General features: G+C 42.5%; 2 protein-coding genes across 10 annotated transcripts; both read right to left on the bottom strand.

Annotated features, from left to right (window-relative positions):
• Window positions 1-41,963: 41,963 nt before the first annotated feature.
• On the bottom strand, window positions 41,964-60,510 carry cyld (cylindromatosis (turban tumor syndrome)). 5 transcript variants are annotated; one of them, XR_012963974.1, is made up of 18 exons: window positions 60,098-60,510; window positions 58,506-59,059; window positions 56,098-56,412; window positions 54,709-54,814; window positions 52,178-52,279; window positions 51,486-51,608; window positions 49,029-49,417; window positions 48,564-48,729; window positions 48,330-48,471; window positions 47,368-47,490; window positions 47,089-47,180; window positions 46,801-46,867; window positions 46,384-46,516; window positions 45,489-45,597; window positions 45,217-45,335; window positions 44,621-44,837; window positions 43,026-44,236; window positions 41,964-42,931 (listed from the first exon to the last, which is right to left on the bottom strand). XR_012963974.1 is itself a non-coding variant. In XM_076155552.1 (17 exons), exons 2-17 carry the CDS (start codon window positions 58,995-58,997, stop codon window positions 44,052-44,054), a joined length of 2,880 nt encoding a protein of 959 aa, XP_076011667.1. In that variant the 5' UTR covers window positions 58,998-59,059; window positions 60,098-60,510; the 3' UTR covers window positions 41,964-44,051. The 5 variants fall into 5 exon arrangements, 4 of the variants coding, with proteins under 4 accessions (XP_076011667.1, XP_076011668.1, XP_076011669.1 ...); XM_076155552.1 differs by having other exon boundaries at window positions 41,964-44,236; XM_076155553.1 differs by having other exon boundaries at window positions 41,964-44,236; window positions 60,103-60,510.
• A 191-nt stretch (window positions 60,511-60,701) lies between these two features.
• nod2 (nucleotide-binding oligomerization domain containing 2) lies at window positions 60,702-67,011 on the bottom strand. Of its 5 annotated transcripts, XR_012964000.1 has the most exons (12): window positions 66,784-67,011; window positions 66,123-66,676; window positions 65,544-65,670; window positions 63,575-65,354; window positions 63,404-63,487; window positions 63,227-63,310; window positions 63,027-63,110; window positions 62,860-62,943; window positions 62,631-62,711; window positions 62,449-62,532; window positions 61,505-61,585; window positions 60,702-61,241 (listed from the first exon to the last, which is right to left on the bottom strand). XR_012964000.1 is itself a non-coding variant. In XM_076156242.1 (11 exons), exons 2-11 carry the CDS (start codon window positions 66,639-66,641, stop codon window positions 61,169-61,171), a joined length of 3,000 nt encoding a protein of 999 aa, XP_076012357.1. In that variant the 5' UTR covers window positions 66,642-66,676; window positions 66,784-67,009; the 3' UTR covers window positions 60,702-61,168. The 5 variants fall into 5 exon arrangements, 4 of the variants coding, with proteins under 4 accessions (XP_076012357.1, XP_076012359.1, XP_076012360.1 ...); XM_076156242.1 differs by lacking the exon at window positions 61,505-61,585 and having other exon boundaries at window positions 66,784-67,009; XM_076156244.1 differs by lacking the exon at window positions 61,505-61,585 and having other exon boundaries at window positions 66,462-66,676; window positions 66,784-67,009.
• Window positions 67,012-72,089: the final 5,078 nt, after the last annotated feature.

Here is a 72,089-nt window from a genome sequence, read left to right as displayed (position 1 = left end):
TCAAACATGGGATATTATTCAGATTTTTGGTTGTCATAATAGATGTTTGTGATTATGTACATTGAACATCTTGCTTGCACAAATCAAGATCAGTTATCTTAATTTATAAACTTATATTCTTCTTGGTAAATTTCCTGGTCAAATTTCAGGTCAAACTTCTGCTCTTTTTATAGCTCCAGCAACAAGTAAATGAATCCGTGCACACAGCTGGTCTCCTCTCAGTATCAACTTTAATTTGGGAAAGTGGCGAGGTTAAGTATGGCACTGCCTGTGCCGTCACCATACCCAGGGCCCGTCGATGTAATATCAGTAGGCTATGAAGCACTGATCAGGATGGCATGACTGGCTCCCGGATCCTGGTGTCTTGGCACTGAATTATGCAGCTTTTTCCTCCAGGGTTTTGTATCCTTTGGGCCCGTCACTGAAGACACCCTCTCATCTCTCACCGACACATGGAAATGTTCTCAAAGTAAGAAGTTTACATCACTCTGAGAGACTTGGCGATGAGGTTTTTACAATGGTAAACTGCCCGGCCTAAGTAGCGTGCGTCTCCCTCTAAGTCTGTCTCCTGACTGTCCTCCTAATGACTCAGAAAATATGCACACCGCTCCATTTATGGGCAGTAAAAACAGTCATCCAGCCGCATGCTAACAGACTGTGAAGAGCGCCATAAAATCTGTCCCAGTCATATTCACTTACAGACTGGCAGCTCAGTTCGCTGTCATAACATCTAGAAGGCCTGTCAGCGAGCTCCTCTGTGTCTCGCTCGCTCCTCTCAGGCAGCCAAACATGAAATAAAGCAGCAGGCGTGCCCTCCCCTGCTGCAGAGGGTGACATGAACTAGCATCCCCGCACATAGGAAGTGACATAAACAAGCAGGCCCCAGAGAGGAGGGCCATCAGCGCCGATGATGAGCGACTCTTTGGATGCTCCTTGACATGTGCGGCTGCAGTAGTGAGGAGGTGAAGGGAGGCGGTGATGGCGGCGGGTGGGTTGGGGTAAAGGGGGGGGCGGTGTGGGGGGGGCACGCAGTGGAGCTGTGTGCACGACTGCATTATCCGGCTGATTTAGTTATGACAGCTGGTGCCCAAGAGGAACGCAGCGGTGGGGGATAGGATCGCCCAGGCTGCAGACAAATGATGATGAAGAGATCACTTTAAAGAACAATCTCCATAATATTTCATGCTCGCTCGGCAGCTCCCAGGCAGCCCGGGCTGCAAGGCTAACTGCTCTATCAATTGATTTGATTCACTGCCGGAGCTACTCCTCGCACATAGTATTTCAAATAAATGACACAGCAGATAGGAATGATATCTGCATCAATATTAACCCTGAAAAGAACTAATGGACGCCGGCTGCAATTTGTGCGTGGAGGGGAGAAGGCAGGTGATGGAAGAGTTATAACTCAGGCTTTTCCTGTCTCCCCCCAAGGCACAAGAGGATACAATTTGACCTACACCCACCCCACCCAACACAAATATACAAGCTACATCTTTCCTCCTCCCAAGGCAACCATTTGTTTTTGTATTTATAAAGCACATTATGGCGTACTGGGCTAAACTAAACCATCTCTCAGGCTTGTGGAACACAAAAGCAGTTTATCAGATAAATCACCCCTGACCGGTTAGCTATTAGAGCCGCCAGGAAGTGGAGCTCGGGCACGTATGGCGCTCATAATGATAGCATAGTTGGCTTTTATTAATGCACAGACATGATGCATGCTCCTGTGTTGCGGTGGTTTAACATGGCTCAGCACTCTTTAACCTGAGCCCACTTACTAACCTGCTGGATTATGAATTCAGATCAGGTACAAGAACACATATATAGATCATTGCTGATAAAAAAAGACCAGTGCTGTTTTCCATACAGGGGTGATGATGTTCACACACACAGACAAGGGGCAGGAAATAGTGTTTTACTAATGCAGGTTGTTATAGAGTTAGAATTTGATACAAGTAGTGGAAGATGAAACATGTAGTAAAAGTTGTTTCTCTGAAATGGAAATATTCCATTATAAGTATAAATCAATTTACTGAATTACAAGCACACATGTACTTAAAGGACATTTCTCACATTGTGTGGAGTTGTAAAATAATAAATAAATTACCCAAAACTAGAGAAATGATGTATTTGATTATGCAGTGCAGAAAATCATATTGAATTTAGCAGAAAATCATTAACTTTTTGAGGTTGTTTGCCCACAAATTGACATATATATTGTTTTCCTCCCTTGGGTGGATCCTTTCCGGCTAAAAGATTGCATTGCATCATCAAAACTCAAAGTAAAAATAAAATTATACTTTTAAACCATATAAAATAACTCAGAAATACAGCTGACAGATCAATGGAGCAGAAGTACAAAGTAGCACAATAAATACTCTCAATACTAATTACAGCTAACTCACAATTGTACTTCAGTGCACTAAATCTACTAACATTACAACCCAAAAACTGCGGCATATTAAAAAATTCTTCTAGTTTAAATTTAAGTTGAATTTGGTCGTAAATTGCACTCATAAAAGTACACCTTACAATAACTATCATAATATTTTCTTATAAATAATAACATAAAGCACTCAGGTGTTTTATTCATCATCACCTGATGTTGTTTAAATGGCAACGCGTAAAAGTGATGTCCGAACATTCATCAGCCTGGATGATGTTCTGTGAGCAGCTACTGATCACCCCTGTCCCTGATATCTGACCCCTGCCCTAGTAAGACGAGATCTTAACAACACACACACGCGCGCACACACACACACACACACACACACACACACACACACACACACACACACACACACACACACACACACACACTCTAGTGGGAGGTTTGTGGTTTGCCAATAAGGTGGTGATTAATCACAGTGCTGATTAGAGTGCGGTAAGGTGTCCATCAGTGACCATCATAATAATAGCAGCACTGCTCAGGTCGAAGCATTGTGTAGGATGTAGGGCGTGTGTGTATGTGGGGTTAGTAAACTATATATGTGTGTGTATGTGTGTGTTTAGGGGGCAGGGGGTGCTGGAGGAAAGGGCGAGCCTTAACCCGAGACCCCCACCGCTGTGCAGGCTGCTAATGAGTCCACTGGAGACCCACCTCATACCTTTGATTGTGATGCCACGGAATCGAGGGGAGCAGTGCAATCTTTAGCTGGATTAAGTATCTCTTAAGGAGATCTACTTTCAGCCACAATGTTATCAACCGCTGAGTGTGTATTAATTAAGCCTATTGGTGAGGCGAAGCGGGCGAATTTGCAGAATTCCCTCTTCTCTCACACAGGCACACACACAAAAAATGTTTGCAGAAATTCCACTCAGTTTAAATGGAAGAGGAAAAAACCATAGTTGATGAATGTGAAGGCTTTGCTGGGCCTGCGTGTTCCAGCATGTTTACATTTGACACCTCCATCAGATTCCCATCTACACGTTACATCCACCACATCTGTGTACATGTTTTGGTACTGTACATCATGTGCACATCATGCTGTTCTCATTAACAGGGCTTTTGATATGAAGTGATGCATTGTCTGCACAACAGGCAACAGCTGATTGACTGTGCGCCGGTAATACCATTTAGCCCCACTTAGAGCAGCCGGGCTTTGATGTAAGTACATATTTCCTGGTTAAGGGGTTGCTATGATGTCAAACATTCATTTGCTCATCATATGGAGCTCTGACATTGTTGCGGTTCACTTGATTTTTTTATCTCTTACATGTGTTGCCGGGACGTGAAATCCACCATTTTCCTGCAAGTCATCAAGGAAAAACCTCTGTCTCTGGCCTGCAGGTACGTCTCTTACCTTTCTACGCTGCGTGGCTAAAACCCCTCGGCGTACATCAGCATACGACATCACACCAGGCACTGATATTCAATCCGGTTGCCTCCCCCCACTCGCTCCACCCCCCCCCACCCCCCAACTCCATCATAACCCGGATGTTTAGGAAGCATGTCCAACTGGTATGTTTTGACTCAGTTTAAGTGGTGTTTAATGACAATGGACTGGCTGTTCTGTTCCGGAGCTGTGTTAAGAGTTTCTAATCAAACGTTCTGCTCCATCAATAATGCAGTGCCTTGGCTCCCATGGAGGACTTAATTGTGGGTGTAGGGCTGATAGGGAGAGCCTTGGCTAGGGGTGTCTCGTTGCACTCTTTAATTAGAGACCCCCGTCATGTCAAGAGAAGGAGCTTTGGGTGTTTACTATGCAGCAACTTGCCCAGTGCTACTTTGGCAAGGGCCCGACTGTAACCCTGCCATCAACGCTGTCTCACAGCGGGAGAGAGAGAGGAACTGCCAGGGTTGAGGGAGGAGCCCGGAATGTTCGCTGTTAGAATTTTTTTTAGAATTTATACTCTATATTATTATTCTGCTCTCTGTACTGGCAATTGGTCTTGATTAACTACAAACTAGCATCGCCAATGCAAACTAACATTGCCTTCTTTTGCTTCATCCACTCATATCAGCTTCCATAGAGTCTATCAGATTTTTCGTCCACAGGTGCAGCTATGCAAAATATGTGCCTCTGTGTTATGTGAAAGGATCATTTGGATTGCAGAAACTAGCTAAATAGTAATGACTGCAGCTCTAAACAGTTGTCCGTTGCATTCATGTCATTGCTTTCATTCTCTTCTGATACGAAAGGCCCATATGGTTGAGTCATCGACTGTAGCATGAAGGCCTCAATGTGTGAAGGAAGTCAACCCAAGCCAGAGCCATGGATCTTTTTCCTGTCAGGAGTTGGAGTAGACCAAACTGAGCTAAAAGAAGGGAGAACAATGGACATACATTCATCAGCAAGACAGAAATATGACTCATGTATGATGCACATCATGCTCAATGTCTGCTGGATTTGAACATTTGCTTTTAGTCACTTTTAGTCATATTATTTCTTCATCAGCTAACCAATCTGTGATTTTTTCCCTCTAGTGATCACAAATCCTTCTCAGCTTTGACACAACACACAGCACTTCATGTAGAGTATATAACCAACTACAAGAACCAGTACATCAAAACTGCATCTAACTACAGGATGTTGTTGTAAATGTGTAAATGACTCTAGGGTCGTCAACTTCCTCACTACCAATATGTCCCGGCTTATTCAGGACAGTTGGTAACCCTATTGTTTCTTCCCACCCACCCTGGTTATTTTCATTAATTTTGTTCAATCTAATTTGCAACAAATAAAACATTGATCTCAGAAACATTATATATAAGAACAGCAAAAAGGTGAAAACATACACATTTTGTTGTCTATATGATAGTTTAGGATTTTCCTAGCTCATATTGCTTATAAAAGGGCTTCCACTGAGCCATTTCTCAGACATCTCTCCCTCATAAGGTTGCAGGCCCAGATGTCCGCCTTTCTTCTTCCTGTCTGTCATGGTTATTAGTGCAATTATCGATAACAGGCAAACATTCCACTTCTGACGTCTCAGCTTCATGTTTTTAATAAAATCAATATGGCCCCTGGCCCTTGTCGTACATCCAAAAGAAAAATGACAGAACAAATTTGGAGTATGATGGATGAACGGTGCCTTTATGTGGCTCATGTAATGGAGTTGATGATAAGGAGTTGAATGGACTTCCAATTAGAAAGCTGGTCCTGGTGATATGGATTAGCGAATGGTTTGAAGTGTGACCTGTCTTCACTGAATTGGCAATCTTATACCTCTTAAATGAGTGACAGAAAAATTGGAAGCAAAATGAGGTCAATGTGATGACCTTGGTGGTTACTGAGATCGGTGTGTGATCAGAAGGTCCAATCCCTGCGGCGACAATTGAGTCCATCCTGGCCGACCTGAGTTTATGCCTTCCCTCCGATGGAAATGTGAAGCTACAAATTTAAAATCACACCGTGTGTAATATAGGTCAACCGGCCTCCTTTCACAGCTGACCTGGTGGCCACTGATACTGTGATCCATCTTAATGTTCGCAAGCTGTAAAGTGGTCAACATGGAGCGCAAGAGAAGAAGATATCATTCAGTGTCTAATCATTCTATCAGGCCGTGTCCTGGTTTGTGTTTGCGGGGTGCAGGAGGTGGAGGGACACCCCAGCCAAACATCAGATGTCACGCTTAGCGCCAATGAATGGACAATGGCTATCCATCAATCTTCCATGCCAGCTCGTCTAACAGCCTGAAACCAACTACAATGTCCATCTCAAAGCAATTTGATCCCTTCAGCTGACTCATTCATCAGCCGGACCTCATTTGCAACCCAGACTGTTTTCCCGAGGAGAGGAGAATTGGATTCAAAGGAGGGGACAAGTACAAAAAAATATTGAATTTTAGGGAAGCAATGAGTGGTGGTCCAAAATATTGCTTGGAGCAGATAGACTAGTTGAGCAATGGTCTTTATCTCAGTACCACGGTGCCTCATTTATTTAGTTGATGGATTGTTTATCAGTCACCCTGAAAAGAGCTGCATTTGAGTAGCTGCAGGGAAGTTTAGAAGGGATTTTATGTGGTCTGGCTGTAGCCGCTTTTGTACAACCATGTACATCCCCTTCAGCCAAGTGACCTCGTCGGGTCATCAGGACTTAAGTAAGAGTGAAAGTCGCTTTAAATGGAGCGAGGCTCCCAGGGACCCAGCCTTGGCTGAGCAGCTGCTGCCGGCCGGCGACTATTACTTTTCCACAGGCTGACTTTGATGTTTTAACAATCCATACATATTGATTCAGACTGATAATAAACAATTTGATTAGCCTCTTTCTATAGGCTGTCATTTCAATCACTTTCAGAGCTCCGATGGAGTGGAAGTGAGGGGCTGAGGAGGGAGGGATGAGGGGAGGGCAAAAGAGACGGAGAGACAGCAAGTGAAGCCAAAGCTGAAAGAGAGGGTGGAGGGCTAGAGCCCCCTCCTCAGACAGAAAAAGGAATCCAGCTCTGATTAGGCCTCTGCCTTTGGTGAATTGGACAAGACAGCTGAGCTGCCAGGTTATTAACTCCCTCAGAAAATTCTCAGCCCTCTCCCAGGCCGGCCTGAATACTGCGATCTGGATCGATAAGCAATCTCCGGTGTGTACCAAATGCCTGCTGGATTCATTTGTCTCCCAGCACCCTCTCCCTCCGCCGGACAATACACCTGCAGAAGCCAGCTCCCCCTCTTACCCGAGCGTCGTTCTCACTCTCGCCTCTCCCTCTTTCTTCTTCGCCGTCACACCCTCCCTTCTTCCTCAACCTCTCTCACGTTCACTCACTGGAGTCTCTGTCACTTTTTAAATAATGACCCTGGGGCTGAAGGAACAACTGCCTACCTCTATTTCATCACGGTGAGTCCCTCTCCTGTGGGGCCGGGTGACCAAGCTGTCTGGGGTGGGGGAGAGATAGGAGGGGGGGAGAAAGAGAGACGGAGAAAGAGAGTGAGAGGTGGAGGAGAGGGGGTTTGCCCGTGGCAATGGGGAGGGGAGGGGGGGCTGCAAGTGCGTCATGACTGACAGAAGCACAGATGTCACCAATGGAGCTTAATCTAAGCATAGAAATTATAAGCCCATAGCAACTTTCTAGTGACCATAAAAACACAGAGATGAATCACACAAAGCAGCTGTTGGTATCTTTTATCGTAAAAATAAACTTCTTTAGTGATGATGTGATGCAATAATTTAAGCACAAATCATACTTCCTGTCTATTTGTCTGTATTAAGATGCTTTGTGCTGCTGCAGTGGGAGTGTGTAGGTCACATTCCCTATATGAGAATATGTAGTTTTTCTGGCAAAAAACAGAACTATATACTTCCACAAGCTTTTGCCAATATTGTCCATTTCTATTACATATTTAATTCCAGCTGCCTATAAGGAGGCATCTTTGCTGATCAGCTCCCTCCCACTGGAGGCTCGCTGTCTTTGTCAGGGAGAAGTAAGGATGGATTTACATAGTGATTGTGTTTGCTGATTTGGCAGGGCTTCAGCTGATAACTTTTAGTGATTCGCTGCGGCATTGATCTCCCAGATGGATTTATTGATGAGGTGGACAGCTGAAGGTGGGGGGTTGAGTTGAGTGGAGGGCCGAGAGGGGTGTAGGCGAGGTGATATGAGGGGAAAACAGCAGATAGCCAGTCAAGCGATGTGGATGAGCTCGATTTTACCTGTTTTTATTTGTTGGAGAAGTTCTTCCCCTGCAGGAGTTAAAGGCTCTGCTGTTTCTCATCTCTCATTTCTGCAGTTTGTCTTTTCTATTGTCTTTCCATTGTCTCGCCTTGGCTGCAGAGTTGTGACCCCAGAGGGAATTGTCTGTCAGCATACAATAAAGGCAAGGCGTGCAACTCCTCGACTCCATTTCTCAGGGCTAATTGTCAGAGACAATGTGCCGCTGAAAACACAGTCTATGAAGGATAAACCTGCCGGATGTTTATATTTTGTTATCTCTGTAATCTCTTGTGCTGCAAAATCAAGCTACAGTTTCAGAGATGGTTGTAAGCGCAAAATAATCTTGCGGGAAATGTAGTTATGAAAAGGAACTCTGTAAATATGTGAGTGGGCGGACAGAAAAACAGCCAGCAGACAGGGTGCCGGTCCTCAGCAGGGATGTGAGACAGACCAAACAGGAAGTCGGTCAAAAAATGTATGTTGGAGTTTTTAATCAGATGGTGCAAACATCAGGGGCTGATTGCAGTGAAACAGTTTGGGTTCATAACATGTGTGTCCTGTGAAAGCTTGCAGGCTTTGTAATCTTCAAAGAAAAAATATATATAATCGTGTAATTCCTGTGATAACATCATACAGCACATGAATCCTTTGATTTGTGTATCATAACACTGTCTCACGTCTGTCAGCCAATGCATCAGTGACACTGAACTGCACCAGCCGTCCTAATTCTCTCTGCATACCTGTATCAACCGTTTTAACCGTCCTTTGTAACTCTATATCCCAGTAAGCACCTTTTCATTAGCGTCTCTTTGACTCCTTTTTTTCCCTGTTTCAAGGTCACTTGTTATGTGGAATCTATAAAATTGTCAATGAAAGAAAGTTATTTGAATTCTTATTTTTTAATGGCTCAGCTTAAAAATTCTCATTTCAGACCAGCAGTTTTAAAATGATCCTACAGTGTGTATGTCAGCAGATGAAATTACTAAGGGTAATAATTCTCTCTCTCTCTCTCTCTCTCTCTCTCTCTCTCTCTCTCTCTCTCTCTCTCTCTCTCTCTCTCTCTCTCTCTCTCTCTTCCCGCCCATCGTCACATTTTAGATATATCAAATTAACAGATGCTCCAATCTGCAGTGACTTATAAAACATGTCTAGCTTCAGACTTTTCACACAGCAAAGCCATTAGAAGAAATGTCAGTAATGGGTGCAAAGGTCAAAACACCAGAACCCAAAGAGAAGCACTGAGGGGAAAAATCTGTCACTGATTGTGTTTATTGTCAATAATCATCTGCCCCTCTTCACTCGTTCTTTTGTTCAAAGGTGTGTTGCCTCTTCTGACCTCTGAGTTCCTCATGTGGAATCCCAATAAGCATAGCATTATGCTGGAAATATTTTAAATACCTCTCAGCCAACAGGTGTTTTTAATTGTTTATAAATCAGTAAAAAAAGAGTAATCAACCTAAACCTGTTTGAGCAGGATCAATTATAGACGGATGAGTCCTTTGATGTGATGTAATGACATTTTCTTTCCAGGTGATATTGCTTCCTTTGTCTGTCTCCCTCTCCTTCTCTCTCATTGTCCCCTCCTGACAGTGATGGTAATGTGTGAGTAGGTGAGCTGCCCCGAGGCCTCTGTACATCCACCTCAATATAAATCAGCACTTGTCATCACAGACTCATATCACACACACACTGATCCCACGTCCCCTCCGTGAACACGCAGATTCCCTCTTGTTGAACACTGTTTTGAGATGCCGGTGGCCAGAGCATTAAACCTGTCCGGTCTCACCAGTAGTCTCTCTCTCCCTCTCTCTCTCTCTTTCTCTCAGTTGCTTTGTTTTTCCCTTCTTAGACCTGTAGGTGCTGCTGATGGTGAAGTTAAACAGATGTGACTGCATTAGATTTAGCCTGGACCGCAGCACACCTCTGCTGCCCTGAATGCATTCTATAATTATTCACCACACCTTGTACCAGGAAGTCGGCTCATGTCAAAAGTGCAAGTGAAAGCCGGGGTCATTGTGGAGAAAATGAGACTGATAGTGACAAAGGCCAAAGCAGCTGCAAAGGAATGGAATGAGATTTAGATGGTGTCTGAACTAAGGGCCTGCTGGGTGTCATCTCACTCACTGAACAGGTGACTCTGATCCTGACATCACCTGCTACACATATTACATGCTGTATATTGAGGCTGTTGAAAGAAAAAATATTTTAAAAAGTTATTTATCAAGTGTACCATTTGCACAGGGCTAATGTCAGATGACCTCTGCTGTAACACATTTACAAGGGACAAGGTCATATTTTCTGCATGCACACGACAAGACTGACCCACTGCCACTGCACCAGAAACTCTACTGGTTAGTCAGGGTGCCTGCACAGAGGATGGCAGGATCCACCCCAGAGAAGCCTGACCCCTAAAGGACAGTACCTATCCACCCTCCTATACCCTCATCTTGTCTAGTGTTAAAGCCTCACTCAGTGGAGAGTTTTGGTTATAGTTTTTATTTTAGGGAACCTGGAGGTCCCCTTATTCATCCGTTTTTATTCCATAAGCAAGCGACATCAGTAATGCTAAATTGATTAAAAAAAAAGATTATGAGCAGAAATGACCTCTGTGATATTATAAATCACCTGTTCCTGTTTACTTATGACAATTTTAATAGTAGTAATTATACCAATACAGTAATTTTACACATAATTTAACTGTTTTTTTGTATTGTACTCTTGCATGGCCCCTGCTTGGACACTCAGTGGTTGTTGCTGAACTGCGAATGTGAAGCATGCGTTTCTCTCAGAAGAAATGAGCCATATTTACTAGAATGGACAAATCATTAAAATCCTCCAATGAGCAGAGTGCAGATAGGAGCATTTTTGTAGTGTTGATTTTACAATACAGGCATAATGCATTTAATAACTCTGTTGTATAGGGAGTGAGTACTGTATATATAAACGCCATTAAAAATTAGAATTCATTCGATGCCTCTAAGATTATTTGATGGAGAAGGAGCAGCTGTCTTGGCCTGGATTCATCCGGCCCCTCTGATTGATTTTTAAGTTAGGAAGAGGCAATCAGTAAATACCACCCAATCAGGGGCCAAGAACATAAAGCAGATTAGACAATTTGTGGTAATCAATGAAAATATTCTCTGATTTGCAGGCACTCAATTACTGCCATAAATCAGGCATCATAGCACGCAAGTTAGTTCGCAATAAAACAAGGGGGAGAGACAGGCAAACTATAAGAGATGAATTAAGGGTCTGGGGGAGGAAGTACCGACCGGCGTGGTAATGAGACAGAATTACAGGCCACAGATTCCGGCCTGCTTCCCTTGCAGAAGCTGTCAACAACTAATGGTCTGCAGCGAGCGCCGCTATCCGTCATCCTGTTTCCTGTCCACATATTTATTCATTTATTTATCACCTTGATGCAATATCATCATTTTTAATGTTAAACACTGTCCATTCCCAACACACCCATCTCCCCTCAGAGGACAGGAAATGGAACGGACAGGAAATTGCAGCTTGGCAAGTCCACATTAATTTACATTTAAGAGACCATTCAGATTGAGACTGCATATTGTAAACGTGGAGATAAACCAAGATGATAATGTATCAAAGGGTTTAGGAGAGTGAATGCCCCTTATAGACTGACTGACTGACATTGATAGAAAGCACAGTTGCAACAGCTTTAATGCTGCCTGAAGGGGAGCGAGTGAATCTATCAGTGCTTGTGGATGACAGAGAGTCTGACTGACATAACCCACATTTTAGAGTTACAGTAGGTGATAAATAAATGAAATAAATAATCCTGGCTAAGACTAGAAGACTAGAACAAAGTTAGAACTTACCTTACCTGGTTTCTACTCTTAAAACAGTAAAACAATTCCAGCATTTCATTTATTTAATGTGAAAAAGCAATATGGGCAGATAGAATCCAGAACAAATAACATATACATACATCTTGTCTGGTGTCATCACATGACCAACAAAACCTGCTTACTCATTGTGTGCTCACTGTATAGGATCATTGGACGAGTGTGTATCCTCTCCTCTCTCTGTGGTCTTCATGAGGATGTTCCCACTTAGGACAGTGGAGCTTCATGCTGTCTTGGCAGGGAGTCGAAGCCCCCTGTGCTCAGCCCTAATGGACCGACCAGACAGATGATCCTGACAGCGACCTGTGCAAGTGCTTTTGATTCTATCATCTGCCATGGGGTCGGGCTGCTTTATCAGTAGAATTACCTAAAGTGCCTCTTATTTCATCATCCAGAATGTCAACGAGATGGCATTCTTTTAATTTATACACACCCCAAACAATCACCGCATCATACATCACACCAACGCTGCTGAAAAATCATTGTTAGGAGCCCAGGCCAGGTGCAAAGTCATTAACCTACGCCAGGTCATTATAGAACGTTCCAGGAACATTTGACTGAGAGCAGCTTTTGTTACTTGACCTCTCCTTTATAACACTATCTACACATACAGGAGCATGCATCAATAAACTCATTTCCTCCTCCCATGGGCGGCTACGGAGGGTCAAGGAATGTATTTTTCAAGTACAACCAACCTCCAGAGCAGCAACATACCTCTTTAATAGTTAATTGAATAATAGAGAGTCTTCTGTCATCAAGAAGTGCACCTGTGGTTGATATCTCCATCCTTTATTAAGTCCTTCCTGATGTCACCAAACAAGGATAATATATCATTTAGAAATTTGGCAAAGTGACCGAGCAGCATAGTGACATCATCAGTGAGATATGATTGGCACTCTTACCATTAAATCACCTCCATTATGTGAGTGGTCACCATACAGTACAGATAAGCCTCTGACTCGTAGCTCTATTCCGCCCATGTGGTGCTGTTCTGAGGAGTTTGCCCGCAGCCTCACAGCCTCGCCTCTCCTGCGTATGTATGTACACACCACATACAGCTGGCATCACATCGTCACCGTCTACGCACGAGGAGGCTGGTACGTCGTGACTTTATATAGCAGCCCTATTGTATTGTAAACGTGTAGTTAGCATGTGTACAGCTGACAGTCCAGCTGCTAAGATTAGCAGTTTAAACAATATGTACATAGACGTCCCTTATGTGTCATGGCAGTGACTCGCTGTTGTTTCCTGTGGAGCTGAGCGGTGATGCTCATCCTCGTGCTCGGCCTACTGTGAGCCATGCAACTAGGATACTCTGCTCTTTATGCAGGGTGAGGCACAGAGCATCAGGTGTGCAGGCAACATGGTGGCCCACATGCAAGTGTAACTTTACTGCTATTTGTGTGTAAATTGTCTTAACCCTCTGTCCCCTCTCAACAGCTTTCAGACAGTTGCTGACTGAGACAGAGTTGCTTAGTGGCTAGTGTAGAAGACTGTGGGGCTGCTCCCATGTTGGAATCAATGGCAACTTTAGACAGGAACTGCTGGAAAGAGCCGTTATTCTTAACCCAATGTGATAAACGTGAGGACTTTAGTGTGGCTGATGTGAGCAAAGAGAGAGAAAGTACAAGACAATACATGGAAATAGTGTGACATGTGTGTTAATGGTGTGGGTGGGGGCATGTGCTGGTACTGTACTGACTCCTCTGACTTTGCTTACCCTTGAAAAGCTTTCTGCACCCTATGATCCAACATCTGAAGAGCTGATAAAAACCCTTCAGTTGCCTCAAAGCAGCTGCGAGGCTTAACATTGTCAAAAAGGGTTTTTTATTTCCCTACCATTTCGACCTCCTGTGTATATTTTATTGAGCTGTTCTCATCCCACAGCAGCGCGCGGCAGCCATAAGCTGCCGAAAATGTATTTTGAACCTCATTAACACGGGACGTGCATGCGTGAAACATGCAACATCCCTTTTTCAGAGACCCTTGTGAAGGAGTGCAGGGGCGGTGATGAGGAGATCAGAAATCGTTGTTTTTGATATTCAGGGAGCTTTTCATCTTTTTCTTCTGCAACACCACATGAGAGGATTAGGGAAGTTAATGAATTATCCTCACAGGGGCCGAGGCGATGTGTGCAAGCTGCACTATCCCACGTCTCATAACATGGGCCTGTTTGAATTTATTGAACTGGGGGCTGAATTTTCCCACACCGATCTGACCTGGTTCAAGATGATAGCTAGTCCCCTTTTTCTTGCACTGAGTATGACGAAGTGAAACTCAGACATCGTCCTCATCTTTGTAACTCAAAAATAAAATCTTAAAAGTGGAGTTTCGCTTTATAGCACAATATTCACAGTTTTCAGCCTCGCAATTTGCTCTACAAGTTGCCAGGAATTGTGTGTGTGTGTGTGTGTGTGTGTGTGTGTGTGTGTTTGTGTGTGTGTGTGTGTGTGTGTGTGTGTGTGTGTGTGTGTGTGTGTCGGTCAGGGCTGCGGTCACTGGATCCCATGGGCAGCTGATATTAGATACATGCCCCTGACCTCTTGTACCGGTAAGTAAAAACAGTCCACAAAAGTGAAATATCACTTTAAGATTTTGCCTCTTGCCTGTGGCGTGTGTTTGCTGGACCCCCAGAGGCGTCCCGGTATCAAATGCACCAGCACAAATGATAATAACACAGCAAGACCTTTCTATTTTTCCAAATGAGGCTGAACCTCAGGCCGGCGCCCCTGAGGCCAGAGCAGAGACGAAGACATCCCCCTAGATTTTTCTCTTCAGTTTTCTATCATATAAAGCAAATATCAAAAATGTGATTTGAATCCTGCGAAAAATTAAATCTGAAGGACGCCAGAAGGAGGAAGAAGCGCAGCGAGGTGAATGACAACACGCTTCCTCGCTCGCCTCCCTTTTACAGGCATCGATTGAATGCGTCTCGCTCGCCGTCAGCTGGCTACAGTGTGAGCCGAGCCCCGGAGACGCTGTGCCCAGAGTCTGCCGGCGGCAGACCAAACTGCCCCAGGGGTTAATTAAAGTCCCTCGAGTGACTCAAGTGCCCTCTGTTTAATGGGTCAACCCATAAAATGTGGGATTTCTGAACAGCCAAGAGAAAAAAAAATGTATCCTCTTATGGGCCTAGGTTTTTTTTTCCTGTGGTTCCTGTCCTTGAGAGGAGAACTCGGATGTGTTCCCAGCTTAAAAACAATTAACTTCCTGATCTTGAATAACAAAAGAAACATTTTGAACAGGGTTAGACTAATGATAAAATGGTGGGCCTTTGTTTGCTGAGATCTTATCGCTGTGTAACAAAGCCGAGTAAATGGTGCCAGACTAAAGGTAAGATGACTTATAATACAGGTTTGTTATATTATTATGTGACTTTCTGCTCTTACTTTGAGAATGAAAGGAGGGTAACAGAACAGTCTAATGCTAACACTCAGACAGTTTGTGTGCAAATAGTAATTCATTTGCATTTTCTTCCTATTTTCCTCTACTTCATAGGTAGACTTCTACCTATAGAGTTGTCGAATTGAGTTATACTTCCATATGGATTCATGGTTAAACTGACCCTTTCACGTCCTTTGATTTGACCCTAATAACAAATATCAGTTATTGTATGTGTCACAACTCCTATTAAGGTTCTCTTTAGCAACTCAATTGATTTGAAGGCAAAACTAGATGAACAATGTCTGCACTCCACACACCAAAACAAAGTAAACATAGAGAAAACATCCTCTCTTTATCACTGCTTGAACATACTGAGTGAAACACATCCTATAAGCTCTTGCATAAGGTTGTCTGTTTGGCAGGGCAGTCAGACTTAATGCATTACATTTTACAGAGCTCCACCATCTATCAGTTTCAATCAACAGTGATTCCCTCGCTACATTGAATCAAAGGTATCTGCAAATGAAATCTTTAAGCATCTTAAATCTTTAAAAACTAATTTACTTAATGTTGCACCATTGACGATTAAAAGCTCTGTCTGCAGTTATACTACGCCGGTGCTTCACCAAGATTCATGATTTACTCTGCAGCTGTGCAGTATGTGTGTGTGTGTGTGTTTGTATTTTTCGTAGGTGCACATATATGTATAGCTAACGTGAAACTGGTGGATCAGGACGTGAGCACGCGCTTGCAAATGTGTTTGTATAGTAGGAAGACAGGGACCTGAAAATTAGTGTGTGTGTGTGTGCGTGTGTGTGTGTGTGTATTTGTTGGTGTGATGGCAAGATGGTGAGAGATTATGGTATTGGCCTCCTTTCAGAATGCCTCCCTTGCATTTCTGTCATTTGTTGGAAGATAATCTCGCCATTGATTTGTAAAAACGCTTGAAAATGAAAATGAGTGTCCCTCATCCCACTTAATCAAGAGAGCCTATTGATCAGCAAACTAATGAAGGATCATTTAGATAGGTTGGAGAAGAATAGGCTGGCGTATCATATCATGTCTAGGAGGAATAGGATGTCTTTATCTGAAGATTCCCGGATATCAGTAAAAGAGCCTTCCATATCTTCATAATGGAAACCTGCTCCTGTGTCTCATTATCTAATGTTCTCTGCTTAAAGGGATATTCCACACATAACACACAACACAACAACCACTTGGTACTAAATGACAGCAGTTGTCCTGTGCTACTTAATAGTTCCAATTGACTTGGGAGTCAACAGCAATTTATTGATTTGTATTATTCACTGAAATGCGGAATGAGATAAACTTCATCTTCAAATAAGCCGAGTCTGAGGTATTATGTCTTCAGTCCACTATCATTGCTTTAATGAAGCGGGGAGGGGAAATCCTCCCATGTTGAGTTCAGGTCTGCATCAGTGCTTGTAGTGAATCTGCTCCCTGCTAGTTTACTCAATGAAGTGAAGCGTAGAATACAAACTTTATCTTGTAGTATTCCAAGCTTCATATGCAGGGAGTGTATTTATTTTTAGATGAAGTATTTCTATGATTACGCCATTCATTGCATAGTATTTCACCTCAAGTGAGTTGGTCCACCGGTGAAAAGCTGAGCAATCTGGCCGCTCCAACCCAGTATCAGTGGTCATACAAAATTGGTAACTTTATGGAGCTAATGTTGGTCCAAGTGTTATCCATAAAAGTTTTTGCAGCTGTAAAAACACATAAAAATACAATAAACACCAAAGTACAAAAAGCTCACATGTCTACAACACCAGCATAAGCGTCAAATAAACATCCCTGGACAATAAAAGTAAGAAATGTTCCGCTGAATCATCACATATAAAAGAGAAATACTCAGTGAATCAGTCAGTGTGTTTACACATTTACACGCACATTACAACTTTGATTAAGCTGCTATTAAGGCAATAAATCGGTGGAAAAAAAATTCAAATGTCATACACGATTAAAATGTAGGTCAAGATTATATGATTATTAAACAATTTATTCTAGCTGTTAGACGTCTTAGCCATCTTTGCATTCATTTCTGTCCTGGCTACAGTGGCCTCAGGAGCAACTTAAACCACTAACCCAGTATTGATGCCTTGCTCTACCTATTTACCTTCTCTGGCAATGGAACCCTCAACCCTCTCTATCTTCTTCTTCATCTACTTGTATTCGGACTGTGTTTGCATAGGGGTGTTTGCATGATAGTGTGTGTTTCCTAGTCTGTGTACATGTGATGTATGTAAAGAAACAACTGAGTGAGGAAACATAATTTCCCCTTTGGGATTAATTAAGTATGTTTCTTCTCTTCTTCCTCATCATGTTGAGGTATTGGCAGCAGCGTGACTACATTACACGGTAAACTATGTCAAGTTCCTCTAACAAAACGGTGTTATGGACTCACCCTCTTTTGTGTTTGTTTCCCTCACATGTCCTCGTAAGTCCAAGTTTAGGGCTCTCACGCAAGTTTAAATCTGTAATGCACTTCCCATAAAGGCCGAAAGGGCCCAATCACACCTAATGGCGCGGTGTTAAAACACAGCGAGCGCGGCCTCCGGGGGTCCATATACGGACCAGAGTGCATTGACCAGTGTGACTGCATCCAGAAGGGCACCGTGTTGTGATCAAAAGACAGCAGCCAGGCTATTAGGGATGGGGGACCAGAATCAGCTCTCATTATGGCTGTGAGACATCCATTTGAGAATTTTTAATATGTGTATCCTATTAGGCAGTTTAAGTGCTTTTTGATAATTGTGCTTTGTACTTTTACAGCACTTCAGTCTATTCCCAGTTCAATTTCCTCTTTTATCGGACGTTTGAAATATTGATCTCTGACAGATAAAAGCAAACACCATAATCTCACTCGGGTGAGCAAGTGAGTGAGTGAGCGAGCGAGCAGCACGAAGGCAATACACTGGGGACCGGCCGCCCCTCCAACCCCTCTTTCTTTTATTGCCTTTATTCGTCAACAGAATTTGCTTACTGCTCTGGGATGTTTATGTAAAGCACCTGCACACTGATGGGTGGTTGATATGACCATCTCTCCCAGTCCTCCCTCCCTCCCTCCCCCCCCTTTCTGCCAGCCCACCCGTCTCCACTCCTTCCATCAACCCCCCCATGACATTTTGCAAAACGCAGCGCAGGGGCTCCCGAGGTGCTTTCGATGATTGCCGCTGCTTAAACTGCTGTCAGCGCTGTCAGGATAACAGTGATTTATCTCCATAGCACTTTATGGAAGTTAGTGTTTTCTGTTAACCTGAGCACTGAAATGCTGCTTGGTGCTGGCTCGCAGTCACATTAACCTGAATCAATCACGTCTTGATTTTTCCATAAAAGAAAACCCCTCTGTAAATAACACTCCCGCTATCGCTGCATTGAATACACTAAGTCCAATAGCTGCCCCGCTGAGCTGTGGGTGATGCGTAGATATCATTGTTACCTGTTTCCAATATCCTCATGCCAACGCAGGGATTTCATGCTTTTACTTCTGCATATAATTTCTTCAAGTGAAACAGCCCTTAATACCAGCACTGTCAAGAGACACACACTGAAACTCTGGTGCAACACAGAGAAGCCAAACCTTCATCATTAAAAAGTTTCAAACAACAATCTTGTCGAAGTGAAACAATAATGCACATTGATTGTGTATGAAGCAGTATATTCTTTGGTCTGAGTTAGATGGCAGGTCCCTCTTGAGATAATAGAAAGAGCTGTTTTGATGTTTAAAGCATTGCTAATCTCCTAAAGCCGTCGGCTACTCACCCCACCACATATTTGCAGGCTTGTCAGTTTGAGCAGGGATGTAAAGGAGGATGGTCCTCTGAGCAAATGAATTTTTTTCGACTGTTTTTCCTTTTTAGCTTTGCAGACACTATTTGAGATTTACTGCAAACATTTGACCACCGGCCTGGTGTATTGACTGCGTTTGACAAGCGTAATCCTTTTCTTCTTTCCAGTCACTTCCATTCTGCGATCAATCAGCGCATCAATGCTCTGTAGACGGCTATGAAGTGCAGACGCAGTGTTCGATCATGAGCCAGGCACCTTGTGGACTTTCACTATAATATAGTGATTGATTCATCTTCAAAGATATCTTAAGTGGTTGGCTGGGTACGGTGTATATATAATGCCTTTTGTTGACTGCAGCCCTTTGCCTCACCCAGCTTGCAATTCTTTAAAACAGCAACACAAGCGCACACACACACACATCAAAACTTAGCCCAAGACAAATACACTGCTTTTGATGTGATTCATTCTCGCTCGCTCCTTGAATTTCTCTTGGGTGACAGAACTTTGATGTGAAAAATGATAAAGTGTTGAGTAGTGTACCAACAGAAGACGCTCTTTGAATCTCTTTGGTTTTGATCGTCACTCTCCTGCATGGAAATTGCAAATTTGAACCTGAATTGAAAACCTGAGTTGAAAACTGTTTCAGGTTAATCTGCTGGCAACCCTGTACTTTAAGGGAAAGTTGCACCAGACCTATACTTTGACCAAACACAGAATAAGGCCAAATAATAGACTTGAAATCGCAGTGGAAACCTGACCAAGCCATACATCCGCAATAGCATGTGAAGTCCATTTGAATTTGTGTCTTCAGGATTAGTTTATCCATTTGACCTCTGATACTCTTGATCAGAGCTGTGACCCGAGGTTTAAAGCGGCGGGAACGTTACCAGAAACCAAATCCCTGCTATATGTACCTGTTTCATTTCTCCATTGACAGTCAGTGGAGTGAGAAGAATAGGAATATGTCTTCTAGCGGGGGTCACGAACCTTCTCTTTGTCACAATAAAGCACATTAAAAAGACTGATCCCGAGAAAACCAAGACAGTTCTGAGCTCACACAATGCCGCCGTAAGAGTGAACACTTGTTTTATACATTCATGTTCGCCTGGGAGAGAGGTGTGTGTGTGTCTGTGTGCACAGGAAGGCTGAGAGGGGTGTGGGAGCACAGTTGCATTTCAGAAGTATTAAAGGAAGTGTAGTAATTATAGCAGAGGCAGTGTCGGTGACCTCTAGATTGCACTATCTTGTCTCCTTTGTGCTTGCCTTTGCAGCTTGCCTCATTGAGTGAAATTGTATCTTTTCACTTTGGCTCTCTTAAAAATGTGCGTGGTATTGGGAGCCAGTGAGGCGTGATGTTTTGGTTTTTTTCATGCCTTTTCTCCTCCTCCTCCTCCTCCCCTTCCCTCCCCTCCTCCATCCTCCCCCAGCTGCCCCTCTCCAACGTCCCCACTGTCTTACTGGGAGGTATTTCATGAACAGCTGGGTCCCGGGAGAGGAGAGGTTAGTGAAAGAGGCGCAGTGTGTATAATTCAATGATTATCAGGTGTGTGTGTGTGTGTGTGTGTGTGTGTGTGTGTGTGTGTGTGTGTGTGTGTGTGTGTGTGTGTGTGTGTGGGTGTGTGTGGGTGTGGGTGTGTGTGTGTGTGTGTGTGTGGGTGGGTGGGTGGTAGGGTGTGTGTGTGTGTGTGTGTTTATATGTGCGTGTGAGGCCCTCCCCCCCTCTATTGGCAGGTGTCAGGTGACGGGCAGGCCATGTCACTGCCTGTCAGCTGGCCTCGCATTGGAGCAGTCACACTGTTCACAGCATTACCATAAGCTGATGAGCAGCAGCTTAGCACAGAGCAGCAGCACAGATCTGCACACAAACACACAAACCATGGCCACGCTGATGTGGGTGAATCCAGAAACACTATGACTTTGTATCTGTCCTGGCCTCTTAAACAAAAATGCTGATATGTGCATCATATGGTTATCAGAGTTTACAGACACAATCAAAGATTACCACATTATATCTCACAGCAGTAAGTCCTGCTTATTTTGGTTGGCACAGTATATTAATTTTAAATTAATTAATAACTAATGACAAGCTTCTGCTGAGAGAATTGTCCCATTGCAGTTCTTCTGTGCTAGTTGAGCAACTGCACTCCTGCGTAAGCAATAGCAACACAGTCCAACTTACTAACTTGTAGCCAATTTAGAGTTTAACGTTTTTTTGTATTGTAAAATGCAACGTTGTCAATTTGTTAGATGTTGTTTGTTTTTTTTGCTTTGCTGTTGAACCACACATAGTATCGACAAAAAGACAAAGCTAGTTTGTAGCTAGCTAGGAATGCTAGCAAGCTGCTGGCAACAGTTAGCACACTGATGGAAAGAACCTTGGCTAGTGAAACAGCAGAAAACACTCCAGTTGCCCAGGTGATTAGCCAGTTATACAGTTCAGTGGTCATTCTTAAGAAAATAATTGACCACTGAATTATAGAGAGCTGTATAATAAGCCTGAATAACTCTCGTGGTCATGTGACTCAGAAAGATAACACAACATGGATGATCACAAGGTAAGTTAGGGGAAACAGAGAGAATCATTAGTGAGCAGTTTGTTACTTCCTCTAGGGCAGATACTGTCCAGTCCACACACTGCTGGGTGGAGCTTGAGATGAATGAATCGCTGACTGACGTTACTGCAAGTGAACAACTAGATCTAACAAGAACAAGATCTTTGTATATTGATTGGAACTCGCAATTACCTCATATCACACAGCTGCCAAAACTCCCAAGGCAAAATAAAAAATGTTATTTTTTCTGCCAGACAATGTCTGTTCAAACACGAGAAACTGTTTGATGACTTCAAGCATTGAACATCAGGGCCGCACAGGAAGGTTTTAACTTGTCCAGTGGATAATTCAAGTAAAAATGCTGTAAAACTTTCTGCTCAAAAGCTAAAGAAAAATGATGTATCTATGGCAGCAAAAACCATAATAATATACCATAATAAAAACACAAATTTCCCTTAACTGAGAGATTTTTTTAAATAAATAAGTAACTGATTTGTGTTCTCCGAGCCTGCGTTTAAAACAAGCTGGCCTTCACAAATCTGCTTTCTAACCTAGAAGTGTGTTCTCCCCCTGTGTAAACACTGAACCCTTAGCTGGCCTGGTAATGGGCCGATCGCTTCAGATGGAGGGTTCAAAGACGGTCTCGCATTAGTGCTACCTTTAGCATGCTAATTGCTATTCTCCCGCTCAGTGGGATCCTGACGGGAGACGGAGGGGACATGTGTCGACTCGATCGAGAGCCGCTGCTCCCTGGCTGTGCTGTCAACATGTTGAGCCACGGGGAGGACGGAACAGTAGTGTGTGAGAAAATAAAAAATATAGCATTTGAAGAATGTAACAGGAAATAAAGGGTGTAGCATTGGATAGAAACTGGAATGAAATGAGTTCGGTGTGAGTGCGAGGTAACAGTGCTTACGGGGCATGATTGTTTGTCTCTGGTGTCATTAGCATCAGCACTGCAGCGGCTGTGGCAAACTATCCTTTATCAGCTATTTCACAGTAGTTTCGAAGTCACACAATACGAATGTGCTTGTTATGATCTAATTATACCTTTAACACAAGGTAAGGTAAAGAAAGAAACACTTTCAGCGTATTGTAGCTCAGTCTCCATTGATCAGATAAGTGATGCTAAATTGGGAATTTATCGCACAAAAGATTGCACGAATATTGACTAATACTTAAAAAGGGAATTGGTGAGAGTAAAGTGAGCAGTTGTTTCCCTCCTCCAGTCATACGGGAGTCATGGTGACATGGTGTCAGTTCTTCAGCCAAGTGAATGGATGAGGCGTGAAGAGCTGTAGCATTAGCTAACGTTAGCGCTACGAGTAGAAGTTTAAGAATGGCAGCCTGTTGAAGGAGCTAAGAAAAGAGACTATTGTTGTATAAGAAGAGAGAGAGTTAATGTGACTGGGCTCAGACTAAAACTGACCTGAGACCAAACAGATGGGGAATTGGCCCTGTTGCTACTCAGTAACATAAGCTGGGCCTGTGACGTTTGTTACTGGCCGCCAGCACCCAGGAAGGAAGAGCGAGGCAGGCTAACCCTCCCGACCGCACCGCCCCGTCCAGTGTACAAGCATCCACAACACAAGAGCTAGAGGACAAAAACTACATAATGCTGCTGTTCCTTGTTACTTATAATTGGTGTTCTGTCTAAAGCAAGTTTAAGCAAACATCATCACCAATATTTTGATGTACAGTAAGTATATACAGTAATATACGGTAAGAATGATTGCTGATTGCTCCATCACACTATGCAGTCTGGTGTAACATAATATAAACTTTCATAATGCTGTTTTCAAAGACTTGATGAATCCAGTCATTTACTCCTTCATTCACTTAAATATTCACTATTGACTTATTTCACATGACTTGTGGGAAAGTGCAGTGGATGATGTGTATGGTGTGAATACATTCCATCTGTTGTCATGGTGTTTTTCCAGTGGGCTTCACTCGACATACCTGTGCTAACCCCTGCACTGTCAGCACGTCGCCCTCTCTTAACTCTCAAGCACCTGTTAAACTCTGAGGACACTTCACCGCATGACTGTAGACGAAAGGAAAAAAACTTGCTGGCACATAAAAGCTCAAACAGTTTAGCATTAGAATGAGAAACATGAGCGAAACTGCTACAAGGTTACAGTGTGTAAGTGATGAGAATCTGAGAATTACATTTTAAGGCAATTTTATCAACCAAAAATGATGTAAAAGCAAGTTCAAAGTTAAGATAAATAGTCGTTATCAAAGATCTATTAAATGTTATTGTCCATTTCATAATTTGATACAGATTCACACAATCATAAACGCAAATGCAGTTATTTTATTTATTGTGTTTACAGAACAACTGATGCCCTTTATGACAACATCCTGATTTTGGCACAGAACTCCTGTGTTGTGCACACAGAGGCCAATTTACCAACGATTCATGGAAAAAAGGATTCAAAGAAACTGAATGAACTCTTCAGTTTTGCGACATACTGGAACTTGTGACTTTGTTTAACTGGAAATCAAATGTAAGATACAAAACCTGATTGATCGTGGAGACTCAGAACTGTTATACAGCGTGTGCGACCTCATTCTATGCTCAGCATCTGGACTGGTTGGTATCATATCAAGGTCATAAACTGCAATGAGTAACTTAAAAATAATAGGAATAAAGATAATAATTATAAAGTCCATGACACTGTTGTGAGTGTGTTTTCTGTGTAATGTTGACATGCATATTTCTTTACACTCCTCTTCGAAACAGCCTTAGGTTTCTGCCTTGACTGTTTGTTGTGTGCAAGTGTTTGTGTGTGTGAGTGTGGCCCGCAAACACATTTACACACACACAGACATGTACATAGTGGCTGTTTTTGTATATTCATGTGAGTTTTCTGGCTGAACAGAGGCCGACATCTGGAGCACAGCGCCCCACAGTGACCCTTTCTGGTACTGTGGAACAGTTTCTCTTCTCTCCTCGCATCTCTCCTTCTCTAACTCCTCACCCAGGCAAGTGCCTCAGCTCAAAGGTGGACAGCACATTTACATAAAGGTTCTACCACTTTGTGCCTGTGATCATCAGCTGTGTTTATCGTTTGATCAGCTATGATTGATGCTCTGTTAATACAAATTTAACTTAGCATATTTTCTCTGCCAAGGGACCCATGAAGAGGTTCAATTACAGAGCAATCTCATTAATTCGAGAGCTTGTTACCGAGAGAGGACAGCGCGCTTTTTTTACATTCTGGAATGCAGATGTGTAAGGGACATAATTAGTAGATAAGAGTCCTAATTGGATCCTGCTGTGTGGCTGCAGAGGGTGTAGCCCTCGCTATGTTTTACAAGTTCCGTGGTGTGGAAGTTCACTTTTTTATAACCTGCTCACACACACGTACCATCCATCACACACAAAGCTGGAGGAGGAGCATTTGCTCCCTTGTATTGTTAGGAAAAGTATATGTGACGGCTGGATGGTCAGATCTGTGTGTTGTTACATCTAACTATTATTGACATTAAGGAGTGTTGTTGTTTTGCGTTCTTTACTTTCCTTGCCTTTTCTTCCAGGCCATGCCAAATGTCAGAGAGGTGGAGTGCTCAGCTCCACAGAGGCTTATCAAAGGGTCACCCACCCTCTGCTCCATCACACCCTGCCAGCCTCATTGCCTGGTTAGATTTAAGCGTGTCCGTGTCTCGGCCTCTGTGCACAGACCTCCCGTACAGAAATTATTCAACTGGCCTTCGTCGTCTATTCTCGCAGGGCAGATACGAGTGTGACTTTGCTCATCAAGTTCCGCACCTCCCTCCTGTGCGCCCGGCAGGGTGTGAGCACTGCACAGCAGACTGGAAGCCCTGGCCGTGCTTCAGTCCCAGCAGTGGCACAGCAGGAGTGGGAGGCAGGGGCACTGGGGCACTGGGGCAGAGAACAGGCGGAGGCAGCAGGGTGTGGAGGAGGGGTGTAAACCCAGGCCCTGGGTGGCGGATCTCCCCTGGCTGTGCCTATCTGAGGGGAAAAGCGACCCGGAGGAAGCTCCATTAGTTCCAGGGGCGGCCTGGGCCATGTGTGTCCTATGGCAGCAGCAGAGCAGAAACACAAATAGCAAACACACACTTTCCCTGTGTTCCAGCATCATCAGCCCTCCACACTCAATTACTTCTTTGGAAAAGGAGCTGTAGACAATACACACAGCATCACGGTCGGGGCTGTGGAGTAGTGATGGATAATTTATTTACACAAAGTTCCTGTTTGAAGTGGAACGAGGGTTAAGAAACAACTCAGTGCATTGTACCTGAGCCACCATTCAAGGTAGCCACAGTATTGGCTCCATATTTCTTGCATGAAATGAAACCTGACCTGCCATATTGGAGTAACTGTCCTGTACAATATAAAAACTAATGAACCTGACTGAGCCTCCACAAGGTTAAAGTACAGTGAGACATCCTTAAATCAGTCACATAGCATGAGTGAAGCTGTACAATGTGTGAGGATTTCAGTTATTAGGTCCACTTAGACGTACTTTAAAATGTTTTTATGTTGTAAATAGGGGATTTAGGAAACATTTAAATACCACAAGTTGATGCTTTATGGATCAGAAATAACCCTTTACACAAAACAACTTTTGGGTTTTTCGCTTGTGAAAAAAGGGAGGAGAATAAAAACACGTACATGCTAGAAAAAAGCCCCATAACATCAAGACCCAAATATACTGATTAAAAGAACAAAAACATGTCGTTGCGCAATATCGTAGGGAGTGTATGGTGAAGACAGAAGACGGATAGAAAGACCTACTCAACTGTCCTCAAAGTTTGTAAACAACTTGACTAAGTGAGTGTCCCGAAAAAGGTAATGGATTCACTCAGTGTGCACAGTTGTGAATGGCATTTCAACTGTAGCAAAGATTAAATAGAAAATAGATCACAGAATTAAAACAGGAACATGAAAATCTATATAATGCGTCACTTTCATCTATTTATGAACATTTAGAGCTGCAGACTACAATTAACGGAGGCATTTTCCCAGGAGCTCCTTGTGGTCCTGACTGAGAGGTTCACACGGTATTGATTGATTAATTTATTGAGTCAAAAATTAAACAGACTTTTCTCAGTTCTGTTAGATGATAATCCCACTTCCTTCTTCTTCTCTCCTTTAACAAGAACAGGGAGGGAAAGGAAAGGCGGTAATGGGCCACATGGCGGACAAGGTCTTAGTTGCCTACTGACCCATATCTCTGTTAATTACAAATGCACTTTATCTCTCACACCTCCGGCCATTACAGTCAGGCTGCTTCCTCCCCAAAACAATCTGATCTCAGCTCTGTGTGCACTCAGGAGATGTTGTTACAGCATTTTTCTTCTTAGTAAACATCCTGCTGTATTTACATTTCATCTATTTTAGCCCCGACGTTGATGATTTATTCTTGTTTTGTTTCAAAGGAGGAACACTCTTGAGACATTGTCTGTATGATAAACGTCATCTTGGTTTTCAAGGTGAAGCTTTGTTAACCTTGTATTGAAGAGGAAGACTTTATATCTCCCCCCATCTTCGTCATTTTATGTGGCTGTTGCTCTTTTTTTTGTGTCTGTCCATTCTAGCTAGTTGGGCTTGTTGTCTGTGTCTCCATGTGAACTTGGTTTGTGTGTGTTTGTTTATGTGTCTCGTAAGTCTTTTGGCCAAGCAATCTGGGCCTGGTTGCCTGCTGTGCTGCCTGTCATTCCTGCTTCCATTGACATTCAGACTGAGCAGCTGTGCCTCTTCATGTTTTTCAATTAGACATCACTTCAACCCACCCTGTTTGGAATTTAAAGGGCTCACTTTCCTTGTTTACACACCCTGGGAACATGAGGGATAAAATGTCCAGGATTTGCCAAACCCAAATTGTGCTGAGAAAAAAAATATGTATGCACAGAACAAATTGTATGACTGCAGGACGTTTTGTTCATGTTCTCAATGATTTCAATGTTTGTCTGTCTGGGTGTAGGAGAAGACGCTGTGATCAGTGGAATGAAGGAGAAGAGATTACTGTTAGGATACACATGAAATACATTAAGAAGTAAATGAAGGTCCTTATTGGTAGTGGAAAATAAAAGTGTTCCTGGCATTTTGTTAGAAAGAACAAGAGGTCCTTATTGTTTAAATGCATTTTTGAAAGGAGAAAAGTGACATCATACTGGAAAGTTTCTTGTTATTTCACCCTCCAAAAAACGGAAGGACGGTTTGTCTCTGGAGTAGAGTCCAGGAAAATAAAATCCACTCCGCGATGACTGCAGAGATTAAAGAAAACCTTCAGATCAAATCCTGTCATAGACTGTTTGAACTGCTGTGCTCACTTTGCATCAGAACAACATTAAACTGTCACAGTACACAAAAGTGAATGCCTTTTTATTTTAATAGGGATCTTTTCATAATATTTACTGGTTGTGAAATTCAATTCATAGTTGTTTTAATGGACAGTTTTATTTCTTGTACAGCTTTATAGAGAGATTTTGCTGTTTGATTTATTGTCTTTTACAGCCTTTGTTGTGTCACCTTAAATGTGTCTGAACTGTAGATGAACTGTTACAGGAGTTTCAATTCAAAAGACAACAGGTCCTTAGTTTCATGAAGATGAAGATGGGGAGAAATGAAGATGATGAAGATGATTTTACCCGAGTGACCCAACTACGATTATGGTGTTCTAAGTCAAACAGCTGCTCCCTCATGCAGCCACAGCTCAGTGGAAGTGTTACTGAGGACAAATCGCACAAGGTGGTTAAACAAGGTGGTAACATTGTGCTGATGAAGGTTTTGATGCGAACACTACATGACTCTTCCCTCTAGCGAGGAGTGGCGCCCTCTATTGACCGGCCCTCGCTAGTGTTTGACGATCAGGAGATCTCAACAGGTGTCCCCTGAAGGCCCGGGCAGAACGAGCGCCCTGTGGTGGGACTAAATAACCCAAAAAGGCTTGCATTTTTCCAATCACAACAGAGGTGTCGTGTACGTCCCCATCACCAGGCGTGACCTGGACCCAGACTGAGCCCTGAGGAGACACGCTATTGATCTGCAGAGCCAAGAAAGCCAGCTGCCATTTAAGTCATGACAGTGGAACTGTACGGCATCGATCGGCAGCGCTGGGGCCCCCGCCATATTATTTATAGACGAGAGCTCCATCCACTACTCTCTTATGTCTGATAATTGATGGCAAGTGGGGCCTTGCCTCCTACCCTGACCCCGACAAACTGAAAGTCAGATGGATTACATCTAACACAATTATGATTGATATTATCAGATTACACCATGCACGACAAGGCATGCTGGGTAGCCAAGCTGAGGTATTCGCTCTTTCCTTCGTCTCCCTTAATTCCTCCAGTGGGAGAATGTGTCTGTGGAGTGGGTGCGCGTGGTGGCGTGTGTGTTTGTGTGTGTGTGTGTGTGTGTGTGTGTGTGTGTGTGGCTATGAGAATACACACTTATCAGTCAACCTTGTAAAATGTTTTAATCCTTCTTCAGACTCTCTTCAGGCTTTATGAAAGTTGTCTTCACTTCATGTAAATAAATTCTAGACATTTGTTGTGGCTCGATTGGACATTTTTTAGCATTTCCTTGTATGGTTCTGTGCTTTTGTCTCCCTTCATGATATAAAATATTAAAGCTTCTGCTGTGATCATATCACTTAGATGATCGGGGCCTCTGCTCACTGGCCTGTGTATGAAACCTTCATTGTTGGAACATGCAGGCTGAGAGTGGCACATTCGTACAGACGCTTCCTGTCCCACCAATGACCAGCATTCTGCTCTCAATCCTTTCTTTATATGTTATTATTATGTCATTAACTTGCATTTTTCCTCTAATCCAATTGCTTTGGCTGACTATAATGTGATTTAGACATTGTTTATTATTCAATTACAGGACATATCTTCCCCTCTCAAACATGCAATGCTTTCCCTTAAAGGCCTTCTTTATGGATCAGAAGCCACTGTGTTCTGTGGAGTTCATCGTGATCAGGAATTGAATTAACGTGACAGAAGGTCTCGCTCACGATGAGACTTCAGTTGTAACCAGCTTGTTAACATTCATTTTCCACTTTGATTAGATTTAGCTCCGTCATCGTGACTTCACAGATATGTCTGTACTTCATTCATATTTGAAAGAGAAAAAATGTAAATCGCACAAATTGCTTCCTGTCTCTTCTTGTTAGGATGATGAAGATTTATGTCTGGGCTGAATCACCACCGCCGTCTGTCTTTGCCAGAATTACACCAAGAGAAAGTTTCATTCTCCAATAGACACAACAAATTAAATTAAACATGGATTTGTTCCCTGTTACATTTTTATGTCCAATTTATTAGTAAAACTAACATTCTTATTAGATACTGAGGGTGGATGTGTCACACAGTCAAGCACTGAATAAACAGCTCTGTGCCATTTAGTAGAATACATGTTTAATACTGTAATAAGCACTTTTAATAAGTGTTGGCATCCAACTTTTGTGTGTGTGGTGTGGTGTGTGTGTTCTTGTTTTTTTCCATTGAACAAAGACCTCACAAGATCAGACACATGAGGAAAAGAACGTTTAGACTGGAGGGAATAAGGATTGAGTTAAGTTAGGTTAAAGGTGTGTGTGTGTGTGTGTGTGTGTGTGTGTGTGTGTGTGTGTGTGTGTGTGTGTGTGTACAAGGCTGCAAACAGACATGGAGTTCCCTTTAACAGGGCCAAGACGTGGAGGCCTGCTGGCTTAGCCAAGTGCGTTTTAGCACCTGGAGTCCCGGCCAAGCACGGCAGCATAATGACTTGTTAAGGAGCTCAACAGGAGCAATTCACCTGATGGGCGAGAGAGAGAGAGAGAGAGAGAGAGAGAGAGAGAGAGAGAGAGAGAGAGGGAGGGAGCAGGAGAGAGAGGAAGGTAGACAGAGAGAGAGGGGGGGGGGAGGAAAACACAACTCCACATATTGAGTGTCAGCCAAACAAAAATGCTCCATTCACAGGAGGGGTTGTGTTACACCTCAGTTAGTGTCTATCATATTAATTTAATGGCTTCTCCTCATTTGTGATATTTGATTTCATTTTTCACTTTAGCAATGAGAGAAGGACTTATGTATGGTCAACATATGGCACATATTAGATTACTCATATATTGTGTTTTGCTTCAGCAGTATCATCTTTCTCATCCAAAGGCTTCATGCGACATATGTTCCTCACATCTCATAGGCTATTGAAGAGGCACCTGATACCAGCTATTATAGTACTTTATATCAGCATAAAAGAAGACTAAGCTCTGAGTAAGCAGCACGGTTGCTCTCATTCACAGCCCGGAACCACTGGGATTCAGTGCTTGGCCCAATGGAACTTCAGCGGTATACACTTGAACAATTCAAACCAGCAACTGCAGCACAAAATTAAACTGCCACGGTGCACAAAAGGAAACGTTAAAGTGCTTTCATAACATTTGCAGGTTGTTATACGCAGTTCATAGTTGTTTTAATCCACAGTTTTATTTCTAATACGTCTTTGTTAGAAATAGTGGTAATATTGCGATGTGATTTATTTTCTTTCGCAGGCTTTGGTGTGTCATCTTAAACGTATCATCAATTGTCTGGTGTCTGCGCTTTCATCTAAATTGTATTATACTGTCAAAGTGCCGTACAATACATCTTCAGGACGCCATTGTGGCAAGTAATTGCACATATCAGCTGGTGGGAAGTTAATAAGCTCTAGTTTTGTAATGTAGGAAGTGTACATTGACAAACGGATTGCATTTACGTCCTGCTGCCTCGCTTATTATCAGTTACTTGTAATATAAATATGCAAATTCCGGCTTGAACTTTACAATCCTCCGCTGAGGCTATTCATCTCCTTTAAAGTGTTCATTTACATGTGGAGAGCGCCCATGCATCAAGCCGTGTCATTTTGAAAGCAAATATTAATCAATTTTGCGTTGTGGATCGCCCTGGAGCTGTGTGTTCTACATGATACTGCGCTGGGAGGGAGGGACGGATGCAGGATCTCCCTCACTCCAGCCTGTAATAAAGCCTCTGAAGATGCTGCAGGAGAACATTAAGAGTCGGGTCCTTATTTGTATCTTTATTTACTAAGAATAGAGTTTGCGCTAGATGTGATGCAGCTTGTTTCAAACTCTTAGCATCAACGTGAAGGTAATATAATATAGATTATGATGGTGGTGGAGCTGTAAGATCTCAGCTTTCTGTGGATATTAACACTATCTCAAGTAGCAGCTGCTTTGACAGTTTCCCCGCAGTGACAAATGTGCAATCGGACACTGAGTCATCCATATTGTACAACTATGACCGCCTTTGTAATTCCCACTGAGCCGTTGGTTCATTCGTTCCCCAGCAGGCTAAAGTTAGTCTGAGTCATGCAAACTGTCCTGTTTCAGCTGACATGCTGCCTGTTAATGATAACACCAGTAAGAACTCATTAACCTCGTTTCATTGGGCCGCTGTGCTACGCTTCAGTTTCACAGGAAGCTGCAACGGTTTCACTTGCGTTTACTGATTTAGAATAAGGCTGCGATTTCCCGTGCTTAGACTCATAGCGCTCATAATTTCCTTTTTTTTATTTTTCATTTATCTACTTGAATGAATGATGGTGATGGCACTGTTATCTTTTATTATGGTGGTGATCCTGCCAGTTTCACAGAAAAGAAAAGAATCCATATTATGTACATTATATCCAGTATATATACAAAACATAGTGTATAAAACCTTACATGTTATCTATATATATGGCTTATAAATCAGCATTCTTTGAGTTGAACGTACATTATTTACAAATACATATAGACATTTGTGATAAAGATGGTACACATGTTTGTTAAGAATTATGTGTTGTGTTTCTGTGCCTTTGTCCTCATATGTTTATACTGTATAGGATATTATTATTCATTTTCAAAGGAAGAGTTTAAAACATACTAATACCTACAAAAAGTACCCCTTAAAGCAGAGAACATAAGTGAGTAATCCCATCAAAAGGGGAAAAGTTACACATTTAAGACACTGTGAAAGGTTTATGATCAGAATGTGTGATCAACATTCAGGGCCTGACAAGCCGTCATACCGTCTGATACCACATGAGGCCCTGAAACAAACCTCCCTCAGCACTTTGACAGGCTGAAAACAGGAATCCTGATAAAGCTAAGCTAGCAGCCGAGTCAAAATGGAGCATACAGCAAATACAGCAGCGCGGGCCGATTTCCCTAAGGGACGCCTCCTACTCAATAGCGTCAGACAAGGCAGACAAACAATGATAAAGTGATCCTCTCATGACTCTGACAGGCACGACAGACAGCAGCAGGCCTGGCCCACGCAATAACGCCAGTCAACCAAGAGACTCGCTCAAAACACCAGCACACACAAACACCTACACACGCACACACACTTCCTCTGCTACAATCCAATCAAACTAAACACCCACGCGTTCATTCAATTCCCCAATTACCAGCAGCTCGTTAATACATGGCGGCATATTGCTGCTGTCACTTTGATTTCAGACTCGCTTTAAAAACGTAATAGTATAATATTTTATATTTCGATAAATATTTACACGTATTTTCCTAACTTACTATTGCCTCAAGGCCCCACAAGCCAACTGACTTCCTCTTGTTTTATGTAGATTTATTCCTTACAGTGAGATCCTTGAGATATTCTGCATTATATTCTAAAAGTAAACATAATAAGTAAAATAATACTAAAAAGAAAATGTATATAAATCAATTGAAGACTATGATGTGCTGCTCTGTTTTCTCACTCATTGAGTTTCAGTAATTAAATGTGGCTCCCTTGGATTTAGATGAATGGAACATATTCACATACAATACATCATCATATACGTCTAACATGTAATTGACCCTGTGTGCACTTTCAAATCAAGAAAAGGGAAGAACAGATTAGTGTTGCAATTACAACACAACACAAAAGGCTGAGTGCCGCCTTGTCAGAAGGCAGCAAAAGGCTTTATGTGTGCACTTCAACACAACGGTGAGCATTTATGATTGCATCTCTCTACTATATATACAACTGATATTTGTCAGGTGCGTCTGAAGTTTTGAAAGAAAACAAGCTTTTCATTCCCAGTCGCTGCTTTGCTTTGTGATTTTTAAGCAGCTCAAATAATTCAAAAGAAAATTGATTTAAAGAAGCTCTGGAAATGTGGCGCCGCTGCCGGAGGAGCAGCAGAGTGGAAAGGTCAAGCATGTAATATCAAGGAGACGCCACACTTGTCTCCGGTGAACAATGGCCTCCGGAAGCAGAACCCATCTCCCCAAATTTAACATCAGCCATTCATTTCTCTGCTAATTATAGTCATATTGCTGTATTGAAGTCTCGCTCTCCTTAACATATTCTTTGTTTTGACTCTCTTTTCTCTCAGGTAATGGAATGTCAGCTCGGTGTGATTCCCGTGTGTTGCAGAGTGGTGATCAAAGTGACCTCTGCCCCCCCACTCCCCTCTCTGCTCTTGCAAATCAATACAAGCAGTCAACAGAAGCTGACAGAAACAGGCACAACATATAATAAATGACAATTCACCATCACAATGGCAGGAGCATATCTGACAACTCCTGCTCATGGCAGTCATTTTCACGTGATGCCAAGCTGTTATGTTGGAAGTGGGATTCATTTGCTGGGACTGTCTCACACAGATGCTGATATTACAAGGCTGACTTGTAAGCACCTCATCCCCCAGTCATACGTTCCTGCCGAAGCAGTCCGGGCCAAGTGCTGACAGAGGCAACGGTATTACAGTTGTATCTTTTTATTGTTGTTGTCTTTCAAAGAGAGCTTATATTGAAAGCAATTTTCCTCTTAAGGGAGCAAATTGTTCACAGAAAATTGTAACTGCCATCGCTTGGAGATGATTGGCTGCATGTTTGTGTTGGCAGCCAAGAATGGAAGGATTTCATATGCAGCGGGGAGAGGAAGGAAAAAAGGAGCAGTGCACATTAAAAGATGTGTTGTGAAAAACTGAGTGTGAAATTTCACACGGACCGGGTGATGAAAATGTCTGCTTTCTGCCAGGTGGAGGAGAAATGGAAATCTGATGTGTATTTATTGGTGTACAAAGGAGTTGAGGTAATGTGATGTGGGATTGGGAGATGGCGGGTCTTATTATGAGCCGAGCTGTGGGCCATCAGAACAACACAGGCTGCACATTTCCCTCCATGTTTTGCAGCTTTGTAAGGATAAAGAGGATTTGTTTCTGTTGGCAAGTCGCCAGTCACCCAAAACAGAGAAGCAAACTGAGGGAAGGGGCCCTTGTGTCGGGGCCGAACCTTCTCAACTCATGCCAAATGTCAAATGTCAAAGTGTAACAGCTTGAGTAAATGGGTCAAAAACAATTAGCAACGTCTTACCTGCATGAACAGCAGCTTCTTTGTCTCTCAGGTTTGGTTCGGAGAAACATTTATCTACTAGGAACAATAAGAAGTTGCTTGTTTTCCACTTTTCTCTAATGGTAGTTTTTGTGCCGTATTGGTTTTACCTCTTCTGACCTTATTCTAGTCTTTGATTGAACTGTTCCTACCAAATGTAACCTGTGACAAAGGAGTGACAAGAGGAAGCTCTATTATTTTGAGGTTTGCCGTGTTAAAGTACAGATGGATATTCTTATCAGTATTTGAATAGTATAGTTTATATGTAAAAACCTTTTTTTAATGAAATCATAAAATCTAAATTTTATTCTAAATCTAATCAATCTTTAAGTTACTTGTTTCTGTTTGCATACATTGTTTTCTTCAACCCCACTTGGGTTTGATTGGTGTCAATGCACAGAATACACAACTATCTGTAGTGTGTTTTGCATATGAGACTCTGTGTGTTTAAAGCTTCTCTGTTCTGTTTGCTGGCTGCATCATTCAAACGCTGCCCAGACACTCACTGACTGGCTTTGTTCTCAGTGGCTCAGCAGGTGTGTGAGTCAAATGTGTGACATGTTGACTTAAATATGTTACGTAACTCAGACATGACACTTTCGGTGCAGTTCAGAAGTTTTGACAAAAATTTCATCTCAGACCTTAACATACACAAAAAATAAGGGGAAATAAAAAAAAGCTCATCCGTCCCCTTTGACGCTCATTGTTTTTTTTTAAGTATATTTTGCAGCTAATATTTGAGCTTTACTACAGTAAAAACTATGTGTACTATAAAGTATATGTTGTGTTGCAACATCAAGTCAATGATCTTACTTAGATACTTCCACTCCTGTGTTTGTGTGATGTTGTGGTCGTGTAGATTTATGAGGACTGAGCTTCCATTGGTGTATTAATACATCATTCTGTTGACACTTTCATTGGGCTTCTGTGTGGGTCGTCGTCCTGTTTATGACACATATGGAGAGTAACGTGTCTTCCCTCTGTATTAAATGTCACCGGCTGTACACGCAGCAGGGCGAGGAGCTGTGCTGTTTTTCAATTATAGTGTTATTATGTAGTAGGATGGACAACAGGTGTGTGAATGTACAGCTCAGTCTCTATAGAGTTGTTTCTACTCCATCTCTATTTTTCTTCTGTAGTAATCACACACACAGACGCACACACACACACACACACACACACCCCTCCTGAAAAACACCCACCCCACCCTACCACCACCCAACAGGTCCTTGCAGCTGCTGCTAATTGCCCAGGTCCTGACATTTCTCTTACTGTGGACATAATATATTATGAAGGTGGCAGACTAAGCTCCCACTATACACACACAGACACACATGCGCACGCACGCACGCACACACACACACGTCCCAATAAACCTGTTTGTTTTGGGCCAACTCAGCCCCATCCATTAGTTGTTATTGTTTTCTCTAAACATGACATTGATTCAATTTACCACCAATCAATTTCAAATGGTTCTGACATTCAGATATGACCTTAAAGCCAGGCACAGCAAGAACTATGATTAGGATTAAACTTTTGTTAATGAGGTGATTTCTCTTCAAACGGGGGGGCATGTGACACCATCCAAAGGGAATGGTCAGTAAAAATTAGATCAATTATTGTGAACGAAAGCGCTTTAACTTGATTACCCTTGCACCCGCTAATTTGTGTAATTAATAACCTCCTCTCAGCTCCGGAGAACAGTTTATTAATAACAATCTATATCTGTGCTGCTTAATGAAATGGCAGGGCCCAGGCCATCCGTCCTGCAGGTAATGTCATAATCAATGGCGCCCAACACGCATGTTAATTACCGCAGTTATTAATTGTTACAGTTGGACTTGAATACTACATGCTGTCAGCCCCTTTGTCCTGCTATGTTTAGCAATCAGTGAATTGAAAATGGCAAATCTAATTAGCCATTCAGCAGGCAGGCTGGGAATCCAAATGAGACGGTATCAGCCCTGACAGCTGGCAGCCGAGGCGCCGTTCACACTGGGCCGTGAACAAAACCAGCATTATCCACTGCCCCGGGAACAACAGGAAAAGGCATGTATCGCAAACTAATAAATACATTCACAGTAGCTGCCTGCCATATCATACAATGGCGTAATGAAATGCCTGCTTGATGCCTTTGTTTGGGTACAAGCAGTGTTTATGCATCTATCAGCGCTAGGTGCACCTCATCCATCCACCAGGCAGCACAGCACACACACACACACACGCAGAGGCAAAGCAGCCACCACCGCATTCTGTAAAAATTAAAATGTCCCTCTAAGAATACAAGAAGGCAGACATGCGTAACACAGCTCAATATGTTTGTTATTGAATATGCAGAACTCTCAAAGTAGAAAAATGGAATGCTAATGATTGAGCTAAGTATTATTTGGTTAGTTTGCCTGGGGGACATTGTGTGTGTGGGAAATTGGGGCGCAAGACAGACAGAAGGACGTTCTCACGGTCAACAGTCCCAAACAGAAATGATTCTTTCTGCCAGTATCTAAATGTGCTGACCGCACCATGCTGCAGTTCTGCATGTTATTTTAACTGAAATTGATATTTCTGTGTATCATTTCACTGTAAGCTTGCTGGACTTGATGTAACCTCAGTCTCGGGTTTATGAGGACGGCAGATTGGTCCTTGTCTTTAAGCTCACAGGTTTCATTTCCAAAATTGCATCAAACGTCTGCCTGTCGCTTTACGATGAGACGTTCATTCTCAAACTAAAAGTGAAGTTGTGACTGACTACATTTAAAACATTAACTTTTCACCATTGTTACATCATTTGTGTTTTGATATTTCCGTGACCTTTGACCTCTGGAGTGAGTCAGGCTAAACTTGAAGTGAGGTTTTTATGAATTCAGTATCATAACTGTATATTCAAGCTGTATAAATGTAAGCTCCAACATTCTCACCGTAAAGAAAATGGTTCCTTTATTGTGCTTTTTAGCACTTTCAGTCATTTGGATGCCAACACGTTATAGTTGAACCACTTCCTGCTGTGTACATGTTACTAATTGTTGCGCACATAAAAGCACAGGGGCGCGATTTCCACACACACACACACACACACAAGCATATGCAGCGTAAATGTGTAATGTATACATTTACATGCTTGTAAATGTATGTGAGATTAGCCAAAACAATAAAGACTTAAAGGCCCTGTGGGTTTGAGCTCAGTTTCCTTTCTGTAAATCTTCAAATAACGCACAAGTGTTTTAGCGTTCGGCTTCAGCGAGCTTAATTCAGAGGGAGGTGCTAAATGTCAGAGACCCGGCGCGAGACCAGCCTGGGAAAGTGTTGGATATAAAGATGATATCAAACTGACTCTGACCCCCTTTGTGGAACCATCTGAGCCCAGAACCTGGATCTGCTGGCCCAAACCCACACAGGAGTGATGATGAAGAAGATAACCTGGTGGGGAATCGCAGCCTTTGTTTTGTTGATGAGTGGAAGATGATGGTCTCCAGAGTGAGGAGGAAGGACCGACTCAAACCGCGTCACAATCCACCTGCTGAGATCTGATGGCAGTGCAGACAGCAGATCCAGATAGGGAGGCGTGACATAGGTCATACATGTGATACTCACTCCCCTGTCTGGCGTTCATCCACACTGGACTGTTTTCAAAAAGTTCTGATATCTGTGGTGAAAAAAAAAAGATTGTTGTACACAGAACATCCATTTGCCTCAGTGCGACATAGTCTGTTTCTCCCCGTGACAACCAGTCTCACACACACACACACACACACACACACACACACACACACAAACACACACACACACACACACCATCCATATTTAAAGCAGACAGCAGCTTGTGTCTCTATCCAGTGAGCACCTGTAAATAATGCAGTGTTAAAGGTGGCAGCCAGGCGGGGATTAGAGGGCGAACAGGTGGATGGACCCCCTCCCCCCCCCTCAGTGCACCCACACACACACACACCCCGACATGACACACTGCCATGCCCAAGTCTCACTCTCAGCCTCAGCACCCGCAAGTCTCACACCCCACGTGCTGGAGCTCCAGCACAGAGGGCCCAGGGGGGCCGCCGGCCTTTCCTCCCGCCGTACTCAAAGCAGTGATGGGCAATAAAAACACTTCACACCTTAAGTGAAAGATACGACTTTAAATATTTTACACACATTCTGCATATGCAATTTATCCACACCTGGCTCTTAGGAGCAACAACATCTGGTAGCGGTTGCTTTAGAGGCAATTAATTCTTCATCCGAGTGGCCGGGGTCCTTTCTGTAAATCTATGAGATGGACTAATGTGTTGTTCACGTGAGAGCACATTTGAAGAACGCAACGTGGCTCAGAGGGAGGACGGGAACAGGGAACAGACACAACTTTTGGAATTAATGTCACAACTTACCAGTCTAAGGACGATTTAAAAAGCTTTACAATGTGTGATGCAGTGAAGGAAATGAATGGAGTGAAGGAAAGAGTGTAATGCAAACTGAAATTAGTTGAAAAATATAAATATATGAAACAAAAACATCAAAATGTTCCTTTCATGTCCAGTATGCAGGTGTCTTTAGTGGAGGGATTGACTGAAATAGTAGTAGTGTAACGCACAAATAAGTGTTAATACTTAGAGCTGTACACATTTGAGTTGATTACACTACTTTGACTTCATCAGAGCCTGACCTTCAAAGACACTCAATAAAAGACCTTATCATGATGGAGTTAAAACAACACCTAAGTGGTATATTGGGTTAAGACTGATTGACTTAAAACTCTTCTTCCTACACCCTTTTTCATCTTTAGCACCGGAAATAACCGCTTTACGGTTGTCTGGACGGCCTTAAACATTTACCTTCCCTCCGCACTGATAGGATTCTTTGTTTGCTGCCGTCCTTTCCCATGGGAATGAAAATAAGTAGTAGTTCAATGCTAAGTGAGAACCACGTGTGTGACAACAGAGAACACCGTATTACCTCATGAGACAGAGCCGCCATGTATTTTCCAAGGCCTCTCCGTCCGTCCGGCCGCCCTGCATGTATGTGAGAACGGCAGCCATGCAAGGTTGGCACGGACTTAAAAGAACAAAATAATCCTCCCTTACTGAGAAAGAACAGGGAAGTCAGACACTCGACTAATATTTCCAAATCGACATCAAAATAAGAGCGAGAATGCGTGAGTTTGTTTTGTGGGAGAATTTTACAGTTTAAGGTCGCGGGGAGGTAAAGGAGGACATGTTTTGGTGACTCAATCAGAACGTTCTCACTTGCTTCCTATTTGGATTTGTCTGCTGTTTTGGTGATGGAAAGTTGAAGCCCTGCGCAGGTACGTTTGTTTTTTGGCAGGCGGGGTTAAGGTGCGAGATGGACACTGGTTGTACTAGCTGTTTATCATAAACACAGCCTAGCCCAGAGAGGTCCATCTGCTTTGATTTTATTTAGTGATTCCCCCCAGGGGCCCTGAGCTGGAGTGAGAATAACAATACTTGAGCCCATCTGTTCCTGTAGAACCAGCCTCGGCTAAATTACCACACGCTACGAGCGGCTGGCATATGCTGTGGCATAAAGCTACAAGAGGGCATTGTGTGCCAGCTGTTCTGTTGACAAATACTTATCTGGCACTTCTGAAGTCAGCTTGCTAAGCTGGTTTCAAGTTTGACTAAAAACTAAACGGGTTAAGGTGCGGAATAAGGTTCCTGTGGGGGAGATGCATGTGTAATACGCGCTGATTTATCTGGCCGTATCATTTTGTCAGTGATTGTCTGGGGATTTGGGTCACAGGCTGGAGACGTAATCCAAACATATAGAGAGAACAGATAGAAGACGAACATGATCAAAACAGACAATCCTTAATCTTTCTTATCCGCCTGTAGAATAACAATTTGTAATCTCATTGTTGTGCTGTAATGGGTTAACAATTCAACGGGAGATCGCTGGTTCAGAGGCCTAAATTGGGGTCGATCATAAATAATCTGATCAGTAAAGAACCCCATCTTTCTACTTACATTTCAAAACACACCAATAAGCCTTCTGGGATTTAATGTGGCACTCTCTAAAAAGGAGATACAAAGTGATAACAGTTAAAGTGTTGACAGGAATAAACAGGAAAACAAAACGTGTTGTTATGGTGATTAAAAATAACATGCATGTTCCTCAAACCTAGAGAGACTAATGCCTAACTACTTCAAAAATTCATTGTAGAACGGCCTCAGATTATTTGGTTGGTGAAGCTATTTCGATGTGTTCTAAAGTAGGAATGACACACAAAGATACCATCAAGCTATAAACATGGATGTGTGGAAGTTTTACTGACTGTGACCCCTGAAGCGGCACCTGCACCTGTCAGGACCGATCGTTGTTTCCAGCTGTACATTTGCATTTAAGTCATCATAATAAGATGAACATATTTTAATAACACTATAAGACTATATTGCGGAAATTTCTTCTGTCTCAGATTCACTTTATATAAGGATTCCTCTTCTGTAATGTGTGAGAGCTCCTTTCCTTCTCCTTCCAGCAATAATGAGGTGTGACCCTCCACTAATTGAAGCCACTGAAGAGAAACTACAATAACTAATCACACCTTTTCTTCAAATGTGACAGGTTTGTACTTCACAGCTCCAAGATGCTGGTAGACACAAATACAAGTTTGTTTCATAAATAAAACCTGAGACATACAGTACAGCGTTGTTTGTACAAAACTGAAACCATCGAAGTGGTGGAATATACTAATATTGATATATATAGCTATATAATGAATAGGTATTTTGCTCCATAATATCGAAGTTTGTCTCCCAATATGGACCAAAATTAGCCTCAGTTGCTGTTTTTCTGCTTTAAGTCTTTAAGTGTGTTCGTTTTCCTTCATTGTCTCATGTCACTGTGTTGATAGAAGTGTAATTGTACTAAAAAGTTCACCTTCATCACAGCACTCCTCCACACAAACCCTTCAAAACTGGCTTTATTTTGTTAACATTTACAGGAACATCACTGACATTAATTTCCATCCTGTTTCATACTGTATGTCTATATTGTACAGATGCAACAAAAAATCAGTCCCGTCCTCTGATCCGAGTCCTGTGTTCTCTCACAGAGGGCAGATTCCAGTCAGTGGACGCACATTAAACCTCAGCAGTGCAGAAAAATGTCACACACACACACACACACACACACACACACACACACACACACACGCACAAAGGCTGCCCGTCAGAATCCCTGCGACATCAGAAATGAACACGAGGCAAACCGGGGAGCCGTCACCAGGGACCTCGTTTATAAAACACTTACACACAACTTTCTTACTCACGACAAATTCCAATTTGAAGTTGTGTAGTAGGGCAAAAAGCACACAACTTGGGTGAATAAACAGTTTTGTCTTTAAATCCAATTGTACGTGAAGAAACAAGTAGCTTATATAATGAAAAAATACGATTATTATATATATTTATACTGTACGTCAATTTAATCTAGTCATCAAAACTGACACACTATGGAATCGGGGGGTCAAGTATTTGTTTCTTATTTCTTTTGAGTACATCAACAGTATCTGGTGCTGCAAGGTTACCAGCCTTGTGCCTCTTCATCTCCCAACTCCACAGGTCAATTTGTCTCTTTTGTTAACATTCAGTAGTTGCCATGACACAGCGTAAATTACAAGAATTCACTTCAATATACAGTGAAGGAGAATGAGGAGTACCAAGGATTCAGAATAAAGCCGTTGTTTCTGGTTCTTACAAAGGGACATACGAGTTTGTAATTGGATTAGAATATAATAAATAGGATTTGATCACAAGTCTTAAGTTATCTGATGCATGGCTGGAATCTGCAAGTCACATCTTCATGAAAGGCAGCGAGGGTAAGTACTTGCTCCTCTTCACCACGTAGGAAATCAGACCTGCCATGTCGGGCGGAGCAGAGACTTTGTAAACACAAAATATAATTTAGGTCAGCACACTTAAGAGAAAGACTTTAGAAAACAAAACAAACAGAACAAAGCATGTGAAGTTCCTCACATCACTCTCATCTGAAAAAGAGTCCAGACTGTTCCAGTAGTTGACCTCATTGATCCTGGGAATGCATGGAGAGCTTTACAGCAGGAGCCATTGTAGAAGTCTCCCTCTCCCAAACTCTGTCTCCCATCAAACTCTTACTCATTGTGACTTCCGACGGGAGGAGAACTATGTAAAAATAAATGTTTTCGGAAAGTTCCACTGGTGGATAGAGCGAGAATTGCAGCATTGGTTTTTCGTGAGTATGCGTTAAAATGTGAGACTTTTACAATGGCTACATTTGTGCATTGTCTGTTTCTACAAAACATATATTGCTGAGTAAACACATTTACTCGGCGTGATGGGGGACAAATGTGCATACCGCTTCACAATGAGCAAAAACACTCTGGTCTTAATGCAACTGCACAGTAGGGTTGACATCTATGCTGTTGATGTTACTACCTGGAGAGTTCTATGCCACTATGACTTTACACCAGCTTTACAACAGCACACACAGGTTTAAAGAGGGGCTGCGTACTGTATTAGCTGTTAAATGTGCTGTTATGGAAAGCTCCCATCGTATACAATGATTAAATATAGCCGCACTCCCCTAAGTTTGAAGGTTAGTGAGGTGGCCCAGGTCCTCCCATGAGCTCTGGCTGTGTTTGTTGAACACGGCCGCAGTGACGAGGCGACGCCTTTCCTCCCTTCATGGGGAGTAAATCTTCATCGGGCCCGTCTTTGCTTCGTCACCCTCCACTTACACTCAGCAGTGAGACACAGGGAAGCTACAAAGGACTATATGAAGAACACAACACTTCAACTAATGCACAGTGCAAATAGGCTTCTCCTCCTCTCGTCCGTGTCTCAACCTTGTCAGATGGTCGGACACCGAGGAGAGGCGGGATGGAGAGGGTTAACTCTGGACATCACCCCCGCTGGCAGGCAGCCTTTCTTCTTTCCGTTTTTGTCTTTCTGTGACTCTCTTGGCCTTGGGGTGGTGTAGGTGGTTGGTAAGGGGGGTAGGGGTGGAGGTATGGAGCCAGGAGTCTACTTGTACAGGCTCATGGTGGGGCTCTGGTACATGCACATGTAGGCGTCACACAGCAGGCGGCGGGCCTGACCCTGGATGCTCTTGGGATCCAGGGCGTGCAGCTCCTCTGGGGTCATCTTCAGATAGGCCTCCACCTCCGGACAGGGAGACACCTGGGGGATGTTGAAACCATTCTGCCCTCCTGCAGGGACACGGGCAGATTAGAACCAAAATCCCTCTGTTCAAGCATCCCGTCAATTCACACAATCTTTGCAGCACTCACAGTTTTGTGTGATTTTATACACAGATGTGCAGAAATGTTCTATGAAAATATGTACAACCAAAGCTAGATTATAAGTAACTTTAAAGCGATCCTTACTACATCTGCTGCAGTTGACAGTTTGATATCATAGAAACAATATGGGGAATATGTCATCCTGAAATATCAATTCCTTACAGGAATCCTGATCACTTCCTATCCCATGTTACCAAAGCAACTTTCCGCGCTATTATTGAAGACGACAACTACTTCATTTCTCTCATAACTTCATTTTAAGCAGCAACAGAACAAACGCAGGTCACCTACCATCACGGTCAGCCATGCTGTCAAAGAAGAGCCAGGCGGAATCTGCGGAGCCGTACTTGACAAAGGCCACGTAGTGACTAGTTTCAATGCACAGCACGGCAAACAGCTCCATCTTCTGGCGTGGAAAGCTAACCTGCCGCACTGAACCTTCCTGAAGCTCCTTCGGGACGGAGAGTTTGCCGTGTCGATGACATTTCCTCCTTGGGTGGAGGTGAACCTACAATCAGTACAAGCAGACGGTTACATCAAACTGTTACACTTTGTGCCACAAAAAGGAAAGTTTAAACGTGTTTCAGAGAATACATGAACTTCAACTGAATTTGATGAATCATACTGCTACATAGTGAAGCTGTATCTATAATATATATATAAATCCAATAATAGTTCAGTAGATGCACTGAGTAGTAGCAAGTAAGTAAAAGAGTAAACCATGTGTTATCTACTGTAGAAACCTTCATTCAAGTCTTGTATAACACAACTTCTGCACAGATACAGTATGATTCCTTTGGATTTGGCGCCACCAAGTGGACAGTCCTCACCATTGTGTTTCCATTTGTTTTCTGCTTTGAGGATGTGGTAATAACTCTGTCCTTTACCTGTGTATTGCACTTTTCACAGAACTGTTTTATCTTGCCGGCAGTGATATCCCCATCCTCATAACACTCACGGCACTCGTAGAGAGCCAGGCCTCCACAGATTCGACATTCTCTTGGGGCTACATGATGGAAAAAAAAACGGTGTTATTTTGGTTGATAATCTCTAGAAGAAGAATGACACCGAGCTGTGGTGATGACGTAATGAAACTACACCAAATTACAAAAGTATTGAGACATGTCGCATCTCAAAACTAACACTGGCTTCAACTCACTGTCTTCAAGAAGGTCTGTGATGTCTAACTCCAGTGAGGGGAAGATCTTGTTGAACATTTTGAAGTCCTTGCCAAAGCGAGGCATCTGGATGATGAGGCAGGAGGGAGCCTGGTGGTCAGTTAAGACAGAGACAGAGAGCTTAGCATCCACATAACAGCAAACCTCACAACAGAGGTCAAAAGGATTGCGAGAAAGTAAAGGGAAACAGTATCAAGTGTAGGTCTGACTGTACATTATAACCTTATGTGAAGTATAATGTTGGATATCTTGGTTTGATTTATGTGTCTGACACTTAATTATATCCTTCCAGTTATAGTGTATAATAGTTTCTATGTGACATTTATATTACTATATATTATGTTAGATTGGAACATTTCAAATTATAATTTTCACATTGGAACACAAGTTAACTGAATCTGGTTTAAGGATTAGTGAATTATGTATCTTGAAAATACAAATGTGTTGTTTTGATCACAAGGGGGAGCCAGTCCCACATCACACAGACATACTGTACATCTCGGTGCCTTTGTCCCGTAGTCATTTTATTTTTCCGTTGATAATAAACTTGAGCCAATGCTTTCATTAAATCTTAAAACCTTACATTCCACACTACGCACATACCGTGATGACAAATCCTTATTAGATGATCAAATCCATTGAGACTCCTTGAGTTTGCTTAATTTCCCAATCATTTTGTCAAACGGCACATTGAGAAACAGGATATGCTACATCTACGAACAATAGGATGAGATCAGTTTTTGGTTCAAAGACCAATTCACCTATGGACTTCAGAAGGCTTCTATGACAGCTTAGAGAGCGAGCAAGAGAGAGAGAGAAGCTCAGGCTGATTAAACGAGCCACAATATAACAAACAAAAAAATAGAAGAAATTCACCTCTGCAAACTTGAGGTCGCTGTTGATGAATGACCACTCGAGGAGCTGCTGAATGGTAGGAACTCCAACTTTGTCCTTCTTGTCCATGAAGATCTGGTAAAAATAACAGTCCTGAACCTTCTGTCCTGCTGACCTGGAAAAAAAACAATACATCTTTATCTTTACAATAACAATGAGACATCTGTTGTGTAATAAGGGCTTCATTAGAACCGACCTAGAAGTATGAATTTTTTAGATATTGGATCAGTTGAGATATTAAATTACTTAAATATAAAATGTCTGGCACTTCAGGTGTGTATGATTCATCAGTTAAGATCTGTAGGTCACTCAAGTAACTGTGCAAGACACAATGAGAAGGTTGTATGATAGTTAGTGGCATTGCGTTTACATTGTTTACAAAGCAGCTGGCCCTCATACCTTAGCTTGAGCAACGGGTCCACCCTCAGTATGTGATGGAAGAGGATATTGAGGAACTCCTCTGGATCTGTTTGTCAAAGAGGTGATGTGAAACATTTAGAAGAGTCTTAAAATGCAAGTCTACACTGTGTCTTTGATAAATGTGAGAAAGAAAGCAGTTAACAAATAACATGAAACTCATTTTTTTTCAATGGAGTAATCACATTTTAAGAGACTTGACCAAGAAAGCAGCACCATGACGCATCAATGCAGAAAAAGCTAAATGCAGTCAAACAATCACTCTCCTACCTTTTTCTTCAGAGGTGAAGCCCGATGCAGCTTCCACCTTCTCCAGGATCCTCCTCAGCTTCATCACTTTGGTGGCACACACATACCCATGTCTGGAGGACAAAAGGCCAGGAAGCCAGAAAGCTAAATCAACTGCCACAGCGCAACTTCCAAAGGATGTTTGATAGATTTGATAGACAACAAAAAAGCAACCAACAATATTCCAAATAGTATGTGTCAATGTCACCATGCAGAACAGCGTGTTTGCAGTTAGCTGCTATTTGTTGGCTGCAGACTCACATGCGCAGTGGGTTGACTATCTCTGTGCGTAACAGCTCCTGGGTCTCTCTGTAATACTCCACATCAGTCTTTGAGCGAGGCCGAAGTAAAACTGTGTCCAGCACAGAGCTGAAGGAGAAGAGGCTGGGGAGGGGACGAGACACGGATATTAAACACAAGCTCCCAAACACACACACGCATGCACGCAGACACCTTGTGCTAAAAATCATATATCAAAACTACTACTATCAATGTTGTTGTCTGTAAATAAAGGCTTTTTATTGTGTGCTGATGAATCGAATCATAACAGATGGAACTACCTATATTATCAAATTTAACTAATTCTGGCAATCAAATAGTGTAATGGCAGCATTAAAAAACTCCACAGTGACAAAGGAAATCTCAATCAGTCAATCATTATCAGTGCTAAGAGAAAGATATGATCAAAAGCTTTTACTACTATTACTACCTGCCAAAATCCTAACACTGCATTTCCACCAGTTGTTGTTTCACAAGTTGTGAATCAAGATCTTCATGATGCCCACATAGATGACGCCCACATAACACACACACACAGTATTTTGTTGCTGGTTTCAGATATTTGTTCTTGCTTGCTTTGATTTGGGAAGAAATGTTGGTAGTAAATCTAGCTGCAGGTAAAGTGATCAAGGCACAGATTCTGCTTGGATCTCTTTCATTTGAGATTTGTCAGCAGGTAGCCAGATGTTATTAAAAGTAATGGCAGTGTCATGATGAATGGAGTGAGTCACTGCCAGGTTGAACCGCAAGAAGACAAACAACCGACTTCCTCACATGACTCCAGAGTGATTACTAGAATATGAATCAATGCATGAATTGTTTTTTCGCTTCTCAGTTACAAGCTTGATTGGTAAAGATTATGATCCCTATTAAAATCAAATGCTCCGGGTCTTTTCCAGAACATTCTTGGGATATTTCAACATGAAAACACCAGGAGTGCTGACCAGAAGAGGGTTGAATCCAGGTAGCAGGAGTTGTAGTGGCCCTGGATGCCCTTCTTTTTTCCCACCATGACATCCAGACCATCATTCTCTGTGCGAGGAGGTGTGTTCTCATGCACCACTTCACTCAGATAACCACCAAACGCTGCGGAAACAGAGTCGGAAGCAGTTGTTAATTTGAAGCTTTTCTGGGTGTCCATTCATTTCTACAAATTCCCGTTTGTCCTCCTGACTCACCAATGGAGTTGCAGCGCTCTATGGGGTTGGACGAGTGGTGCAGCGACGGGAAGCGGGAGTCGGGCCGACAACACTTGAGCTTCACAAACAGGGCTTTTTTAGGCGGGCACGTGAAGTAACGCGTACCCTTGAAGGTGCCGTCCGTACAACCAGCACACTCTTCTTCCTGGTAGGGAGGATGAAGATCACATCATCCCGTTGTGAGATACATTCACCCCATGTTTAACCTTAAACTGATCCATTTACTGAGGGTCGTACGGGACAGCATGTTATTAAATAAATCTTAGTGAAGCTTAAAATGTGTTCACACTAGATTGTTTCCATAACTTCCAATTTTTATCAATCATTAAATACACACAACCATATACTGATACCAATTATTTATCCTAAAAATGTATGCTGTTTGTGTGTTGATACTGAAATTCCTTGCTAGCCGGACTTCAGCATCACACACTGTTGTCTCACCAGTTCCAACCCAGCCAGAGGCTCCAGCAGGTCAGGGGGCAGGCCCACCCAGCGGATGACCCCACATAGAGGCGGGTTGTCCTTCACCTCCACCAGAGAGCCCACCTCCAGACCCGGCTGCCCACGGGGAGGGGTGGGGGGCCGCGGTGAGGGAGGGGCAGCGGGGGAAGGGGGCTCGGGCTGCTCTCCCATCACTGACTGGACAGAGAGGGAGAGGGGCCCATGACTCATGCTGCCATTGGGCCCTGTCTTACGGTTTAGACTGAACGGCAGGGAGTGGAACTTGTTGTCGCTGGTTAAAGACGCAGCAGGCGGGGCCCTGGAGGGCGGAGAGGACTGGTTGAAGTCGGGGGGCGTGTCAGTAAGTGACTTCGCAGGGTCCTCCCCAACTGCAGGACAGAAACAAATCAAAACACAACCATCAGGTAACAGTAGAGATGTAGCATGTGTTGCAGATTGCATTTACCAGTGTAGAGACATCAACAACACAACGGAGACATAAACCTGCACACCAGCCACTAAGAACATGAGGCTTACAAGAAGATGCAAGTGTTTTACAGCACAAATGACAAAAATGGAAGACTATTACAACATTTAAAGTCACCTATTAATTGAAAAGAAATGCCACCGTTTGAAAAAGAACGAATCCCACTTCTGCAGCATGATAGCTCAATACCTACAAACAAGCACCTAATCCTTACAGCCTAAACGTGATCGCTTGATTGATTCTTTTTATTTCACAGCCTTCACAACACTTGGAAAATGTACCAGTTAATGAAATGAGATCCGACTGGGTTGTTTTCTCCCAAAGTGTGAAAATCGAGACATAGCGTGAATCCTGTCACTAACAACCGGCTGTTTTTAACAGGCTTCTTTGGAATCGTCATGACAGATGTGATCCATCAAGCTGATCATCATTCTCATCATAGCTGTGCAGAAACTGTGATGAATGTGCCATCTTCCCCACACAGATACACATATGATTGATTAAGATATTACACAAGATCTATAAACTTTGACAGCTCAGCGTGGGGCATTTCATGGCTCCACAAAGTCGAGGCTTTACCCTCTAACTTTTTAAATTTAAGAAGAAAAACTTTTAATTTATTTAATTCTTGTGTTGCTGTGAAATAAAGTGAGTTGTTGAATCGGGTGGCATTCACCTTCAAGCTACAATATCCAACATGAAAGGTGAGTTCACAAGCTTGAGTTGTTACACAGACACAACAACAGCAGTTTAAAAGCGTGCCTGCTAACTTCATGAATGTAACAACACCACAATTACAACAGACACCATCCAAAATGTGGAAAGTCGTCCTACGAAAAAATGAAAAATGATACATTACAGTTTGAAAAGATGAATAAGCCAAGTGAAAACAGCATAACTCACAGATGCATAGACAGTAAATAATAGACATCTGCTGAAGTGTAGAATACAGTCAGTAAGCATAAAAACATGCAAATGCATAAGATGTTATTTCAGGCACTGAAGAATTTTGGTTTTGTCCTTTGTTGTTTGAAGTCATCTCTATTTGTTTTTGTTGCATCCACACGAGGATAAACAGCGTATGTCAGTAATACCAATGCTTTGTGCATGTACATACACTCAGTGATGCTGTACTCTCCATACACAACATCACATTCCAACAACACAACAGATGCATTATAATTCAAATTCTTACTAAACAAAATAAACAAGAACATGAAGTGTGCCATGCTGCTCATCATCAACAACACAACATTCTGTTTATGAATCAGAACAGTGTCCCGAAACGCTCAGCTGCCAAATAAGAAACATTAAAACAACGTGCCCAATGCCCTGAACCGACCACTCACACCTGACGCCACAAGTGAAGACTTTTACTAATGCGCTGGCCTGAAAATCATAATGTACAGAAATCTCAACAGGTAGGTTAAATGCATCTTTTTAAGTTTGTGTGCCCGCCGCATTGTTAAAAGTCCTTAGCACCAATTACTCCATGCAGGTGGGATTTACACTGAGTGGGGATGAAAGACGAGATGGAGGAGGGATCTTTATAGCAAGCTACTGCGTCAAACTACTCAGAAATACACATAAATAGATTTGTATGGGGAGTAAAAAAAAGACAAATATCTAACCTTTTGGCGATTACTTCTCAAAGTGATATACTAGCCTATATAACAAATTCACCAAGCTCAGCTATGTCCAGATAAATACTGCACTGTAAGGACACTATTCATTTACGAGCCAGATTTTGAGGACCTTTACTTAAAGTGTGTCACACTTGCAGAGAGTACAGCTTTTAACACAGGTAAGCTGAGTGGGAAATAAACCCCTAACACAAGCAGTTTTGGAGCTATTAAAGCTAAAGAGCACCTATAAAAGTTTGCATTAGCAGAAGTGATTAGTAGGGAGCTTTGTTCGAACAGGAGCTTGCTGGTGAGATGTCTGCTGTCCGATGAGTGCCCATGTTTTACCTTCGTCAATGTACCATGTGCTTTTGGATTTGGACTGGGACTGGGCTGGGGGATCAACAGAGCTGCCATTTAAAGTATAGTAAAATTCAGACTTGCTTCTACTGCCACACTGATGAGCTAATCCTGTAAATAACACAAGTAAATAAACACAACACACACACACAGAGATAAGAAAAACACTCCATGCACGTGTGTCTGAGTTTACATTTAAAAGAAATGCCGTCACAGATCAAGTTAGAAATGCAAGGTGCAATCCTAAAAAGCCCTAAAAGAAAAAGGTCAGTATGAATCAGCATCTGCACAGTTTTCTGTCTGTCACTTCCCATAAGATACCCATCAAATCAGAACATTTTCAAAGAAGTATCTGTTCAAATGTAACATAAAAGTATTTGAGGAACAGAAAGAACTTCCACCAAAATTGCCTTTCTGGTTGCCATTGTGCACATATAGCAAATTCCTTTCTTTTGTTTTAGGATAAGAGTTCTATAAAAAAAATGCTTTTTTTACTCTCAGGGAGTGGAATTCTCAGTCAGTTTCATTACTGTATTGAACTCTTAATTTATGGTTGAATTTAGATATTTTTTTTGCTGAATAACAACCAGACAATTAAATGGAATTTCCATTGCAGAATGATCATTACAGCGAGCCGTGAGTAGCCAGTTAGGCTTGTCTGATATCAGCGGTGCCGTTACCTTTGCTCTTTGGTTTGCTTTGGCCAGAAGAGGACTTGTCACTGCTGGTGGCTCTGGGGGCGAAAGTGTGCTTTTGCAGCCTTTGGTCCTGCATGGAATATTCTGTTCAGCCAAGACATACATCCACATTAGAGGCACAGCACCGCAAACCTTTCAGCACATACTTAGCTACCATGCACCAAGGGCCCCATTCAGAGTAAGCCATTCAACTGGGCCCCCCCCCCTAAGTCAGAAGATCTGCAGATTCAGAGTTTCTGAGCTCTATATTGAGATGATTAAAGCCTCGGGCAGTCTACACCTCTGATGTTGGAACCGGCTGTTCAGCTTTCTGGGAATGAGATTTTCCAATGTCTCTCTTTAAAACCAGCACCCGGCTTTAATCTTACCTAACAAGTCAGAAGAGCGTGATCAAATAATTGTATCTATAAATGTATTGTATGGTGAAGAAAGTGATAACCATGATTAGTAAATAGGACTCAGCAGGAGAAACACAAAGAGAGAAAGAGAGATTGACAGAAACAGGTGGACGTAGATCAGGGATGTTTGTCTGAATCGGGGATTGCTGCATACAACGCTTCCATTTGGGGGATTAAATCAATTTATGTCTGAATTCAAAGGCATTTCTGGTATTATCTCCAACGTATGTGCACATTTCTCAGCTCTCAACTGGGCTCTAGATGTCTTAACATGCTGTATGTCTGCAGGCGTATACTGACCCTGCAGCATTTTCCTTTACCTTTTCAAATTCTCCCTGAACCAAGGTTGTGAAAAATTCATTGTGACTTGACTGTGCAAATAAAATGAGGGTCAATCGTACATCTCTTTTCCTCATTTGCTTGTCTGCTACATGTAAAGCAAACTGTATCGTCGTGACATGCTTCCTCTTCAGCATTTCTGCGTCACTTCTTGGGTAACCCTGGCAAATAGCGCTCGTCACGCACACGACCACACTAAGTAACATTCCTGTAAATGGTTAATTAGAAAACTCAAACGTAGGGTCACAAATCTGTGTTGCTTCCGATTGTCGCTTACAACAGTGTCAGACTCTAAAGCTACATGAAATAAACGATAGTGACGCCATCAAAGAATCGAGTGACGACGAAGGTGAAGTCATCCAAACATGTTACAACACTGATGTCATACTTTTACAATAGTGAATCTAGTGCATCTCTGGCTCTTATACAAACACCTAATTTGAGTCTAATGATTAAAAAAACTGTGAAAGTGGTTTTATTTTCCTCAAAGTTTTAAACTGAACCTTGCCCTCATGTGTTAGTTAATAATAAGTCTGATGAATAAGCCGAGCCAACAGATGAGTCAATGTTGATGTGTTCTGTGGCAGACCATTCCATTCCCGTGCAATATTCCTGTGAGAAATGCCAACTTGCATATCACAGAAGTATAAATAGATAAAGACCGAGCAGGGGAAACATTTTGCATCAACCGTGCAGTTCCTTTCTTAGCTAAACATTTGACATCTGAGGAAGCGGTAATTTACTACGGAGCTTATGTATGATGCATACACGTGACGGCTTTGCTCGGCTTTTTCCAGCGCACTAATTAACCTGATGGAGCTTTTACGAATGAGCTTCAGTTATTGTGGCGCTGGTTTCACTGGGTGCATATGAATAACCCACAAAGTATCTCAAATAAATCCATTTAGACATCTAATAACAGGTCTAAAGTTTCCTTTATTAGAAGACATATCATTTTGTTGTATAACGCAAAGCTAATCTGATCTACTCTATCTCTTCTGATATGTGGAATGGTGTGTAGTGGAAAGAGAGATGCAACAATATTGATTTAGGGATTAGAAATAAATTAAAATACAAGGCAGAGCTGATTTATCATTGCTGTGGGAGAGAGCATTGTCTGTTTTAAATTCCTGAGAGAAGTAGGAGTAAACTTTGTGGTGCTACTTGAGGACAGTTTAATCAGGCAGAAAAGAGATTAGATTACTGCTACCCTTCTTATCACAGTGGAAGACACAACAGCTGCAATACTAAAACATATTTGAACACGATACTTTCCTTGTGTTTTGTTCACATTAATTAATTTTCAAGCATTCTGCAGGGCCATTGTCTCAGTCTCAAGTAAGTTTCCTGCTGGATTTTAGCAGTAAACACAAAGTATACTTCATGTAACCAGTCTATGGATCTTAGAATTAATCTTAAAAAGTGCAAAGGGGTTATGGTTTTTCAAAGACCGGTGTAAGATTAGCAAAATGAACATTGCCCATCCTTGAAATGCTTTCAATAGAAGTCTACTGACAGTCAGAAAGGAAGAAGCAAGACACGCACATCGAAACACCAATGTGGAGAACAAAGACAGCGAGTATCTCACTTGACTTTCAAAAACAAGTGAGGCATCAAAACAAAAGGCTCTCTGTTACTGCTGCAAGCCAAACACAAACTCACAAGGCTCAGAGGGAGCTCAGAGCTCTGCCCAGAGAAGCACAAACTGACCGACAACGCTACCATTTGAAGACATTGCCGTGGTATTATGACGGGGACAGACACAGGGTGGCTCACCTGGCATTACGTCACAGATGGGGACGAGGCGAGTGTGCTCCAAACTGGCAAAATTACACAGCAGCTTCCCGTCAAACACACCATCCCAGTCCCCAATTGGACTGTCCTGAAAGAGTGGGAGACATGAGAAGCTTATACTCCCAATCAGGTATTCCTCATGAGTGCCTTCTTCTCCAGGTATCTTCTTGGTGATTATTAAGGTGAAGTATCTTTAGTGTTTCAGTCTATCACAGATGATACCCAGGCTTGATCCTCTGTTGTGATAACACAACCGCTCGTCACGTACACCACCTAGAAAACCCTCCCCCCAAAAAAAGCTCTACTTCTTCTTCGACTGCGTTCTTCTTCTTCAGTTTGAAGTCCGGGATTTTGCTCGAGCAGGATTAACTCAGATGAGCATGAGGCCAGTGCTACTAGCTTGGGCGAGGCTGGACGCAGAGAGAGGCAGAGCAATGGGCTCTCCTCAGCTGCCTGCTGGCCCTTTGCCATGCTGTTGGGTCATACAGCACTAAGTCTTTACCTCACTCCCCGCGTGACTGCCTTGCCTTTGTGTGGGTGGTTCAGATGCACTGAGTGGGCCGCCGCCGCTGCTGCTGCTGCTGCTGCTGCCGATGATGATGGTGCTGCTACAGCTAACGATCAGCAGTCAAATACCTCAGTTATGTGTTTCAATCTCTCTATGACTACAATACCACTCCCACTTGGCAACAGCAGGCATAGATACCAGCTACTGTGATTCCAAGCAAACATAAGCCAAGACATTATACTCCTTCAACATGCAGCTGGCTGGTCATACGTATAAACAGCAAACAGGCATCTGAGAGCCAATTAATGTCCATTAATGTGTAAATTGGAGTATGCAAGGAGTAAATGGCAGGTAAGGATTTGTAATTAAAAGAAAAAAGTAATATTGTCATTTCACAAACAACAGCATTTAAAATCATTTACAGCCAATTTATTGTCTCTCATTCCAAAATGGTAAAAAGTACTACCTTCCCACAAACTGATTATTTTCAATACAGTTTCAATGTTGCCGATCATCATGCTCTCAGGGGACGTTCCTCTAACTTTACAGTAAATTCTCGGGGGCTTTCCCTTCTAAACGTCTGACGTATGATTTAAAATGCACTGCTGTTTCATTGAGGTCGGATATGAGGCTGAGATGAGGCTGAGGTTAAAGGCGTTAACTCAACAAAGGCAACATGTGAAGCAACTCATGAGCTGAATTTAAAGCATTAATATGCAAAGTAACAGAGAAAAAAGAACAATAATTCCTTCTTCAAAGTAGGAGAAGAATGTAGGAGCAGCAAAAAAATGAAAACACACATGTTGAGCATAATGTAAGCTACTTTGTTATTTTCCAACTCAAGATCTGAAATGTAAGCTTACCATGTCAACTCCCACATAGTATCCTAGGCTCTCATTGCCTGGGAGCAGGTCACAGAAAATGATGGTGCCTCTCTCCGGTCCATCCCTGGTTTGCACCAGAACTCTGGAGTTGATCTCCAGGGGAGGGACCTCCTGCTCGTCGTCCACCAGAGTGACGATCTGGTGGTCCACCTCTAGCTCGCCAAGCTCCTCATCTTCATCCTCCCAGAGTTCCAACTTGTCCAGGGCCACGAACACGCCGCACTCATCCTCGCAGCGGAAAAGTTGCCGGCCCTGGTAGGATCCCTCTGTGAAGCCCTGACCTCTGCCCTCCTCCTGAGAGGGGAAGTCAAAGTCAAAACAGGAGAGACGGGTAGAACGGAGGCAAGAGAGATGAGCAACTTATTATCATAACAAAGAGGGTGGGTAGTGACGCTGCTTGCTCAGCATTCTTCAGGGAAGGGAAGTCAACATTATCCAGCTGTGAGAGCGTACAATCGATTACTGCAGCAAGCATATCACCTGACTTACTGTGGTGAATTCACTCGATAATGTCTAGAACAGACACTGTGTACAGTTACAGACACTGTGTACGGTTAAGTCATCAGACATTTTATTCACACGCAGGCTCTTTAGATAAGAATCACTACAATTGTTGGTAAACTGTGTAGTTGCAAAAATAACATGCAATTTGCTAGCAGCCATGAAACTAGAATGTCCTGGAGCATATGTGCTAAATGCTGACCTAAAGTCTGACTGCTTGGACTCCCTCAACCCACTCAAGGAGACTACAGCTGAGCACAGTAGAAGAAAAACTACATTGTGCTGCAATAAAAGACCCTTTGTATTCCGCTAGTTACATACATTGCGGGATAAATGGCACGATATTCAGAAGATTAGAGCCGACGATTATGAACGGAATAGTTCATGCTGAAAATGCTCGTTTGTGTCAACATCTGCTCAACCTTGCATGTCGGTCCAAACACAGCCTTCTTGAACGCAACATAGATAATCAGTGATGACATCTTCAGAGCTCAAACTGAATAAAGAGAAAATAGGCCTTTGTGTTTTGTCAAACAAGAAGCCAAGATGCAACATTTTCATTCATTACCTTGCTTTTAGCACTCAGATTGCAAAGTAAACTTATCAAATAAAATATTCGTTTTTCTTCTGCCTTTACTGCATCCATTTGTATCCTGTCCAAAAGACCCTGTGAATAGCCACCACAGAAACATATTTCTTTCAGAGTTCACTTTGGTATTTCTGACTGAATAATGCTTAAACAAGCAATGTGCTGTACTTACAAACAGGAAAGAACAAACTGACAAGGTTCAGAGAAAAAGGCAGCAAAACACTTCCATCAGATAGCTGTAACACAACCAGACCTTTGACATGAGGAATTCTAGCTGTACAAATCAGAAGGTGCACATCAGGCTATTTTTTTTTTTAATCCTATTCCCCCTTCGACAAGAAGACAAACATCTTCGTCCATCCTAGCCATTTGTTATCGGCTCAACGGTTACAAACTGCACAATTGTCTTAATCACTTGCACCCAATGAACGACGAATGCAGGTTAATACATCTGCACTTCTGTTCTTCACAATGGTATCAACATACAGTTTTGCGATGTGGCAAAAACTGTTGTTTGTGACATGTGAGGAACTCTTTGCTTGTTTCACTGGATGAAGGTTTGAGAAGAGAAACGTAGCTCTTCTCTGCTCCTCCTTCTCCATGTAAGCCGCTGAAACTCGCATCTGTGTATTCGTCACTTCAAGACTCAACTGCTGCAACATCTTCCTTCACAGTACAGCCAAGGTACAACTACAATACATTCAGAACCGCCTATCGTATGCTCACCCAATCCTGCACCAGAGACCACGTCCCCCCCTGTACTTCAAAACCTCCACTGGCTCCCTGTCTGACAAAGAATCGTCTTCAAACTTTTCCTCACCACCCACAAAGACGTCCACAACCTGGATCCCTATTACCTCACTGATCTCCTTCACCGACACACTGCACCCTCCCATCTGCTCATGCAAACCTCCTCTTCATCATCATCTTGATCATGTATACTTGCTTTCTTTCCCTCATTATACTGTAATCATGATTGTTGTTGTTTTAATCCAATTTGATTTCTTAATGTAATTTGGTTTAAATATGTGTATGTAAAGCATCGTTGAGCATTGTGAAATCTGCTATAGAGATAAAATGCATTATTATTAATAGTAGTAGTAGTAGTAGCAATATAAAATATTTCCTATGTTACAACACTTCCCTAAAATAACTAATTTGTACTTTTTAAACTTCGTTTTACTCCCTTCAACAATTTCTCTATTAGTGCATGTTCAACTTCCTGCTCACCTCGATAATGTATATAAAGAAAAGAATATAAAGGAGTCTAACAGACGAAAAGCACATCGGTTCTCACCAGCAGCTCCACTCCAAACCAGATTCCAGAGAGGGCCCTGTCAGGGAGCAGCGAGCCCTTGAAGCGGACGACACCGGGCAGCGGTTCATCCCCTGAGCGCAGCTGCACACGGACCTTCGAACCACAGTCAATATCTCGTACGCGTTCCAGCCGTGCCTTGTTGCAGAGCAGGGCGTATCGCTCCTCGCAGTTGGTAATAGGGAAGAGCAACTCGGCGAGCTTCTCGTCCAGCTCCAGGACATCCCGCTCGTCCAGGCTCAAAACCACGTTGGTCTGGTCCAGGATCCGGAGGCTCTTTTTGCCCTTGCAGGGTGGTAGTGTGCGGCCCAAGCTGTTACGCTCTTGGCAGGCTTGGCCGAGGCTGCCGCGGGGGATCCTCAGGGTCTTCTGGGGAGGCTTCTCCACTGTACACTCCTTTACAACCATGTAGAAGCGCCAGTCCTCCCTGAAGCCCCCACTGGGCTTCTCCTGGCTCCACAGGGCAGAGCTCATGGCTGCATGCTAGGCAGAAGGTCTAACATCAAGGCAAGCTTGACCAGAGTTCTGTAAGAGTTCTGCAGACAAGAACACACAGAATGCATCTCTACCAGAAACATATACCAGCCATTTCATGGACAAACGAGAGTGTTAAGCTGAATGCTTATTACAGCGACAATATAAATTAAAATGGAATATTCCTCGATAAACAGGGTGCAAATGTCAAGATTAATCCAGACGACCTTGAATCACATAGCAGGCAAACTGAAGTGAGAAATGCATCTTAATATTGTCAACAGCAAACTGTTTATCTGCTCCTTTACGGGATGTTTGCACAGAAGTGTTTTCCATTCGGATACAGAAGCTGGAATCCAAAAATGGACCCAAGTATTCAGCAGGAAAAAGCAGAATTACCTGAGAACGCATGGTGGTGCCCAGATTATACATTTTAATGACTTAAATAGAGAAATTATAATAGCTCCAATTGCTCAGGTGAAATTGAATATTTTTAAATGCCATTTTTAAACAATATGAAACATATCAGAGCCAGATCAGAGTCAGACGGAGATGTAACGTGTTTCCAAAGCAGCTGCATCTGACTCAGGCTGACACCGTTGATTTGTATTGGTTTTCTTCCTGTCGTGATTTATTCAGATAGCAGACTGATGGATTTCCCCTGATGACACTGTAACCTCCCGGGGCTCACACATTACCGCCGTCATTTTATCACGCCACTAGCAACACACTCAGGCATTAGCTCTATCCTTCTTTTCTTATTAGTGACATGGTTTGTGTAGTGTTATTATATATTTTCAACTAAGGTCCACAACGTTAGCGCGCATCGTACCCACAGTGCTAATCGACACAACACAGGTAGACATTTTAAAATCTACTGTCATACGTTATTTGAGAAAGGAAACCGCAAAGGTGATTCCACCAGAATGACTTACAGCCATGCCGCATCTTAATCAAACGCTTTCCATGACAGCCTGCGTTTCATTACCGGTGTTCAGCTGTCACTCAGGCCCGTCACTCAGAGAGGGGAAGCGGCTAACATTCGCTACAATGTATCAAATAGACGTTTATGTTCAACGCTAAAGGCACGAATAACTTACCTTACATATAATTCAGCTCAAATAGAGTTTAGAGGTGAATGTCATATCAAATATCCATCCCGGTAAGCGTTGGGGCCGTTAAAAACAAAGCTCGGTTCCTCCTGTGGTAGCCGCTGTTTAGGTAGATGGCTAGCTAGCGTTAGCCACCTAGCCAGCTCGGTATGAGGTTAGCCTAGCCAGCTGACAGACAGCAAGCAGGCTGGCAGGGTGGCCGCCAACCTCTACAGAGCGCTGTCCGCATCTACACACAGCTCCTCTAACCTCTCCAAGAGCGCTGTCAGCATCTACACACGGCTCCTCTAACCTCTCCTGAGCGCTGTCAGCATCTACACACAGCTCCTCTCCATGGGAAATGTGTCAAACACACTGTATACAGCCGTGACATGGGTTATTTACACGAGAACACCTCGCTGCTTGTCCCTCAGGCGTCGTTGCTGTTCAACCATTGGTCAGGCTTGTTTTTCTCAGGCGTTGATTGGTTGTAATGTTGTGTCTCTCCCTCAAGTCCCGCCCAGTGGGGTTTTCCCACACTACATCACGTAGTTAGGGTGAAGCGTACAAACAACAGTGTTTGCAACCCAAACGTTTAATTTAGTCTGTTGAGTTATTTCAGGCAAAATCTATTGTTTTTCATTTTCCTTTATATTTCCAGATCAGCCTCAGTCGAGACCTGAACAAGGGCAGCTTATATATATTTTATTGCAAGACAAAAATAATGTTAAGTACATCAATGCAAAATACATAAATAGATAACAAGTAATATGGCAGTGTTGGAGCAAATGTCACAGATTAAATGAAATACAGTGTGCTGAAAATAACAATAACATTAATTTTAAACAGTGACATGATAAAACAGTAAAAACTATAAAACAGTAAAAACTATAAAACAGTAATGCAATAGATACAGGGAATATGTGAATGGAAATTTATCAATGTGCAAAATCAGCAGCTGAAGTTCAATCGATGATAGACCAGACTATATTAAGTAATGTGTTTCAAGTCATACATTCCATAAAGCGTCCCAGTGTTGTTGGTACATGAAACATATTTTGTACCTGACGGAATACAAAATCAGAAGACCAGTCTTGATTCACGTAGCATCATCTCCTCTACCTCCTCCTCACTGAGGTCATTGTTTCTCAACCTACAGTAATAGGAAAATATGAAATCAGTAGAACTGCAATGCTATAGTCATTTATCTACATTAACACCATTATTATAGTATCAAAAAGTGCAACTCTTGAATGGACATCTTGAATCCTAATAATTTAGTCAGGAGATAGTATTATAGTATTTTCAAGTCTGTAACTAGTTCAAGAAACATGAAAGATGTTTGAATCTACACTGTAACCTAAGCCACATGTTTTTTTTCTCTGTCCCAGGCTTCACAATTACTTGTCTGGTTACTTTTTCTATTGGGAATGCAGGTTAATCCCTCTCCTCATATCGCCATCTTCTGAACCCCAGCCGGCTCACGCCAATTTAACACTGCGCAAAAAAGAAAAGATCATTTTCACCTCTCTGCTTGCTAGACGCCTCCTGCTCCTGCATTGGAAATCCCTCCCTCCTCCCTCTATTTCACAATGGCCGAGAGACATGACGTTTTTTCGTACACTCGAGAAAATCAAGTACACTATGAGGGGACACACTGAATCTACTGAACAGATCTAAAGGCAATGCCAGACCAATGACTGAAAACCGAAACATCAAATAGTTTCTTTATGGCAGGCGGGCCAGGATGGCGTTTGAGTGACTGTTGGGTTGGGTCGGGTCTTTGGGTGGGATTTCTTCCCTTTTTGTTTTTTTTCCTCTCTCCCTCCTCGCTTGTCTCATTTTTTTTTCTCTCTCTTTTCCTCCCACTACAGCCTATGATGCGATCTGTAGCTGCCTGTAGCTGCCTGTAGCTGCTGACATCCTCCTGTCAAAAACTGTATCTACCAGATCATTGAACCAACAACAATGATATCATCCCGGACTCTACGTCCACTCTACTGTGTCATTTCTACATAACCTTCGGCAGCCGTGTCTTTCTGCTGTTGCTCTGTTCACAACTATTCATCTCCAACAACACTGTTATAAAAAACCTGACTGTACAAGCCAATGGCCAGGGTCACAGCCCCCTATTCTTCTTATACATTTTCTCCACGTTGGTATCACACTCCACAGTTCCCAATCAACATCTCTTTTCTCTTTCTCTCTATTTCCCCCCTCTTTCTGTATCAAAAAATGATCTCCAAAATGTGCCATAACTGTTTGCTCGCTGTCATGTCAAATGCTTTCTTCAATAAAAATATACAACAAAAAATAAAACTAGTTAAAGTAATGTGCATTGGAACATAACAAAAACATACCAAACAGACTTCACTCGAGGGTTTTGTTCAAGGGCTCGAATCAGATGTTCCACTCCTGTTCTGTTTATGCAGTTCTCTGTTAACCTTTTACAGGAACGAGAGGGAGGTGAGAAAGATGGTGTAGTCTCATGTTGTAGACACACATCCAGTGTGTAATATTGTGAATCTGTTCCAGCACTTACCACAGCTCTTCCAGTGTACTGTTCTTAATAATGTTGGAGAGGGCACAAGCACCTGCATTCCCTACTCCATTGCCCACCAGGCTGTCATTACACAACAAAATCATCAGTATTAGATTCAATTACTCTGTCGAGTACATTAAATTTGCAGGATAATCGATCCCTCATATAAGTTACGAAAAATCCTTCAGTATCACATTCATACAGGTAGATATGCAGCACATACTATTACCTGAGCCAGATCAAGGTTTTGCTGCCCTCTAGGGCGCTGGCAAGGGCCTCTGCTCCTGCATCACCTATCTTATTCCCCCAAAGCCTGGGAATGAAAAGCTATTTTAGCCTGAGCAAGTGTTCAAGCGATAGGATTGATGTAATTTCATAAGTAGACTTATACTTTACCCTAAATACTTCAGTGACTGATTGAATTTCAGTCCTTCTGCCAGTTGCTTTGCTCCCTCTGCTGTTATATTGTTGTTGCCAAGTCTGAAACAAAATATCAAAGAGCTCATTTGCTATTCCTTTTTACAGTACACAGGCTAAGTGTTACTACAGTTCTGCACTGCTGCTACGTGTAATGAGTCCTGAAAACAAGTGCTGACCTTATGGCGAGGAAATTCTGCTTGGTCTTGAGAAGATTAGAAAAGTGCTGCGTGCAAGCATCTGTTAATTTGTTGTTGAAGAGCCTAGAGAGAGACAACATGATAATGCACATTAATTCATCAAACATCATTTTGTAACTTCGTTGTAATGATATAAATAATTTTGGCTATACTTACGCAATTTTCTGGAAGTTCTCACACTGGATACCTTTAGCAACCAGTTTGCGGATCCCGTCATCTGATATGTTATTATGCCTGAGGCTGAAAAAAATAAAGGAAGTTTAGAGTGGTGTTTTTTGTTACCGTTGCTGTCGAGGCTATTGTGGTGATATTTTAAGTCGTACTCACTACAGGGATTTACAAATATGCAGACAGGGTAGAAGCTGCTCCACACCAACATCACCCACATAGTTGTAGTCCAGCTGGAGGCCTATGGGGTTCGTCAAATGCTGGAGCACATATGCTAGTGCAGTACACTCTACAGGGCCGATGTTACAGTAGGTCAGTTTCAAGTGGTCCACCTCCAGCTTTGTCATGGCATCTTTGGCAATGCTGTCCTCTTGCATCTCATAGATGCATTTGATAAGCCAGACAAAGTCTGGCATTGCATGCATGCTCTTCCCCTCCCCTTCCACAGGCTTAGGGATGGACTTAAAGTGCGTCTGCATGCCTTTAGACAGGCACCTCACCACCTGTCCCACCTTCCTGTCTATGGTAGAACTGGAGCAGTTTCGGAGCCAAAGGCTTCGCTGCCGCTGGGATAGGAGTCCAGACACAAAAGTTGCTGTGATTTGCATATTAGGTGTTTCTGCTGATGCAACCTCTACATGGAAGAGCTGCTGGTGTTGTGCAGGAAAAGGCAAGCAGAACTTGCAACAGGTGCTACTCTTGTTTGTCTCCCTCACATCTTGTAGCTGAAAGAATTTAGAAATTGTTGAACGGTCAATGTTGTCATTCAGAACAATGTATAAAGCAGCAAAGAAACACTGCATGGTCACGTGAAGGAATTCGTAGCATCGAGAGCAGGTGGAGGATATATCTTTGCTGATAATGAGAAAGCCTGTGCAGATGTCCCTTTCTGTGATACCACAGGTTTCTAGCTCTGATCCTGAGAAAACATAACAGGACATTTGTGTCCCTTCAAATGCAAGCTGTCCAAGATGCAAGACTGTGCTCAAGTGCTCATGTAGCCAACATAAACCCACAGAGATCTTAAGAGGGTTTTGGTGCTGAAAAAAGTGCTCTAAGATCATTAAATAAACATCAGTGATGGTTTGTGGGCTGCCCCCTCCACAGCCCAGCAGCTCCTTATGGCACTGTGACACAATCCAGCAGAGGACTGGACTATGACACAGTCCAAGTAAAGCTGTGTTTGACTGTAGGGACTCTAAAACCTGCGCAGCTACAGTGGGTTCACGGTGATGCTTTCTCACAAAACTGTTGATACTACTTGGGGAAAACCCTTTCAGGAGAACCTCTTTGCGAAGGTGCCTCTTCAGTGCAGGGCCCACTGCCTCGGGACGACTAGTTACCACTTTCTGCACCCCCTTCATTAAATAACCTTGAAGTAAGTTGAACAGTAATATGGGAACAGGTGTTGGCTGGGTGGGACAGCAAACTCTGTGCTCATCTGAGAAGCTCTGCTGGAGTTCATCCAGGCCATCAAAAGTGAAGAGAATGAGGTGTGGGTGGTCCAGAATGAACTGGAAAATCAGATCCTGATCTCTGTCCGGCCAGCAGCAGTGCTGAAACAACAGTTCTTGTACAGTTAATTCTCTGTGCTCTGAGTTCAATCTGCGACAACTGAGTGGAAACAAAAGGAGAAAGTCCTGCAGGGCCGCACCCCGTGCCCAAAGCAAGTGCATCCTCTGGAGTAGGGTGCTCTTCCCACTGCCCGCCTCCCCAGATACTAGCACCGTATCAGCCTCCTTGTTCACTGTACCCACCACACCAACTATGTCCTCCAGAGACAAAGTAGTGTGGACCTCAGCACAGTCATGACCTAATTGCAGATGGCTCTCAGTGTAGATGTCATCCAGAGGCATGTGGCCAGTTCCTCCATAGGTGCTGAGAAAGCAGGACTGTGCAGACACTGAGCTGCTGAGCTTCTTTTGATACTTCAACAACTCTGTGAGAGAAAGCAAACAAAAGAGGTAAAAATACAACAAATTGTACATTCTAGAGAAAAGTGATCCTTTTGCACACATGCGTAATTTGTGAAATATTGTATAATTGAAGGCTCGTCTTGCCATTTTCTATATCCATATACTTCTATACTGTAGTTTTACCTTTAAGCATGATTAAAACAATAAAGTACCTTTGGGAGGATTCCACGTCTCTTGGTTCAGCAGGGATCCACATACTTGCTTTTGCTCAATGTACTGCAGTATAACCTTTGCTGCTGATTCGCCTTTTGATTTGACATGGTCAAGCAAACGCCTCGCCTGATTGACATAGAAGTGGCAGCAGATCCGTTAGAAATGTCATACTATCTACATATTCAAGCTATTCATTGTGATGCACTGTAAATTTCAAATCCAAATTTTTGTTTTTCTATAAGACTCCCAGTAGCAGTAAACACGTAAACTAATAATTAACTAACAATTAGAATTAGAAACAGCTTCAATTTTTTAACGAATAACATCAGAAGTTGTAAATATCAATAAACAACATAGCATGGGAAAAACCAAACTAGAGCCAAATTTTTCTTGTGGGACATTATGTCATCGATGAGTAAAGACATAAGAATGTATCTTTACTTGTTGAAAGGTTTAGGTATACAATGCAGCTAGAATACCTCAGGAAACAAGAAATGAAACCAAAGTATTTGAGAACAGCAACTTTTTAGAACCAGTTACACCACATTAAATGACGCATGTAGGTGTGTCAACGCTACCTTCTGAGAGGGTGTGTATACAGGTAGTTGCACTGAGTCACAGTCTGCAGAGGAGAAGCTCCCTGATTCAACCAGAGCAGCTAGAGCACCATCAATGCATTCTCGTAACTTGCTGACCAGTTCTGTCCTTTTGGTCAGAAGAGCCCGAGTATCTGTGCTCGGGAATTCCTCTGTTTCCTCTAGATATGAACAACACCCTTCAAAAGACAGACAGGCTTGTTGCACTTCAGACAGGACCTGCTTAAGAGCAGCCAGGAGGAGTCCGCAGGCATCTTCTCCTTTTGTACACAGCAGGTCCAGCAGCTGTCTGGCATTGGTATGTAAGGATCTACCCCATACCTGTACGTTCTGATAGTCCTCCCATATGAGCGTCCCCCGGGCCAGCAGTATGTCCAGGACCCTTTCCAGACTTTCAGCTGACCCACTGCTGCACAGGGCATGGAGTATCTGTGTACGCTGCTTCAGCACAAGCTCCTGGGCCGACTTGCTTTCTGTCTGGCAGCTGTCATTGTCAAGCATGTTACAAGCACTTGTGTTGCTTTCTGCATTTCTACCTGTGAAAACAATAGCCCACATGCAATCATGCTATCATGTCTTTTTAACATTCAGTAAATGTACAAATACTACAGTAAAAAGGTGTAAAGGCATCAAATACACTCACGTTGCTCTCGATAAGAATGAGCCTTCTCCAACACATTAGTAATTTGGCAGAAGTAGTTTCTTCTTCTTCCTCATTCCACTTTGGTAAGGAACCGCCCAACTGTCAACCAAACATGGCCAGCAGACTTTGACATGTGCACTTTGCTTTTGTTAGATAAAAACACACAAATAGAACTTTCCACAGAATATGTGATAAATAAATGGATGTTAAATGGTTTGCTACACCAGTGGCAACTGCTCACTTACTGTATGTGCATTTTTTTTAAACATCCTCTTCCGGGAATATTTCAGCTAAAAGGTGTAGATATAAAGAGGAAGTGACTCTATTTTTAAGCTGGAATGCTATAGTAGAAACTGAAGAAAAGAATCACTGAGTTGTAATTTTGTCTTGCCACCACTTGATGGAACTATTGCATCACTGTGTTGACAGCAGGGAAAGTGTTGGAACTATGCGCACTTACCCACATTTGTTGACTAGTCCAACACATTTTCACTTTCCCTCCCTGTGGCACATTTCTTTAGTATATATTCTTTGATCAAATGAGTAGAAGAAGGATATTTCAACAGTTGATTTATTATTGTTATTATGGGGAGGGGATAGTCCAAACTCATCCATCTTGCCTAACTGTCATGACAGACAACAGACAGACAGATCTTTGAAATTTCCAAACAATCTGATAATATTTCTTCAGTCTAGCAAAGAACAAAACTACAAGGCTAGAATTAATTGTGTGGGGTCACCAATGAAAAGCACTGGATATTGTTTCACTGACTTCCTGCCATTAGGACATTTTCTATTGTTGTATATTTTTATTGAAGCAAGCATTTGACATGACAGTGCACGTACAGTTGTAGGACAATTTGGAGATTGGTTTTTATACAGAAAGAGATAGAGAAAAGGAGAGAGAGGGATAAAGCAAAGAAGGTTGTATAATTATTATTATTGTTGTTGTTTAACTTTTTTCGAAGACCCTGAGGGAAAATAGGCAGTATGAAGTACAAGTAGATTGGTATCAGTGATGTTGATGGGATGATCTCATGGGTACAGTTTTTACAGGATGATGTCAAACATAGGCTGTGGTGGAGAAAAGAAGAGAAGAGAAAAACAAACAAAACAAACAAAAACATAGAGAAGATATCCCACCCAAAGAGCCGACCCAACCCCACATTCACACAACCCCGTCGTGGCCCGCCTGGGATATAAAATAAAATAAAAAATATATAAAAAGAAAGTATTTGTTGCTCAGGTTTTCAGTCATTGGTCTGGCATCAGGACATTTTCTGCTATAGTGTAGCTTTATTGGATGTTTTAATATACAGTTTGGATGGCTCAAACGGAGTGAAAAGATTCTGTTTTAGTTAAAACAAAATGAGAACAAGTTTTTTCATAGCAATAGCGAAAGTCCAAAGATCAAACAATGATAGGACCAATGACAGGTCAATAAGCAATCGGACCACTGAGCTGGTTTAAAGCCACTTTCATGTTATTCTGGGCAAAGCGTTTTGCTTTAATCAGGAGAAGAATCACTGTGAGTCTTAAAAGATTATGGTGACTGATTTTCCACCATAGCAGGTAGAGGACTGAAACGTGGCCCTGGGTAACTGAATGTTAAGTCCTGCTCTGTATGGAGACAGTTCAGATCTGTGTAGTGTTTAAAACGGTTGCATAGCACCGAGTCATTTTACCTGTATGATAACAAATAACAGTGCTGGATCCATCCATTCCTTATGGCAGAGATGGATCAGCCTACTGGCTCCATGTGATGCATTCTTTCTGTATATCAAAAGCATGTGTGGGGAGCTCAGTGTTAGGCCAGATGCACTGATGTAATGTATGTGTACTGATAACCTCCAGAGAACTTGACTCCACCTTGACCAGTTCTCCTCACATTGAGAAATGACTTCAAACGGCAGATACAGGCAGGAAATATCACAGAATGTAAAGGAACAAATAGCACAGCAGCTGGTGAGGAAAAAAGTCATCAATAATCAAATCAATAGACCAGAAAAGTTTCCTTCTTTAATAAAGGCGAGGCCATGATTTGGATCTGACTGGACCTTTCTGTGTCTTGCTGTGTCTGTGTGGGTTTCCTCCGGGTGCTCCAATTTCCATCTACTGCCTAAACGCAAGTTAGAGGAAACTGGAAATTGCCCATAGGTGTGAATGAGTTCTGTCTGTGTGTGTTATCCCTGTGGGAGACTGGTGACCGGTCCATGGTATTCTATTTCTTTTCCCAATGAATGCTGAGATCCAGTCCATGCCAACGCAAGACAGGTGGGCATAAAGAATGGACGGATTGATTGTCGATACTGTGATACAGAGTAATTTGCAATGGATTGGGTTCAAGTTTACAATAAATATTAGAGTAATTCATAATAAAATTCAAACATTGCTTAGAGAGGTCAAAAACACAGTCTCAGTAAAGCTTCAGGGCTTTTTAGGTATATCAAAATACAGTATTTCTTTGTAGAAGTCAGTAGTTGAATTCCATTAGGCAGAAAAAGCTGCAATCTTACAAGAATAAAGTAATACTGTACAGAGATTTCAAAGCAAGCAGTCGAGCCTTTGCACAAACCTAATAAGTATAATAATCTGGTGTTAAGTGTTTCCTTATTTGGGAAGCAGATATTTAAGTATAACTTCACCAGCATCCACATTAAAACCACGATTCCCAATGGTGTTTTGCTCAAAATGTCTTTCCTCTCCAAACATGTAGACAGTGTTCTCTTAATATTTCAATTTTATTCACCACATCTCAATTAACCTAATAAACTGTTGTGCCTCAGTTACAATTAAGAACATTGTAAATATAGAGTACCAGTGGCAGTTGAAACAAAATGTCACAAGTTACTCAGTTACAAGGTAGATTACCCCTGTTGATTAATGGAAACATTAACTAAGAGGCTCTCCATGTTCCACAGTAACCTTTGAAGCCTCAGATTGACTCATACATTGAAAAGATTAGTGTCTAATTAGACTGCCTCCTCAAGCCAGAAAGAGAGGCTTTGAAAAGAGGAAGAAGATGGAATCGCTTCCATCTAGGGAGGAAGAGTACATGAGTGCGTGGCCATGTGCTTGACCATGTGTGTATGGGTGTGTGTGTCATTCAGGATTTAATTGACAGGGAGATTAAAGCTCACATCTGAGAGCCCCACCTTTTTTTTCAGGAGGAGCCCAGTTGAAGGAGTCTGGTCTCCAGCATCTGCCCAGGGTTTGAGGTGCTGTGCTCAAGGTTAACGTTGGCACCCTGCTGAGGGCGCACAGTCTGAGATGGGTCCTACTTGTTGGACATTCATTATCAAACTCTGTTTGCTCCTTTCATCTGCAGCTCTCTGCAGCACTCAACGTAAACTACAGAGGCACCTTGCAGCTTGACATCTCTCCATTCACTCTGTACCTTAAACAGCATGCTGCCACTTCAAAGAGCTGCCGTCGCCTTTGATGTTGCAAAAAGAAAGAGCTCCAATGATCTACTAAAACCAATGAAACTTTCTGGAGCCTAGTTTTATTCATTCGCTATCTCCAGAAGTCTGGAGTCAGTCTCTAGATGTCCAGACAGCAGATTCATTAGGAAAACTTGTACGGAGAGCATTGAAAACTTGCTGAAAGCATTGAAAAATTGCTCAAATGATGTGATTGAGCAAGTGATCTAAACAGAGAAGTGTGTTATATGCTAAATACCCAAAGATGGATGGGTAGCAGGAGAATTACTACTGATCTTTCTTTGTTACAGTGTGAAAAAAGACCAGTGACAGAATTACTGGGTATTACTGTTTATTTTGTGGTTCCAGCAAATTAAGAAAGATGAAGCAGAGAAAAGCCAGTGTGTATGAGAAGATGGCAAAATAGCCGGCTGACCCTAAAAGAATCATGGTGGTGGACAACAACAAGAGAAGTACATGAAGAGAAGCATGAGAAGAACAGAAACCAATGAATGAGAGAAAATCGGCCAGACAAAGCGTAAAACATCCAGAGGACGAGGGACTGACGAGGGACTGAAAGATGAAAGTGGCGCAGGCTGTTCCAACACGGAAAAACCCTGAGAGCGAGAAAATGAGAGCACAAGAAGATGGAATTAGGAACCGAAACCACTGAAGCAGAGAAAATGAGCCAGCGAGACAATATGAGACGACACCAAGGGAGACGGAACAAGGAAGACGAACCAAAGAAAATGAGCCAGTGTCTATGATAAGATGGAAAAATGTCAGAAAGACGGAAAAATATCTGGAAAGCCGACCCCAAAAGAATCTGATGATGCAGGGTGGTGGACAGCACCAACAGCAAATGAGTGAAAATGAGAGTCAGAGAAGAGGAACATGTTGTTTCTAATGATCTGAGTCTTTACTTTCTAAATAACAAATGTGTTTAGGCTTTGCTTTGCTTGTTTGTTACAAAATGAAGATAGGTAACAGTAGATATTGCACAGGAGTCACACAGAGACAAATGGACAGTGGAGACATTATCATAAATCTCTCCTGGCTCCTTTATGTGTGTGTTTTCACATCGCTAAACTGTGAATTAAAGGCCTCCTCAGTTCCAGTGAAGGGGGATTGTATAGCATACAAAGATATTTTGAACAACAGATTGAAAAGACCCTTTCTTTAAAAAAATGTTGAGTTTGGTGTGGAAGAATTCGACTGGCCTCCTCAGAGCCGTGACCTCCACCCACATCCAGCACCTTTAGGATAACTGGTATGCAGACTGTGAGCCAGACCTTCATCGCCCCAACATCAGTACCACATTAAAGCAAATCCCTCCAGCCAAATTCTAGTGGAGAACAGAGAGACATGTGGGTGACATACGGGTAAAATGTTTCAGGTGTACACGTATAGTACCTTTAACCATGCAGTACTTTGAAACTAAATCCAAAACAGAGCAAAATTAACCATTTGGAGGCCAAGGGCGTAGCTGTTTAAGTGCTGTCTCCGACTCACAGCCCAGGTCAGCACAGTATCAGAGCCTCTGCCAGCTTTATCAGTATATGCTGGATATCATCCTGCTAATTATAGCCTCATCAGATACAACCAGGCAAATGAAAACTAGCATTCAATGGAACTGACTGTTGGGTCGATCACAGTGAACTTCTGTAGTTTATACTCACATTTTCTAATTCAATGAAGTTGACAATAATTGAAGTGTTTTATTTTTACCCTGCCTTCCGCACATAAAAGAGACGGCCATGCCAATTAGTTTTAATTCTCCGTTTTCTTTTCATGCTCTTGAGTAGGCAGAAGCCGGCATATTCCGATCATTTGCATTATCCAAAGCAAATCTGCTTTGAAGTTCTGATATTCTGTGAGAAAAAG

The sequence above is a fragment of the Genypterus blacodes genome, unplaced genomic scaffold (assembly GCF_046128005.1).
Source record: "Genypterus blacodes isolate CSIRO-AG114 ecotype Tasmania unplaced genomic scaffold, CSIRO-AGI_Gbla_v1 ptg000067l_1, whole genome shotgun sequence".
NCBI classification, from domain to species: Eukaryota; Metazoa; Chordata; class Actinopteri; order Ophidiiformes; family Ophidiidae; genus Genypterus; species Genypterus blacodes.
This window is presented reverse-complemented; position numbering and strand designations above follow the sequence as displayed.

Excerpts from the sequence above, each read along its gene's own strand:
- cyld (XM_076155552.1), bottom strand. The coding sequence starts at position 58,997 with ATGAGCTCTGCCCTGTGGAGCCAGGAGAAGCCCAGTGGGGGCTTCAGG. Across the intron at positions 52,280-54,708 it reads CATCTGTGACGTAATGCCAG|AATATTCCATGCAGGACCAA; the intron begins GTGAGCCACCCT and ends TTGGCTGAACAG. Across the intron at positions 48,730-49,028 it reads CTCTGGCTGGGTTGGAACTG|GAAGAAGAGTGTGCTGGTTG; the intron begins GTGAGACAACAG and ends CCTCCCTACCAG.
- nod2 (XM_076156242.1), bottom strand. The coding sequence starts at position 66,641 with ATGCTTGACAATGACAGCTGCCAGACAGAAAGCAAGTCGGCCCAGGAG. Across the intron at positions 63,488-63,574 it reads CATATTTGTAAATCCCTGTA|CCTCAGGCATAATAACATAT; the intron begins GTGAGTACGACT and ends TATTTTTTTCAG. Across the intron at positions 61,242-62,448 it reads CCTCGAGTGAAGTCTGTTTG|GTTGAGAAACAATGACCTCA; the intron begins GTATGTTTTTGT and ends CTATTACTGTAG.